Raw genomic sequence first — 72,089 nt, forward strand, 5'->3', positions numbered from 1 at the left:
TTTGTTTACACTTATTCATATAATCAGAAAAGCTTTAATAATACTAATTAACAATTGTCTTGTGTCAGGCACTGTTCTAAACCTTGGGGATACAAGGCACATTTTGGCTCCAGGTAAATTTACAGTTAAGAGAAGTTTTTTCAACAGTGTCCAAAAAGGATTTGAAACAATTATAGAAAAAACACAAGCAATTCTAATGTCTGTTATTGCCTTTGTTACCAGGAAACAATCAGATTTGAAACATCATAAATTAACCTGTTATTCTGAATCAGACTCTGTTCTTTTTCCTTGGATCTCTAACATCTTGACATAAGAGGATTAGTTGGCACAAAACAATAAGCAAGATAAACTTAATTTGGTGGCTGGTGTGTGAAGCAGGTCATTCCCACTTCTTCATGCATCTGATTATTAGAACATCCACCACCTCAATCACAAAAGCTAGAAAGAAGAATAGGTGGGCTTAATGGGAGCCTTGTAGAATCAACAGTATGCCCTTTTGAGACTTGCCTCAAGGAAGTATAGTGGAATCTCTTATTTAATATTAGTTATTGTTATTGCACCATTTATTGTCAATTTTTACCAATTTATAGAGAAATGACTATGAATTATCAATAAATGTGTGAAAAGTCCCTCTAGCTCATAAATATAAAAATATAGCAAAATAAGTTTATCATATTAGTAATCATTTAAAACATTGCAATATCCAGTGTAGGTGAAGTGGGAGCATTTTACTCTCATATGCCGTTTGTGGGTTTGCAGATTGGTTCAACTATTTTGTGGAGCAATGTGACATTGACATCAACATGTTAAAGTGGAAATTCTCATTCCGCCGTTATCATAGCTCCATGAAAGGCTTTACTTCCATGTGCTCTTGTCTCTGATAGTTTTATCATTGCCATCTGCCTTACTCTCTTCTTCCAGTGGCCAAAGTATAGACAGATTCCATACCCATCATTATGGGAGAAAGCAAATCCAGTTCTTTTTCCTGTGGTGGTTTCTTTTCTCATACTTGGATATTCTAGGTTCTGAGTCTTTTAGCAGTACCTAGGGGGTTCCTTATTATTACTTCTCTTATACGCCAAAATGATTCACTTTGTTTCTCTTTCCTATTTACATAATATAATGCGTTATTTTCTGCTACTCTTTACAGTGGTTTCGTACGTTTGCTGGGTGAGAGTCTTTTTCTCCTCTGCAGCCCCTGACCATTTCAGTGCTACAGAAATGAAAGGGAGCTGTCATATCCATAGATACTCACATATTTATTTTTATTTTTTGTAATTCCAACTTTTATTTTAGATTAAGAGTACACGTGCAGGTTCGTTACATGGTTATATTGCATGATGCTGAAGTTCATGGTACAAATAGTCTCCTCACCCAGGTAGTGAGCATGGTACCCAAAAGGTCTCCCCCCTCTCTCCCTCTCTAGTGGTCCCCAGTGTTTATTGTTCCCATCTTTATGGCTATGTGTGCCCAATGTTTAGCTCCTGCTAATGATGGCAGAAGTGAAATTAGTACATTTTTCTGAATATGTTTCAATAACTAATCTTGTGAGCTATGAGAATGCTAGGCCTCAGAGCACATGACAAAAATTACTCTAACTAGTGGAAGAGCAGGTATTACTTTGACAATGGTTTAGTTGTTTCAAAGATGAAAGTATTACTAATAATTATGGCAATGTTTGTTTTCAGTTTTGATGTCCTAATAAAAGAGACCCATAAAAAATACCATGGGCCATATTTTAGCTTATCTTACTTCAATGACAGAATTTATTTCTAGTTAAAATAAAGACTATTATTTGCTACCAAGGAAGCAAGCAGTCCCACTATGCTCTGGTAGCTCACACAAAAGACAGGACCTGAGTAAAGAAAAATATTTCTTAAAAGGGAAAAATGGGAGCTGAAGCCTTTATCATGTGGCATATGGTTATGGGACTAGGGATGTTTAGGCTCCTGTATCCACACAAATATTCATATAATAACTTAAGGCAGATATCTGAAGTACTGTTATGGGGAAGAGAAAACGCACACACACACACACACACACATATATATGTATATATATAGTAAGTATATGTATAAGTATACTTATATATATGCTTGTGTTTTCAATATATATATATTGTATAATACATATACAAATATTTATATAATAACTTAAGGCAGATATCTGAAGTACTGTTATGTGGAAGAGAAAACAGGCATATATGTGTATGTGTGTGTGTGTGTGTATATGTATATATGGAATATATACCATATATACATATATACATATGTATATATGGATGAACATTAAGGAAAAGAGCTAATGCATGCTGGGCTGAATACCTAGGTGATGGGTTGATAGGTGCAGCAAACCACCGTGGTACACCTTTACCTATGTAACAAACCTGCACGTGTACCCCAGAACTTGAAAAAAAAAAAAGCAATACAATTTAAAAAAAGAAAAAAAAATACTCTCTGGGAAAAAAACGGCATAGCCATACATAAACCTAGAAAATATAATGTATAATCATAAATGCAATAAGAAAGCACATCCAGGAGTCATCTTCACCATTTGATACTAATTTGCTCACTGGCTGCAAGGGAGGCTGGAAAAGGAGATTTAGATGAAGGGAATTGGCATTGTCATGATGGTTTGGATCAATCACAATTCATCCAAAGTTGGGAATTTCCTGCTTTAAAGAAAAAAAATAAAGGCTGTGCTCTGAGATGAAAAAAGAAAGGCAACAGCTTAGGGGTCACCACAATTAAGGCTGCTCCACATTTTTTTGGTCTGATTTTCTGCCTGTCTCCCGATGTCTTGTGAGATCCCCAACAGAAAATTTTTGTCTTGTTAAAATTTTGGTCACCTGAGCCTAATGTCAAATTCATAATTGATTGTTAAATGAATAAAATGTATTGATGTCAGGATCCTTTCCAAAAACTCTGAATCATTTCCAGGAAAAGTCTGCAAGCTGCCTGTCTAGAAGGCTTTCCCACATACTATACCTAAGTCTTTCTCCATGTTGTTCCCTTTACCTGTAACATGCTTCCTCATCAGGGTCTCATCACCCACCAATCTATTTTGTCAGGTACTATTTACACCCTCCACCCCCTGGCCAGGTACCACTTCCTTGTTAAGCTGCTCTGGCCAGCCTAGGCAGAAGCTGCACCCATTCCTTCTTTTGTGTGCTTTGCTATGTTACAGGCTTATCCTCTGAGGGACACTAAGCAGTTTGAAGGAAGGGTTAGATTCATGCCTAATATATAGCATAGTTCTTGCCACAAAGTACTTGTTCAATAATGGTATTTTAAAACCATTTGCTAAGCTTTTTGTGTGGTTCCAGCTTGAAAGCTCTGAAGAATACATATATGCACTAGGAAAGAAAAGTTCAAGAGGGTTGTGCTTCTCTCAAGAAGACATAAGAATAACAGGAATCATTGCCTTTTAAAAATTCATGTTTTTGTGATGATTAGTATAGATATTTTCCTCAAGGTTAGCCCTGGTCTTCATCAACCATTTTTTTTTTTATCTAGAAACAATGTTCAAATTTGTGTTGCTAAACTTATCACTTTTAGTTTAAGTTTCATGAAAAGCTTCATTGTCTTTATTTCAACTTTTCCATACTTATTTAAACTTATGAAGAGAACTTATATTTTCTCACATTACCAAAGTCTAAACAATTTTTCTAAAGTGGAATGCCTAGGGGCTAGTTGTTACAGCAATTATCAATTATATTTGGCTTAATTGTTTGCAAAATTAGCTTTTTAAAGTACCATTTAATTCTCTTTCCAGTCTCACTTCTCAAGAAGGTAATTAATGAACTAACCATAATCAAATATGAATGATAAAGCACAAGAAACTTTTATATGAAATTATCATTGAACTTTTGCTATACTGTCTACCAACTGGTGCACAGGTACTCCAGGGCACCGAATGCATTAGAGACTTCAGTGCCTCCCTTTTTATACCTCCCCCACTCCGTTGTATCATTGTTTTGCAGCCACATATCTGACTTACTACTATAATCAAAAGTCCTATCTGAATTAATCTATCAATTATTATTATAATAATTATTGCTTTGATAGTTTATGAGCTATCAAAAACATAAATTATTTTAGGAGCTGCAGAAAATACATATTAATGTTGATCTGTCCAATTTCTGTGAAGTGAATCTCCTATGACCCTAAAACTTCACCCCAATGAAAAGAACATGTCCTGAGATTTTCAGTATCCATTTCATACTCTAGGTAGCAACTGATCCTGCAACTCCTACCTCCTATGTCATAAAGAAATATAATTACTTTAAGAAAAACAAAAAGAAGCTTCTCTCCAAAATAATATCGGGCAACCCATTTAAAAGTATCTCTGGATCTGTCTTCTTTAGGATTACAGAAATATAAAACAGTATTTCCAGTGGAGGTAGCATTCAAAAATGCAATTTATTATTGTTCTCTTTTTATTGCACATAATAACTACTATTTTAGAAGAATTGATGAATAAAAAAGAACACACACACAAAATAGTCCAAATCAATAATTTCTAATTCTATTAAAGCTAACCTTTATTAGTCTTAAAATGTAAAATATTTATATATGTATATTTAATATTTGAATATTTAGTAAGTACATATATAAATATGTAACTATAAATATCACATTATTCATTTTCTACATTTCTCATGGTGTTGTTTCCACATACCTTTTAATGGCCATGGAATATTTCATCATCTGGACAGGCCATAAGCATTGCAATTAACCTCTTATTGGACATGAAGGTTTTCAACTTCTTACTATTTTGAAAACATTTCATGAAATATATACTTTTGTCTATATCTCTGATTACTTCCTAAATGTCAAATTTTAGAACTAATATTATTGGATGTATTAGTTTTCTGTCATTTTGTAAAACATACTCACCAATTTAGCAGCTTAAAACAAGATCCCTTTATTAAAAGCTCCCAATTCTGAATGGCTGAAGTCTGAGCATTGGCATGAATTCTCTGTTTGGATTCTCACAAGGCTGAAATCAAGGTGTCAGCTGGCTGTGTCCTCATCTGAAACCTGAAGTTGTCTTCCAAGCTCACATAGTGGAATCTTAATTCAGTTTCTTTCAGCTGTAGGATTGAGGTCCCTGTTTCCTTGATGGCTCTCAGCTGGTGGCCACTTTCCACATTCTTTGTCGCATGACCCTCTCAATCTCCAAAACTGAGCAATGGAGAATCTTCCTGTATTAGTTTTCCCAGGCTGCTGTAACATACCATGGACTAGGTGGCTTAATTGACTAAAAATTATTTTCTCACTCTTCTGGAGACTAGAAGTCCATGGTCAAGGTGCTGTCAGGGTAGGTTTCTGGTGAGGCCTCTCTTCCTGACTTGTAGACAGCCACCTTCTTGCTGTGTACTCACATGATCTTTCCTCTGTGTGCTTACAAAGAGAGGAGTACCTCTTCTGCTTCTTATAAAGACACCAGACCCCACCTTTATGACCCCATTTAGTCTTTATTATTTCATTATAGAACCTGCCTCTAAATACAGTCACATTGGGGGTTAGAGTTTGAACATATAAACTTCAGGGGTTCACAATTTAGTCCATACCACTTTCTCATATCAAATTTTCCTTATGCTTCAAATTTTTATTGCCAGGAAAAGTCCAGTCTTTTTAAGGGCTCAACTGATTTGGGCAAGCCCACTGAGGATAATCTCCCTATCTTAATGTTAACTGATTGGGAACTTCACAGCAGTATTATTCAGACTAGTGTTTGACTGAATAACTGGAAGATGATTTGTTTCATGATGGGATGAGAATCTTGGGGGCCATCTTGGAAGTTGGCCCACCACACTGAGTCAAAGGATAAGGTACATATGGCACTGGTGTGACATTTTAAAGCCAAAAGTAACACTGGACATTCAATGTCACCTCTGCCACTAACTGTGCAAATCGTGTCACTTCTCAGGACTTTAATTTTCCTATCTGAAAAATGAGTCTAACAACTCTGTTTCTGACCTGATATATTACCTTTTTAGGAAGAATCACCTTTAGTGCTGCTTGACAGTTTTTCTTTGTTTAACCCTTCGTCTATACTGTCCTTTATTGTTATGCACTGACAGCAGTAGCAATTTCCTCAAAATTTAAAAAAGAATAACTGCATGAAAGTGAAAACAAATGGAGCTTAATTCTCCCCTTCTAAGAATTCTGCTCATGGTTGTGAGAATTCCCAGGGTACTTTTAGATGGACTCCTGACTTGTAATGTGCCCCTGTAGCTTCTTTAGATGGTAGAAGCTTACATCCATGAGGCTATATTTCAACACTAGATGACAGGCATTTTGGTGAGATTTTAGTATTTTCCAGTGTTACCCTTGTCATTTAATAGGCTCCTTCGAAAGTGCAGAGCACAGCATGGTAGTACAGATCCCCGTGCTGTGAATGTCTGATCTCTTGCCTTCCCATTGACTGACTACTGCATACCTCTTGGGAGATCCTGATGCTTAGTTTCTCATTCTAATTTCTCAGCACCACCTCTGCTTTTCTCTTAATGGCTGCCATCCCCTGCAGCGCTCACCACTACATTGCCAACAGCCTCTCTTGAATTTACACAACACTGACAGTTATTCTGACTGGTCAAAGCAAGAGAAAGGATAATCTGCTTCTATCTTCATTTCTTATCAGCTTGTAGTGATTCCCCATAAAATAAAACTCTTCAGCTTTTCAAACAAATTAGGCTTGCATTATGCATGATGAATTACATTATCTAGTTATATATTACCATAAGTTCTGTTAGAAGTATAGGACTTTTACAAAGTATTTCAATGGGCCATGGAATATAGGAATGGGCACTTATGGAAGACAATTATGTTTGGTATCAATGCAGAGAAAAAATATTCATGATGCTTAACTGGCTCTGTTCCTTGAGATGAGTAATTGACACATCGTAATTATAGTTTACAATAATAATTTCCATCTTATTATTTGCATTATAGTCATAGTTTCATGCAGTGCAGCAGGTGACAATAAAAATGATTTATGCTAACTTCTAATGTGTAGTTACTAGGTATTAGGTAATGGACTAAGCGTTCACATGTGTTATCTCATTCACTCCTCATAAAAGTACAATTAAGTAGGTATTAGTTACCCTATTTTACAGATGAGGAGACTGAGCAGAGAGAACCTGAGTAACCATGTCCAGCTCACAGAAACAACAAGTGACAAAGATAGTATATGAACCCATTCTTTCTGAAACCAGAGACAGTGCTCTGTTGGAATATGTGAAATATTCTAATTTTAATAGATTTTATTATGTTTTCTTTTAAACATAATGTGGTAGGCTAGACAGAGCAAAGGTTTTGAATCTACACAGAAGGAAATTCAAATTTCATTTCAGTCACTTACTAGTTCTGTCTTCTTTCCAAAGTAGTTACTCTTTACCTCTCAGATTCCTTATCTCTCAATGAGAAAATAAAGCATTCCACAGCAGGTGTTTTCTTTTCACTCCACATGGCATATGTAATCATTAAGAGTATCTATCTGGATCTCTGTGTTGAGATGGATATTCTTGCCATTTCAGTGGGAAACTCTTGTGACAGATTAGTAATGTTCACAATGGATACTTAATTGGAGGCTACATATTTGCTAACCCTAGGCTAGTGTATAGTAGAACCTGAGATGTAAAAAATACAGGCTTTTTCTCCTATCATCAGGTTTTTAAATTCCATGAGTATATTTAGAATGCAATTAGAGATTTAAGCTTGTTCATTTGTCAAGCATTGAATTAACTGCTATGTGAACTTTAAGATAAAATATAACCACTGGGTTCTAAGAGTTTATGTTTAAGTCTGATTTCAGGATAGAAGAAGAGAGAAGAAAGGAAGGTAACAGCTAACTTTGGGGAATCATATCACAAAAAATGCAAAAATTCCTAATCTGTTATTTTGTTTCAAAGTAAACATTTGGACCACAAGTCTAGAACATTCATGGAAATTAATAGACGAAATTTGAGGTAATCAGCAGCAAATCTGACAGGTGTGATCTAATTTGCTTTAGCCCCAAATTCTTACCACATGGAAATTCTTACCTCCTTCCATTTGATTTCCTCAGCTGTCTGTCCTGTCCCAAACTTTTGGCCCAGTATGCTTGTCCTGGAAGGAACATCAGACGAAAACAAAACCGAAATACAGATTTGTAGGGGATTTAATTTGTCTCCAGGTTCAGACTGGTTCTAAAATATGCCTCATGTCTGCTGCTCTTAATGACTGGGCATCTTCTGTGCTCTGGTCGGCCTGTGTGCAGCTACAAATGTCCTGAGAAAACAGCTGAAAATAATGAACATGCGAGGCCCTCTCCAGAGGCATCTTCACATCTTTGGGATCTCTACCCAGTGTACCCAAGAACAACCCTGCTGTGTTTGCACTCTCCCCACCCTGGTGTGGTGAATCAGTTCAGCTGCATTTCCTCAGATGTCACTTTTTCAGATGATATTATACTTTATGTTCGTAGGGTAAATTGAGCAGGTCACATTATAGACCTCAAACATATTAGAAGAGCAGAGTAGTATCTTTTCTTCTGATTAGTGTTTCTCTTCAACAGCTGTTTGGGTCACTTGATAGCCTTGAACATGAATAGTGGGCAGAACCTGGCCAGACGTACATAGGAAGATGAGTTATCATTCACCAGCTCTGGGAGGGTCAGAAAATTATCCCCTATTAGAACTACCAGTTTTAGCTCCTCACCTAGGAGCTTGATGAAATAAGTTGGCTCTGAAGACAGGGAATGTATGCACTTAGGTGTACATGTTTGAGTGTTTCATACGTTCTGTACCTAGCACATCCCACTTTGTGTTTGGGTATCTTTCTTCTCTAAAGCTTAACATATTTTATTATAGTTAAATGTTCAGTTAGAGAATAATGATTATGACCCTGACTTTAAGCTTCACTAATTATGAAAACAGAGATGCTGAATCATTTATAGCATTTCAAACATTGGAAATGATTACATTCATATTTCAAAAGAATATGTCCTATTAATGCATTCATTTTTTTCAGAAGAATGCTGAATATCTTTTAAAGATTCTGTGTTTTCGTTATCATGCCTAAATAATGCCACATGCCCCTTCAAAGTCTTGAAGAATAAGGTTGTTGACAGAATTCAGTTTCAGGTGATTCTAAGATGGACGTCTCAGTTTCTTTGCTGATTATTCTCAGCTTCTTGGGCCTGCTCACATTTCCTGGCTTATGCCACCCTTCAAAGTCCACAAGAGCAGGTAGAGTCCTTGTCTCACTTTGAATCTCTCTGACTTTCCCTTCTACCACGTATCTTCTAAGCCTTCCCCTTCTGCATTTCACTGTCTCTTCAGCCTTCCTTTTGCTTTTAAGAGCATCATCAGAAAATTCATGTTAACTTTTCCTATTTAAAGGTCAGTTGATTCATAATCTTAACCTCATCTGCAAAGTTCCTTCAGAGCAGTACCTAGCATAGTCTTTGATTAAATAACTAGGGGATGAGAATCTTGTAGGAACATCAAAATTATGCCTCTCACACTGCCTATATTCTCCAGAAAAATTTTGAAGTTTTGTTTTGAGACAATTGTTTGACCCATATCATACCAAAATAGATGTAATAGTAAGTGATTTGTAATATTTTTCATTGTTGCTTTTCAATAATCAGCAAGCATTTTAGAGGCACTCTTTTGTTTACATAAAACAAGTATGCTAATAAATGGAATTGTCAAAATAACCTCATTCTAGTTTATCTAGTTCTCAATAATAGTAATGAATGACAGTGAGTCAGTTTTCAAAGAATTAAAATATAATGAATGAGTAATAAGAATAATTTCCTGTGAAGTGATGTCAGACTCAGCCTGGGTCTTATTATTTTGTTCCCAAAGGTTATAAAGAGGAATTTTCTCTGAATTGGAAGGAAGAATGTTTAGAGAATGAAGGAAATGTATTTTCATATACTCACTATATAAGATATTTGGCAAATTCTCACAGATAGTCCTGATTTTACATATGTTATGTGATAACTACTTCCTGAAGGGGCCAGAAGTTAGAAGAGTCATTTTTCAAATCCTGCTGAAAATGTTCTGAAAGTGTTCAAAATATAGTATATTTTGTCTTATGAGTGGTCAAGAGTATATGCTTGGTGACTCACATCCTGATTTGTCTTTTCTCTTAACTTATTTTTGAGAGTAGGTAGAGATATTGGCAGTGGTGATGGTGATAATTAAGGCAATGACACTGAAGGAAGAACAAGGAGGATACCCAAGATATGTGTGTGTGTGCACGCGCGCGTGTGCATGCACCCATGTGTGTGCGTAATGGAATATTAGAAATAGAAATTGGGAAATATTTTGGATAAACCACACAATTATAAAACAAAAGTTGTTAATTAGCGTTGTATGGTTACTTATTGATAATGTTTCAAATGAGTGCTTGAGTTTTCTACATTTATATGTTAATTTACTTATAAAATAATCTTATGTATTTTGTGAGTTATAAAACAACAATACCAGCTCTTGTGGCAAGAAAACAAAAGACATGGTTAGTTACCATTCAAGTATATTGTTACCTCTGTAAATATTTTTTCCTTTAAAATTTGATAATAAAATGTATAACAAGAATAGGTTTAATGTGTCTATAAAATGTATTACTCTTAAGATTTATAATATTTGCATAGGTATTGAGAAAAGATCCTTCACATCTACCAGTCTATAGAAATAATTTAAATAATTGAAACTTAGATTGTAACTTTCCTTAGTTACACAGAAAATAACCTTTGTGTGTGTATGCATATGCGTTTGTGTGTGTGTGTCAGTGAATCTGATATTTGAAATCAATATTTATATTCAATATTTAAAATAAGTTATTGAATGTCTAAAATGTACTTAGCACATAGGTAGAGGATGTAATTTTGAAACAGGAAGACATAATCCCTGACCCTTGATAATTAAAATTTAACTGGGTAAAAACATTGTTTAAAGTCAAAGAACCGAGATAAGGACCTGCATGTAAAAACTTATTAAATGGGTATCAGACTTACTAGTCTAAATTTTAGAAACAAAGTCAAAAATGATGTAATATAACTTTAAAATATTTCCCCCTTCATTCTTACTATGTTGCTTTTAGTTTTTCCTTAAACATAAGAAAATATTTGAAAATTATTTGCAGGTACTTGTTTGTAGAGAGAAAATACACACACAGTAAATCAGTTTGACTTTACAGATGACTTTCAATTATTTTAACCAAGGCAGTTATTTCAATTGACTTTTGAGCAAACATGAAATGATCATGAAACCCAACAATGGCCATTAGGCATTACTGAAAGTTTCATTTGGCATTTGTATGTAATAAAGGGAATACAGAAGCCACTGACTCATTACATTTAATTTAAATGTCTTTCCAATTCTGTGTTTTATATGCTTATCCAGTTTCTGTTATGAATGGAACTTCTAATGGAAATAGTGTGAATTAGTACAGAGGCTGAGATTGAGTTAGCATCACAGAATCTTCCACGGATGAGATTTTTAAGGAAGTAAGAATATGTGATGCAAAGAGCTTAAATAATATCACTGGCAGCTTCCACAGTGAAATTTCCAAAATGGGTTCAATTTATTTTTACAAACCTTAACGTCATCAAAATAAAACAGCCAATGCTTAGAAATGGTTGAGGGGCAGTCGAAAAGATCAGAGTAAATATATAAGGATAGCTGTTTGTCTTTTCATGAAGTGTGGTCTATATTATTTCCCATAGAATTGCAAATTACAGAATTATTAATTCAAGAGTAGCAAAAACCAATAGTTCTACTGAAAATTTTTATCCCCTCCCTTGGATTAACACTAAGTCTACATTTCCCAGTCTACCTTGCTGTTAGATGAGGCCATATATGTGAGTTCTTACTAATGAGTCTTTGTGCTAGTAATATGAAACTTTACCTGTTTGGACCATAAAGTACTGTGACACAATCTCCCTCATACTTTTTCTGTGCCACATAGTTACAGATGGAGATGAGGCCAAGGAGATAGCACAACCAGATATGGAAGGAACCTAGATCCCGGGATTACTTCAGGGAGGAAGTCCATTCTACTGAATAAGACACATACAAGATTGTGACATGAGCAAATGTTCAATAACTTTTATTTTGCTAAACCACTCAACTTTTAGAAGCTATTTATCATCAACACAATGTTATCATATAGGTTGATCTTCTCTCAATCCAGAAAAAAATCAATTTCTGAAGGTTAATATTTACTATTATTTTCATTACTTTCTGAGACTAGGAACACACAATAACACAAGATCAGTAATTTAAAAAATCTGTAAGTAGAGAGAAACTATTTTTATATCTTTAAACTTAGTTTTGTCTCTTGTAATGTTCACACTGTTACAAAGTAAAGAATGAATACAAGTTGCTCTGCTGAATTCAAAGTGATGCTTTTTTTCTTACGTTTTCTGCCCCTTTTTCCAAGAAGAATGATGTTTAACATTCTTCTCACCAATTAATATATTTTGAGCAAACCTTCTGTTAAATTCGAGAAGCATAGAGTAATCAAGACAGGTATGGCCGTACCCTCATGAGATTTTCAGTCCTAGAGAAGATAGATAATTAAAACAAGTAGGTACCAGTTGCTCTATATGGCTACTGTGAAAAGAATGGATAGATTTCTAAAACGCACCTGCTTTCATCACCACAGTAAAATCATAGATTACACAGACTATAAAGTAATGAGTATTACCTAATCAACTACTCCGATTCATATGTGAAAGAACTGAGGTGTAATGAAGGTATTGGTTACCCTATATTCACTCATATCATTAGTCTTTCATTGAAAAATATAAGCATTAAAATCACACTGCCAACTTACATTAATTATAAAACTTTGATACCATTGAACTGAAGCATTGTTTTTTTACAAACTCTGTTTATAAACATCAAGAATTGCTGAGTTCCTTAGTGATACCAAAATTACATTAATGACTTGATTATCACGTTTTGAATTATCAAGTGTCTAGGATTTGACTCTGAACTGTTTAGAATTGATTGAGTATTCAGGAAATTTTATAGTCTTTTGTTAATCACTAAAATTTTAGAGTCAGGCCATTATAAATCCAAGTTCTAAAGCTCTGGCATTAATTGATCTTGTTATGTTGGTCAGTATATCTATCATGTGTATGACTTATTTTGGTTTGTTATTAATTCATGGGTATATAAATTATATCTGGTAAGAAAGATATAGATTAAAATAAGAGAACACCCTTTAAAATTCAGCGCAAAAAGAGCAAGCTTATTTAGCTCTCAGAACAGGAAGGCGAGAGGCGACAGACTGCTGGTATCTGAACAGCCATATGCTGATGTCATGGTCAATGTTACCACGACTACCTTCCCACCTCCATGGTTTTTACCTTATTGTCTCTAAATGGCTGTGTTATCTCTTGATATTATTTCTGCCTTCTGCCTCATTTATCTTTTCTTTTAAGAAGGGGTGCTCTCTTTGTGGAATTCCACATACCATAGTTTGGCCAGAAGTTTTTCACCTCCTTCCCTATAGCTTTACGAACAATGTGAGGTTTAAACACGGTCATTTCAAATGAAATCTCAGTTCTGTTAGTCATAAAAAAAAAAAGCAAACAGAGAAATGAATATTAGAAGGACCAATAATGTCTGGCAGATCAAGTCACTTGCCTTATGGGCCAATACGAGAATTAAATTAAATCATGGAAGCAAAGCCCTTACCAAAGTGCCCTGAACAGAGTAAGCCCTCAGTACAGTGAGCTATGATTATCCATTCACTACCATTTAGTGTGCCAAAATGAAATATTAATATAAACTATGATACAGATAAATGTTTCTGGATATATCCTGGAGCACATGGTAGGAATATAATTCTCCTTCCTCCTGAAATATGATCAATGAAATATGAGCAGAAGTGACATGTGTTACTTCTATGTGGAAGCTTTAAAAGTCAACATACAACACACCATGTTCTCATTTCCTTCTTGGCAGAGTGGCAACATTGTAGATGTGGATGGTATGTGAGGCTGTGTCATGAAGAGAAGGTAATATGAAGCTGAAACCTCAGCTGCCCAGCCAAGACAGATCTGGAGCATGAGAGGGAAATAAAACTTACAGCTTTAAGCCATAGCCCAGCCTATTCTGATTCACACATATATTTCATTAAATTCTTTTACTAAAGAGGACTAGCTCTTACTGTGGCCCTTCATAAGTGAGTTTATAGTCAGAGGTGAATGATCTGCCTAAAGTCACACAACTAGCAAGCAGTAGAATCCAGGTTCGCACCCTGTTCTAATGTTTTTACAAGTAATTCTAGGGAATACTCGTGTTTGGCTTCAGGACACTAAGTGAAATGGAAAAGATAGTGTGTGAATTTTTATTCTGTTTCTTTTTTTCAAGACTCTCATCAGTACTGAACCCAATGTTTCATTTCCTTGCAGATAACTTTATGATAAGAAGGATCTTTAATATCAGGCAGATAAAAATAATGGGAAGTAAGACAGGTTGGGATTTATGATATTTTAGCTCTTTAACCTATCTCTGTGTTTTCTTACCTATGCATTAGGATCCATACTTCTTAATGTGCTTTTCACAAAGTACTTTGAGAATATCATATCAATGATTTATAGTACATAAATGATTCTTTTACATTTATACATTTTATTTTAATTTTAAGTTATGCCCAAGCATTAACCATCAAGTCAAAACAAATTATTATAAGTACAATAAATTATATTTTAAATCATAAAGTTATTTTCCATTAGCATAAAGGAAAAGAAACAAAATAGGAAGATCAGCATTTACTTTATAATAGGCAGAATATATTTTACCTTTTTAGAAAGAGCAGCGAAATTTTCAGGGATTGAATGCCATTACTGCCTTGTGAGTTTAATTTTGTCCACTCATCTGAGGCCTGGAAGTTGTATCAATATTCCGTGCTCAGGAAACTATATGAAGCTAGCTATTGCTAGATCTCAGATTTTGTGTAGAGCAGTTGTTAGTGATGAGATGTGAGAGAAAGACTGACAATCTGAATATTACATGAGAATGGGTTCAATTTTTTCTGTATTAGAGATGCCTAAATATATGATCTACATGGGGTTCCCCTAAACATATTTGTGTTTCAGAAACTTTACTCATGCATCAATATACAAGTCGAATGTTGAGAGGGTAAGAATTAGAATCTGCAGGTCCATCTGCAGATAAAGTCTATTCCAGAATTTTAGATGAGATATACTAAGGAGAGAAGCAGTGGATATGAAGAGAAAGCATAGATTGGAGACATATGTAGGAGATGTAACTGAAATATCTGGGTTATTTTTCATTGGGAATGGAGGGGACAGTGGTTAGGTGACAGGGTTAATGATGTGCTATCTACCCCCACAGGAAGTATGAAAGAGCCCTGTGTTTAGGTGAAAGAAGAATGGCATTATGTTTGTCACGTATTGCACTTGACATTGCTATTGGAAATATACAACAGAAAGTTGATGGTCTGGGTAAATAAGTCTGGACCAGAAATCTACTTAGGAGATTCATTTTTTAAAGGTGGCATTTGATTCCTTGATTTTCTGTGTGGTCACCAGTGGAATGTATAGAATGAGAAGAGAAAATATGGAGAAAACATGTCTCAAGTAACAGAGAGAAAGAGGAGAGACAATGTGGAAGACTCAGACAAGCTTTGGAAATGCCTTCCAGTACAGAGATCCACAGTGTAAATGCCTCCCAGGGAGACCTGTGTGATGGATGCTGAAATGAGATCTGTATAAGTGGCAAAGGGAAATCACAAGTGTTGATGGTAAGAATAGTGTCAGTGCGATGACTGGGCCAGAAACCTGGCAGTGTTGGTTGGAGGAGAGAGGAATGAGAGAATAGGTAATTCTTTCAAGAGAATAGTTTTATAGGAAAAGAACAAAGCAAGTAAATGTTATGTAGTTAGCTATGCAGCTTCAAAAAGCATTATTATTATTATTATTATTATTTTAAATAAGAAATACTTAAAATTGCATATATATATGAAGGAAAGAAACTGGGAGAGAAATGGTCTGAATCACATTAGTATCATAGACACAGCAAGGGCGTGAGGACTTAGAAGGAGATGGGAGCTAAAGCCTGGGTGAAAGGATGTAAAAAAAAAAAAAACCAAAATGCAGGGAGATGGGAAGGTAGAATGAGTATTGAAATAGGTAAGTGTGTTAGCAGGACATTTAAGATAGAAACTATTATTACCTTAATTGATTCTACATATAGAGGCGAAGGAAAAAAAAGTAGTACAAAAACACCAATTCAAAATGGATTATAAACCTAAATTTAAATCTTAAAACTTTAAAAATTCTAGAAGAAAATTTAAGAGAAGAATTTTGACCTTCGGTTAGGCAAAGATTTTTCCAAATGCAATACCAAATGATCCATAAAATAATAAATTGATAAATAGACTTAATTAAAATGAAAAATGTCTATTCTATAAAAGACTCTAGTGAGAGAATAAAAAGACAGACTGAGTATATTTTCAAGTCATTTATTTGATTAAGAACTTGGGTTCAGAATATATTTAAAAACTCCAAAACTCAGTAATAAAAAAACAACTCAAAAAAGAATGCAAAAATGTAAACACTTTACCAAAAAAGATGTACTTTGGTAAATAAGCAATGAAAAGATGATCATCAATACCACTGTCATAATACAATGCAAATTTAAAAAGCACAATAGCATACTGTTATATACCTATTAGAACAATTACATTAAAAAAGACGGACCATATTAGTTTTAGGCAAAGATACGGAGCAACTGGAGCTCTCAAAGACTGCTGGTGGGAATGTAAAATGGTACAATTTTGGAAAATAGTTTAGCAGTTTGTTAAAGAGCTTAACATACTCCTATCATATGACCCAGCCATTCCAACCTTGGATATTTACCCAAGATCAAAGAAAGCACATATCCATAAAAGACTTGTAAATAAATGTCCATAGAAGCTTGATTTGTAACAGTTCAACCAGAAAACAACCTAAATGTCCAGCAACAAATAAATGGATGAATAAACTGTGGTATATCCATTCAACAAAATATTAATAATAAAAAGGAATGAATTATTGATACAACCCAACATGGATGGATCTCAAATAACTTATACTGAATGAAATAAGCCAGACCAAAAGAGTACATTTATATAAAATTCCAGAAAATACAATCTAATCTATAGTGACAGAAGGCTAGTCAGTGGTTGCCTGGTATGATAGTTTGCTAGGGCTGCTCTAAGAAAGTACCACAGACTGATGGTTTAAACAACAGATATTTTCTCTCAGTTTCAGAGGCTAGAAGTCTGAAATCAGGTGTTGGCTGGTTGATTTCATTCTGAGATTTCTTTCGTTAGCTTGCAGATGGCTGCCTTCTCTCTTTGTACCTCACGCGGTCTCCTCTATGTGTAAATATACCCTGGTATCTCTTTGTGTGTCTTAATTTTCTTTTCTTATAGGAACACCAGTCAGATCAGATTAGGGTTCATCCTAACAGCCTTGTTGTAGCTTAGTCACTTCTTTGAAGGCCTGTCTCCAAACACAGTCATGTTTTGAGGTGCTAGGGATTAGGACTTCAACATATAAAATGGGAGGGGAGGGGATGGGCAGTGCACAATTTAGCCCATACCACCTAGTGATGGCAGGTAGGAAGAGGGATTACATAGGGACAGAAGAAAATTTAGGGGACTGATGGAGATGTTGATTTTCTTGGTTGTAGATGATAAATTCCTATGGGCATAGATATGCCAAAAATATTCAAATTGTACATATTAAATGCATGCAGTTTTTTAATGTGTAAATTCTATCTCAATAAAGCTGTCAAAACATGTTAGAAGAGCTGTGGATTGAGTTCTTATAAAATCGCTGCAATAGGACAACTATAAATCATATCAATACCATTTTAGAGTAACAGGATATATTTCAAGCCACATTCCAGATAACAGCTGTTTTTCGTAACTTTTGTGGACAAATGTTTGCTAGTGGAAAATATAAAAATCCTCTTCTGTAATTAGAGATCTCATAATCTGATTGTGAAGACATTGCATGATGTATATAAAAGAGAAATGAGCTATTTTGTTATAATTGGTTCAAAATACTTATTTTTTGTCCAATCAGTAAAACCAATCCCTAGAGCAATTTTCAGAAGAGACACATTCATAGGACAGGGCTCTGGCACCCACGGCTCCGAGGTATAATGTCCAAACATGCAGGAAACCTCATTTAAATTTGAATTAAATTCCAAAAACATATACAGCTTCCTAAAGCAGCTCACTCAGTCCAGTCTGGGGATATGTCAAATTTTCACTGCAATGAAAGACAAAAGGCAAGAATTAGTGAAAATAGCTTACCAAAATGTTCCAAACAAGGCTGAAGTGTTACTAAATTGTACTATAGAAAATTTTCTGAATGTCATTACTAGGTTGACATGGTCCCAACTCAACAGATCACACAATTAAAAAGTATTGCTTAGTAATCTGTTGGGCAATTGTTTGCGGGGTCAACAGCAAAATGGAAGACTATTACTGAGGAAACTGATATTTTTTTCTTGACAATTTTGGTACAAAAATAAATAAAAGTTAAGGGAGGGGCAGGGAACATCCAATGCTAGATAACACACTTATTTATCAGATTATTTAAGAAAGGGAACAGGGTTTGTTTTCCATTCTTTTCTCCATATTAATTTAGTCTACCATTCTTCTCCATGTTAGTTAGTAGATGGTGTGTGTAGCTGACACTAGATGGTATTGCGCTCTTTCAATTCAACTTGCTTCCTGCGTGAGAAGCAATCTCTGTGTGTAATTGTGCCACAGATGTATTCAGTGTGAGATCAGCACCTCCTAGAAAAAAATAGTACTTTGTTTATTAAATATGGTTTAAGAAAATGTAAGAGTAGCCTCTTTTCTAGTTTTAAACATAAATGAATATTTTTGTGATGCTCCTGGCATGTGGCCTCAAATATTAATATTTGTATGTTCTAATGAAATGCTATTCAGAACATAGGAAAGAACAAATCTAATAGAGAAAATTAGAGAAAGAATTGTGCTGTCTGTTGATGCTATATTTAAAATGCTGCAGCAGCAAGTTCGTCTTTTTTTGAAAAGCTATACCATGGAAAGACCAATTGTCTGTTTATGTGTTTTTCTTTTTAAACTTCAGTGGGCTTTTCAAATCACAATTTTGTTTTGCATAATGAATATCTAGCATTTTAAGTATAATGCTAAAATTTGAATACAAGATTGGCCGAATAGTTTTATTACTGACAAGAATATTGTTAATGATAACATTTTGCAACCATATTATACCAGGAAATTAGTAGCACCAAAAAGATTAATCTCTAGCCTGGATATCTGGTGCACAAGTTCCCTTGATCTGAAAAACTTGTCTCTTTCATTTCCACCTCAGAAAACGCCCATATTTCAAGGTACTGCTTATTGTGACTTTCTCAATAAACCCATCCACATCTTCTGGTTTAAGTGAATCTCATGTGCTCCCATTGTGCAAAATACATTTCTCACAGCACTTAGGGTAGCTTGCTATGTGATAATTATATTCATAAACATGTATCTCCTCTATAAACATACAAATATTTTAGAATTAAGGGCAATATCTTGCTCATTTTGATTCAGTGTTCCTAATGTGGGGTAAAGAGTAATTCACTAATAAATATTTGTAAATTGCCTTTTTAAATTAAAAAGATATACAGAAATCTTGAATCAACCTCATATTTACTACTTATGATTAAATAACTTGATAGTATAAAAATTATTCTTCATTCTATATTCACAGATAAGCATTTCTTTATGATGAAAGATCTGAGGTTTATTTCCATACTCTTCAATATATTCAAATTGTAACCTCTCAGAGGTCAGGATTATCTTGACTCTGTTTGAAAATCCTATATATTTTCACATTAAAATGTTTTATTTCATTCTGAACCGGCCTCTTTCAAAAGCAATTTTAAATGCCCATTTCGAAGTGTTGCTAAGACAACTTATAGGAGATACAGTTAGGGAGCTAATTAAGCTCTGGGTATAAATTAGTTCAGGCAGCTAAAGTCTGAAAGGAAAAGGGAGAACAGGTCTACCATTTCTAAAGGTACATAGTGGAGACAATTGCCCTTTTTGATAAAATGTTTTAGGGGAATCAGTTTCAGGAAGATGAGGCTAATTCCATAGCCAGCTGCTATGATAACCAAAAGTATTGAAATGTTAGGACAACTAGATGTTTTGAGTTAAGATTCCAGGAATACCTAATATTAATGTAAATTAAACACAAGTCACCAAAGTTTGCTGTAAAGGACCAGAGAGTAAATATTTTCGGATTTGTAGGCCATATGGTTTTGGTTACACTACTCAAATATGTCACTATTGCAAAATAGCCATAGATACTAATAATTTAATAAGGTGTCCAGAACTGGCCCTTGGGCTATAGCTTGGTGACCTTGTTTAATAAAGTACAAATGAAGGAAAAATTGGAAATACTAGAAATACCAAAAGTCATTACAATGACTATAGAGAACCACATTATGAGAGTAAGAGCAGAGGTAGCCAAAAACTTGACTTAGAAAGAAGCACTAAACTGTCACAAATTGTGGTTAGGCAGCAAAGAAAAGTAATGAAGGAGTACAGAGTCCAATTATTGAGTAATTAATTGAACATAATCTAAGTATAGTTGTAGAATAATATCGAAGAAAAATTTGTATCTTAGATTACAAAGAGTTGGACACTTGTGATCTCTTGTAGATGTGACAACTGTAAAAAGGACTTAGTGTATTGACCTGTGGACTGGGGAGGAACTGAGAACAGTTGCTTAAAAGTTAAAATAATTGTAGTGGCTTTTTGTTCCTTTTTATGACTTTCCTTATGACATAGAAAGCTGAAAAGAATACATTAAAAAATAAAATAATCTTAGTCCCTCTGAGATGGTAATTTTGTTTTCTTAATCATATAAGTGGTTATTTTATTCTGGGAAGATAAAGGTTTGAGTATAGAGCTGATAAGATAAAGTAAATATTAATTTTACTTAAGTTCAGCATAATCTGTGTATTTTTAATTAGATGTTTATTTTTGAGAAAATTCAGCATTTTAGTCTTGAAAGTTTAATTTGAAATGTGTAATTGATATTAAACTTATGGGCCAGGCATGGTAGTTCACACCTGTAATCTCAGCACTTTGGGAGGCCGAGGTTGGTGGATCACTGGAGGTCAGGAGTTTGAGACCAGCCTGGCCAACATGGTGAAACCCCGTCTCTACTAAAAATTCAAAAATTAGCCAGGGATGGTGGTGCATGCCTATAATCCCAGCTACTTGGGAGGCTGAGGCAGGAGAATTGCTTGAACCCAGGAGGCACAGGTTGCAGTAAGCCGAGATTGTGCCACTGCACTCCAACCTGGGTGACAGAGCGAGACTCTGTCTCAAAAAAAACTTATGATTTTAAGTTAGACAATATAAGGAAAACCTGACTAAATGTATTCATTGTTTACATTTTCAAAATAAGTTGATTTACCATAAGTTTAATTTATTAGATTTATATAATTTGATTAAGGGTTAATATTTTGCTTCTTTGGGTTATATTCTGTCAAGCTTTCAAACTGCTTAAAAATAAAAACAAATATTTTAAATATAAAATTGAAGTTTAAAATATTTAAGAAACAACCCAATTTTATGAATGGAGTTAGACATTTAAGGAAATTTAGTCTTTTTAGTTTGAGACGATCCAAATTTTTTCTACAGAATAAGAAAAATCTTATTTTTATATAGAAATAGGTAAATTTTAAATAATATAATAAGATTTGTAGATTGAAATCTTAAGAAAAATAAGGTTTAGACAGTTCATGACAAAAAAAATTACTATTAATGTTAAACCAGAGGAAGTCTTCAGAGCTGTCATCTTTCCTAAAAACTTACAGTGGCATCTAAGCCCAGTAGAACATTTGAATCAATTTATGGAATACATGTGGTGATGATGATGATACTGATGAGCACTAACACTTGTTGAATCCTTACTTAGTGCTAAGCACATAAGAAATAGGACCTGATTTAATTTTCCCAAAAATATTATGAGGTAGGTATTGCCATTATCTTTACTGTGTAGACAAGAAACAGGCTCGGGGTGTCTAAGTATTTTGGCAAAAGTCACACAACTAGAAGGTGGAAAAATTAGAGGGAATAAAGTGAAACCTTACACAAAGAGCAAATGCCTAAAACCTTTCACATTCTTTCTATAAAACTATCTAGAAAATATTTAAGAAGTGGAATGTGGACTGTGCTTTCAAAAATGAGAGTAAAAGAAACTTTCTTTCCAAACATTCTAAAAGAGAACAGGATTTATAAACCTGAGTTTCAAAAGCAATTAAAAAATTCTTTTGGTAATTGTTGGTTGTTAGAAGGAAGGAAAGTGTCAGTTTAGATGCAGCAAAACACCTCTAATTTCCTGTAGAATTTTACATTTTTCTGATAATACTTTATAAATAGATTTGAAGTGAATTTTCATACATACACACAGAATTCCATATACACTTAGAAGGCATATATGTATGTATATGTGTATGTATGCGGTGTTACGCATGGTGTGTATTATATGGTGTATATGGGTGTACAAACATAATACTGGGAAAACAGTGCAAAATATCTCATAATGGCTTTGCAGAACTGGTTAAAGTTCTACATTTAGTAGCTATGCAGTAACACTATTTATGTTGGCTTAGTGTCAGTGATGCTGTCTTGTTATTCCTTTTGGCATTAATAAAACTCATGTTGGGATATACAGATTAACTGTAGGCAGTTTACCCCAAATACTTTCTGATAAGAAACTAATAATCCAGAATGAATGAACAATTTGTACTGAATATAAGTATCCTACTTCCTCAGAAACTCAATACTCGTGAGAATTATATATGCAAAATTATTTTTAAAGGGAGATTCTAATATGGCATCATAGTGACAAATCATGGCAATCCCTTTCTCTCTTCATTTCACCTTCAACACTACGTACACACAAGCATGCAACTCACAATCCATATGCATATAAATATAAAAATTATAGCTAAATATATATGTGAGTATGTCCTAGTATATTTGTCTTCAACACAGATTTGTAAACCAAACACAAAGGAAATGACACTGTATAGTTTCAGGAATAAAGATGATATATAGCAATTGTTTAGCTCCTGTGAGCTAGGGTAAGAATTTTCAAATCCTCAGTCAGCAAGTGTTTATTGAGTGTTCAGAATTCCCTTACAAATGTGTGAAATAGAACAGTTCAGTAATATCACCTACCCCAATCCTATCACAATATCAAGAGAAAAAGTTATAAAAAATACATGCCTATGTTACATGGATTTTTACTGGGAGTTACTTTTTGTTTCCAAAGACAAGTTATAATTAAAACCTCTTGCAAGTGAGCACACATTATTCATAGTAAGAATAATTCCTGTTAAATAATCTAAAATTTTTGACTATTTTTCTTCAAATAAAGTAAGAATATGTGGAATTAATAGCAAATATTAAAAAATAATCTAGAAAGCATAAATAAACTCTCCATGTGTGCAAATCTATCAAGAGTATTATAAGGTGTGAATAGTTTAGCAATAAGGTTTTTATGCTGGCTTTTCATCATACAGCATTGCTACATATTATTGTAAGTAAACATGACCATAATGAAATAGATAGCATTTCCACAAAGCTAGTTTTTAAATGAAGGTTTTGTGTCTCACAGTATATTTTGTAAATGAGGATAAAAAATTATAAATATCTCCATAGCATAGCATAGAGCATTTATAACAAGAAAAAATTAAAATGGTAATTTCATATATACTGTATGTGTGCTCAAATTTGTTGATGAGGAAACTGGCTAATAAAAGGTTAAATATATACCAGTAAATAAATACAGAATATAGCAGAGAGCTGTAAGCTGAATGTAGGTCTTCAAATTTGAACCCATTGCCCTTTCCACTACCTACCAAAAGATATGTTTATTATAAATAACGACTTAATAGACTGAAATTAATGTACATTTACAGCTCATTACATATATTAATTTAAGCATGAACAAATCACACTAATGAATTGAGCAGGTCTTAGGTCGGTGACTTTCAGGTGTCAATCTTGCCCAATATCTTCATTTTAAAGATGTAAAAACCCATAATAGGCAAGATATTTTCAGTCATAGCCATGATCATCTATTGATAAAAAATCTGTAATGAACATTGATTTATAGGTTCATTAAAACAACATAATTACCATATAAGCATTTTCTTGTTGTGGGGGGAGCTGGGAATGTGGCACAGGTAACTAATATGACCCTATGGCATTTATAATTTCTGCTATACCTCTTTAAACAACCTCTAGCCATAAATACTTCTATGTCAAATCCCTCATAGCCTACCCATTGCATTATGACTCATTGTAATTAAGCTCCAAATTCTTTCACAGGCAGTCAGTGCTTCAATGATTGACTCGTCCCTCCCCACTGTAACCACATCTTGTACAATTTGCCCAAGTATTGACTTGCTCCCACCATGGAAGGCTGCTTGCAGTACTGCCATGGCACTGTGATCATTACCACTTCAGAACTTTAACATTCTTTTTCACCTTAATCTGGAATGTCCTTATTCCACAGATACACTGAGGGAAAAATATTATATTGAAGTATTGAAATTTCAGTTCCTGAAACACAATCTAAATAAAATCTGAACAAAAAGAGTGACCATAATTTTAAGCAATTTGAGGATTTCTGCAACAGACTTTACTGAGATTTTTTCAAGTCTAGAAGCAGGTGCAGGGGCCAGATTAAGACATTTTAAATAATGATTGCACGTTACAAAGCCAAGATATGAAGTACTGACTCTTCTTTAAAGAAAAACTAGGCTATTCAAGGATAGAGAAGGGCTGGGGCCTGGCAGTGGTTGGTGCCTGTGATCCCAGCAGTTTGGGAGGCCAAGATGGGATGATTGCTTGAATGCAGCAGTTCAGGACCAGCTTGGGCAACATAGCGAGGCAGCTTTGTTTTTTTGTTTTTGTTTTTGTTTTTTTTTTTTCCTTTCTCTGTCTCTCTCTCTTTTTTGAAACAGAGTCTCACTCTGTCACCCAGGCTGGAGTGCAGTGGTCCGATCTCAGCTCACTGCAACTTCCGTCCTCCGGGTTCAAGCGATTCTCCTGCCTTAGCCTCCCGAGTATCTGGGATTACAGGCGCCCACCACCACGCCCAGCTAATTTTTGTATTTTTAGTAGAGATGGGGCTTCACCATGTTGGCCAGGCAGCAGCTCTGTTTTACAAATTAAAAAAAAAAAATTAGCCTGGTTGGTACCACATACCTGTAGTCCCAGCTACCAGCTACTTGGGAGACTGAGGTGGGAGGAATGCTTGGGCCTGGGAGGTCAAGGCTGCAGTGAGCCATGATTGCACCACTGCATTACTGCCTGGGTGACAAAGCAAGAGATCCTGTCTCCAGAAAAAGTAAAGATTTTTTTTTTTTAAAGTTATGGAGAGAGGTGCTGGTTAGAACCTTTAAAGAGAATGAAGATTTCCCTTTTAGGTTAGAAGAGACTTGGACATGATTTAGGTTCTTATTGTTACTACAGAAAACTGACTAAAATTATAAATAATTGTATTTATAAATACTTATTATTTTGAAGAAGTGATCCTTTATTTAACCATGTATGAGGAAATAAAACCTTGGCTTTCTCAGTGCTCATGCATAACCCTAGCCTCATGAGACTCTTCACATAATGTGAGTATCAGATGTACAGACTTTGGTAATTGCTCTGATCTGAAAGAATAGTAAAACTCCTCTTAACTCCTAGAAAGGGCCAAATGGTTACAATCTAGACAAAGTCCCTTGGTAAAGCTCTGTCAGAAAGGATGTAGCCTAGAATTTGGAGGCATCTCTAGGTCATATAAGCTGGAGACACATAAGGCTATCTGGATCACAGTAAGATATTTTATTGATATACTGAAAAGCTAGTATAAGGAGTCCCTTTTAGGGGAGCAGAACTCCTTCCCCTTTGTAAGGAGAGAAAGACAATTTTTCCTGTTGACTTACCCATGTATGGGGTGTCAATACCAATGGTACTCACATAGGATACTTGCTCTGGCTCTCATAGCATCATCCTAGGGGTAAGAACTAGAGCAATGGGCAAGCGGGGGTTACACAGTTATTATTTACTGTGAGTCATTTAATAAGAAATCTGTCTCTAACCCAGAACACTTCATATGCAAATACAGGACAAAATTAATGAAGATAAATATTAAAGAACCCAGCAATATGACCCACTACACAAAATCATTCTTTCCCATCAGGCTACATTATCTAATAAATTTAGAGCTGAATATTCATTCAGATTTACTCCGTATTATGGTTTGTTCATAAAAATCCATATAGGTAGGAGGAAAAAATAACTGATTTTATTTTTAGTTTTATCTTTTGAGATTGCACAATGTGATCCTGATATTTTGTAGGAGTACTTTTACTGTTGTTACTTTTCATGACATTATTCACTAGCTAGTTGTAAAATTGCCTCAAATATTTGGAAAAGAAAATGTGTACTCTGGGATTATTTGGCAAAAGGAAAGTTGATACACATAGAGAGGCTGGTAGTAAACAGATGTGTCTATATACTACCAATTGGTGAATCCAGGTGAGAGATATATTTGATTTCGTAGTGCATTTTTGCAACTTTTTGTGTGTTTAATTTTAGAATATTAATTAAATAGACAATCCTTGTTTGATTTTTTAAAAAAATTATTCAATAAATCTCACTTAAACTTCCACTATATTTCAGAATTCGTGATAGGTACTGGCCATACAGCTGTGAACAAAACAAACCCTCCTCTGTAGAACAGGAAAATAATACAGTAACAAATATGTATGCTACATAACAGTACCTTAGAAAGCTTTGGAATAAGAAAATAAGATAAAGTGGTCAGGAAAAGCATCTCTTATTTACATTTGCAGAAGCTCCTGAAGGAAGTGAGAGAACATGTAATATGACTGCCTGGGAAACCAAGTTCTAGGCAGTGGGAACAGCTTCTAGAAAAGCCTGAGGCCTTTAGCTATTAGATAAGAAAAAAGCATTGTTTTGGATTTGTTTCTCATTTTCCTCTTATCAACAAGATCATTCCTCTATCTTGACTTCTCTTTGTATATATATATACATATATACTTCTCTGTGTGTATATATATATATACACACACACACGCATACGTGCATATATATAGTACATGCTTTATAGTTGAGAAACTTTCCTACCGTACATTTTACTCTACAAAACTTCTGTTTCTCCTTATCTCTCCTTTTCTCATTCATCAAGGGGAGGAGCTCTGCTAAGCCATTTTCCTATAGTTCTGACCTCAAATAATCATAGAAAATTTGTTCAGAATTAATAAGATTGGTAAGTTATTCCAAAATCAATTTTGTGGTTGTTGTTCTAGAGACAGAGTCTCATTCTGTCACCTCAGGCTGGAAGGCAGTGGTGCAATCAGCCCGCTTCAGCCTCAAACCTCTGGGCTTCAGAGGTCCAGATTCTCTGGCCTCAGCCTCCTAAGTAGCTGCGGCTACAGGTGCACACCACCATACCCAGGTCATGTTTTATTTTTTGCAGAGACGATGCCTGGCTATGTTGCTCAAGCTGGTCTTGAACTCCTAGTCTCAAGGCAATCCTCCCACCTCAGCTCCCCCAAACATTACAGATGTGAGCCACTGTGCCAAGACTACTGTTGTTTTTTAAATATAATGCTTTGTAGGAAGCGACTCTCTTTCCCTCTTTTCCTGACTCTGTCCATTAAATAGGAGTTTTAGTCAGTCATCTAAGAAATGTGAGGGAGAGGCTGGGCGCGGTGGCTCATGCCTGTAATCCCAGCACTTTGAGAGGCCGAGGTGGGCGGATCACGAGGTCAGGAAATCGAAACCATCCTGGCTAACACGGTGAAAACCCATCTCTACTAAAAATACAAAAAATTAGCTGGGTGTGGTGGCGGATGTCTGTAGTCCCAGCTACTGGGGAGGCTGAGGCAGGAAAATGGCGTGAACCCGGGAGGCGGAGAGAAAAAAAAAAAAAGAAATGTGAGGGAGAGAGCTTCTGAATTTTTCAATCCATACTTTCTTTTCTTTACAGAAGATGTGATCTGTGATAAATAACTGGGTAAGAATGGGAAAAACAGTTCTGAATGGGGAGAAGCCAACCTGTCCCCATACCCCTCGTCTTCTTTCTTATTCCTTTGTATGGCTTGCCACAGTTCAAAAACAATCTCTCTGTTCCTGCTGCTTCTGTGATATTAGGAGATAAGTTAGTCCAGCTCTGCCATTGCCTAGTGTGTGACCAGGGATTAGTGCATGAGACAGTTGAGGGAAAAGAAAATAAATAGACAATTTATGTAACAAGCCTAAGGTGTGTATTCCAGCTGTGATTTGCCAACAATTAAACTTATATGTTTGTTGTCATGAAGTTTCTATGTTCATTTTTGGTGAGTTCAGAACTTAGAAAACATTGTAATGAATCATTTCCACAAACCAAACAATTTTGTGTGCATTTTATAATTCTGTTTTTAGTGATGCATATTGCTTAAGACAGTATAGTACATAGTATTGTTGCAAGTAGTAGTAGTAGCAGCAGTAATAGATGTCATTGATAAAGTCATTGTGACTAGTACTTGTCAAGCTAAAAGAAGAAATTGAGGCAAAATTCATAAAAATAGAAAGTTTATTTGGGCCAAATTTGAGGACTGAGTAACACTGGGAGCATGGATGCAAGTTGAGTATTTAAAGGAGAAAGAAAGAGGCAGTTCCTAAGTTGTGTACCAGTAATTTATACTAATATTAAAACAACATAACCTATTGATTGGTTATACATTGTTCCCTGTATCACACATTCCAGGAACATGAAGATAATGGGTGTGGCAGCTAGTCAAGAAACTACAGAGAAGAAAAGAACAAAATGCTTTTAAACTATTGCCCTGGGGCATGGGTGCCAGGGTGGGAGAACAGAAGGGTGGAAGTTTACGTGACTGAAGTTTTCTCATACTCTAATCTCTCTGGACCTGATAAATTTTGCTTACTTCACGTAGCTCAGACTGCTCTACTTTTCTTGTCTCATACTTTATAAGCTTTTTGTTTTCCAAGAAAAAATTCACATGTTGAAGCCCTAACCCTCCAATGTGATGGGCCCTTTGGGAGGTAATTAGCTTTAGATAAGGTTATGAGAGTGGGCCCACGTGATGGCAAGTACCCTTATAGAAAGAGATACCATAGAGATTGCTGTCTCTCTTTCTCTCTCTCTCAGCCATATGAGAATACAGGGAGAAGGTGGCCATATGCAAGCCACAAAGAGAGCCCTCACTAGGATACCACTGTGCTGGCACCCTAAACTCAGACTTCCAACCTCCAGAACTGTGAGAAAATAAACTTCAACAGTGGATGGTATTTTGCTGTGGCAGTTCAAGCAGATTAATTCAGGATGTTTGAGTAATGGCCTTTCCAGTGCCTCTCACTTTAATGTATTAAGTAGTTTAGCATAACGTTCAAATTCTGGTCTTAAATAAGGTATTGAAATGCAAAGATTCATTTTTATATAATTTAACAATTAGTGCTTTTCATTAATAATTTTTAAATAATATGTATAGATACCCTTATTAAATACACCTTGGATTAATTTATCTATAGTAATTTGAAGTGTTAAAAGTCAGTGTTTAAGATAGCAAAATAATTTTGATCGTTTCACCTTTTTTCTCTCATGTACTTTGAGATTATATTTAATGTGATCCATTCTACAAGTTAAAAGTTTTTCTTCCAAATCCTACTTTAATATTCAGCAAATACTTTTTATAAACTCTTAAGATTATTCTTAGTATATGTACTCATGTACAAATATTTATTTTATGACTAAAACTTCAAAATCTTAATGCTGATATTCCCAATCAAATGAAACATTTATTTGAAAACAAAAATTTGCTTTATTGCAGCTCTGGTTATTAGTACTTCTGTAGTTTGTTGCTACTTTCACATAAATAGAACACCATTTATCAAATATTATTTTAAGTGAAGTAATTTAAAAATGACATCAAATTGTTACACTAGATTGGACAATCTTGACTTACTTTGTAGTATAAAAGAATCACTTTACTTTGTTGAACTTTTTAAAAAATGAATGAATTATTGCAGTATTGCCTTATAATATTTAAAAAAATTATTTTATAGTCATTTTAAAAACACTTCTACCGAATTATATATTCATTTAAATTTGACATCCCATTCTTAGCATTTATAATAATGCTATTATTAATAGTTTGTTAAAAGTTGCTTATTCAAGTTGAATCATTTTCTTTTTATTCTTATTTTTTTAATCACTCTCTTTTAGATGTGTCTCATCCATTTCATGAATAGAGTTTTGCTTTGTTAACCCATTTGAAGTTATTTTAATAACTGCATTTATACCATTTAAATTTATTGATATGAAAATCAGTTTGGTCTTCTATTATGTTATTTTTTTCCATTTAAAATTTTTGCTTTGGATTTCTCTCTGTGCTCACTGCAGCTTCAAACTCCTGAGGTTTTACTTTTCATATTTAAAGTAAGTTATTCTAATATTTAAGAAGTTTATGAACAATGATATACTTTAGTGCTTACCTTTATAATTATATATTCATAAAATATCTGTAATTCCTCTATTTCATACAGGCTATATATTTTACTATGCTTCCTTCTATCTTCCCACTGCCCTACCACTTTTTAATTGTATGAGATTTATCTTTGGCTATCAAATGTCTTTCTAATATACAGTTATTGTTGAGGCAGATTGATTTCCAATTACCCCAATTCTTTACTTCTCCCTGTATCTATGCCCCTTGACTATATACCTTTGCAGTTCCCTTTGAGGCATAGTCCATTTCCCTGCCTCTTTATTCTGAATTTGTCCATGTGACATATTTGTGAGCACAACTGCAATGCTCTGTAGGAATTTCATCAAATAATAATAATGATTTATAGAGTTTGGAAAAAATCATTAAATATCAGGCCCGATTTCAAATCACATAATCTCATTTTCCATTAATATATAAACAGTTTTATTCTCTATTTTCAGTCCACTAGAAGTTATGTCTTAAATGCTTAGTGATAAAAAGAAGTATAACATGTGCTCATTTCCTTCAAATAATTTATAATCTCATATGTAAGAACCAGAAACAGAAATACAATATAGAGTACAGAAAGAGAAATTTTCACCTTTTCGTTTCAGCTCCATGGTCATTACTGGTGCTGAGAATTGTATATAACTAGTGTTTTTAAAAATTATCTTTATAGATAATGAAACTGAGACTAAGGGACATTAATCTTCCACATTGTGCAATACTTACACAGTGGAGTAGGAATTTAAACCTATAATATCTAAATGAAAAAATAAAAGTGTATTACTATTCTCCAGAGAAACAAAAGCATTGTATGTATGTGTATATATATACACGCTCAAACCCAAAGGTCATCTGCTGCAATATTACCTCTTGCTTGGGAGGAGGCCAGTCTTTTGTTTTATTCAGGCCTTCAATTGATTGCATGAGGTCTACCTACATTGTGGAAAGCAATCCACTATACTCAAATCCCACTGATTTCAATGTGAATCTCATTCAAAAACACCCTCACAGAACTGTCTAGAATGTTTGACCACATCACTGGGCACCATGCCCAGCCAAGTTGACACATAAAATTAGCCATTACAATATGCCTGCTTTCCACTACACATACTGACGCCTTAGGACACATATGATTATGTAATATGATTATTTCATGTTACCAGGGACTTACAGTTATGGGTTACATTATGGGTTGATGCATTTAGTGAAGGAATTATTGATTTGTGCAATGTTCAAGTTTTTAACTAAGTGGAAAAATAAAAATTCATATCTTACCTGTCTCTGAGAGTAAATCTCATTCACTTAGCCAAAAGGATACATTTTTCTCTCAACGTGACACTTCCCGAAGTTCACTTCTGTACTTAGTAAAGTGAAATTTGCCCCATCCTTGTAAATAGCAAAGAGAGATTCAGTCTACTAGAATGCAAACTATTTTGTCTAACCCTTTGTTGCAGAGGCAGAGTTTTGAGGACATGTGGAAATGGGAAGTTGAGACACTTGGAAACTTGCAATTCTTGGTGAGCCCTCTGTCATCAGGCCTGGATACAGAGTCAAAAGATATAGGAAATGTTGTATAGTATAAAAATATCCCACATTTCTGTCCTCCAAATAGCACAGGCTTCTAATAATTAATAATTAAAGTAATAATTCCTCTCCCATCCGACACTAAGAATAATCGAATGGCAAACAGCATTGTAAAATTTTATTGCCAGAGTATTATTGAAAATCTAGTGAATATATTCTCAGGATTTGCAGTTTTAACACAGTGCTTTCAAAAGACACCCTAGACCTAAGATTTTTGGTTGATAAAGTAACCAAATTATTTCTATTTGTATAATTTTCAAAAAACACATCTGCAGAAAGTATATTCCAATGGATATTAAAAGTCCCTTGTTAGGAGAGAAGCTAAGGAAACCTTGTATTTTAAACAATTTTGCATACGTGTAACTACTGAAGTTGCTGTATAATATAGGAAACAATTTTAAAATGAAAGTAAGATATTAACACATTAAAACTTAGTATAGAGAAATATAGTAATTGCTGATAAAAGGAATGATAAATCATAGATATTAGACCAGAATTGGTTTTACTCACCATCTATTTGTATGTACATTTCAAAGCAATATATATTAAATGTAGCAGATGCTTTTATGAATATTATTTATTTTCCGTACAGAAGTGTAACTGGAATAAAATAATTTTTTAAATGCCACAACTGATTATTTTTAGTTATGAGATAATGCTCTATAATTTAAATAGCCAAGAGCATGATTTCTTATTACCTAGCACATTAATTCAAAGTTGTGGGGTGAAATTCCATTAAGGTGAGACAAAGTCATATTCATCTATTCAAGTTGCAGTATGACTAATTCACTTTGTTCTGTTGTCTAAAATAAAAATACACTAATTGTGCAAAAATTAGGGTGTGTTGAGTTACAGCTGTGTGTTGTTTGGCCTAAATGAAGCTGTGTGTGATCAAGAATCTTTATGCAGTACCTGCCTACTCATTTGTAAACCTCAAGAAATCTAAACATCTTTAACACTACATTTAACATTTATGAAGAAAATCTATCATTATGCTCACTGGATATATTTACACATTTATGACTTTTTATCACAACCTGGCCTTTGATGTGTGGCAATCTCTGTATCTGTCCTTTAATTACCTCCCTTGCCTTTTTCTCACATTAGATATTCCCAACTTTGATGCCTAAGTACAATTCACCCACCCATCATTCATTCTTAGAAATGTAAATGCTTCATAAAAGCAATGCCATTTCTCGCCTTACACATTTTAGAAAAAATAATTGAGGCCATAGGCTTCAAACAGTTTTCCCTGTCCTTTCTGATGGCAAGCCAATAGACTATTTCTCCATGCTGAGAGTATGAATGGACCATAGTAATAGTATCCCATTCCATTGGCACTAATCTCTGACTCTTCAGGCCACCCTCTAGCCCTCTGCAAAATCCTTATCCAAAGAGTCACTCACATGTGTTCTCAGAACTGCTCAGTCAGGTACCATATGGCATCTGTCAGATATCGCCTTTGTTACCTATGCTAGGAAGTGTCTGCCCACCAGGCAGCTCTGCTCTCCTGGGCACCAGTGCCACAGCCACTTGTGTACTGCTGCGTTGGCCAAGTGTCAACATGATGGCTGAGTGCTTCTGTTCCTTTCATTGAGTGCCACCATGCTGCCAAGCCCTGCTGACATCACGTGCCAGGCACAACAGCAGACCATCTGGCACTATGACTTCTGCCATCTCTTTCTAGGAGCTGCTGGAAAAGAGGGCACAGAATTTAAACCTATCAAGTGGCCCGTGATAACATGGGGTAGAATAAACCCTACTTCTTCTCTTAGTATTATACTCTAACAGAGGGGACCTTAAGTGTCCTCCTGTTTTCTCTGAGATTTTCCTGAAATTTGTTCATTTCTTACTCAAAGTCCTGTTTTTACATAGGACCTAGATATGAATTCATGAGAACTTAGAGATGATCATATTTGACTGACAAAACTGACAAAAATGATTTGATCCATGAAGTGTCATGTTAAAAGAATGAATACATTCATTAATTGCTTGTTTTGCCTCAGACTTCCTCAGGCAGACCCTAAGACAAGGATTTGCAAGCAAATACTTTATTAAGTGTTCCCAGGAGAAAACAGTAAGGGAGTGCAAAAAGCAGAACCAGGAAAAGGAAGAGGTCAAACAAGGGTGCAATTTTAGGTAAAATCCTGGCTCCAGTCTGATGCCATGGGGAGCTCTGTTGTGCAAACTATACCTCAGAGTTTCTTCTGTGAGGAGGTGGGATTTCTATTTTTTAATGTTTATTTTTTTAAATGACAAAAATTATATATTTATCGTATACAACATAATGTTTTGCTATATGGAGACATTGTGGAGTGGCTAAATCAAGCTAGTTCACATATGCATTACCTCACACTTTCCATTGGTCATTGGCTATGACTGACCTGAGGTGGGGAAAATCAAACATCAAGCACTTTCTACTGTCTGAGCAGGCAACGGTGGCTCAAGTAGCCTGGGGCATTTGTTTGAAGGCAGTCACAGATGCTAGTTATTAGAAGCAAAAGCACATACATGGCAAGGGAGGGATGCATAGAAAAAGTGGAAGGGGTCCCAGGAGATCTTGGCAGGATACTGATAGGGTCCACTGCACTCATTTACTAGTGGTGGCTTGCTTCGTTTCTCAATATGAGAATAAAACAATCCTGAAGCCAGCAGAGCCAAAATAAGCCACAATGCTTCTAGAATTATATGTTCATTTTAGTTCAAGGCGACTTTTTTTTTAAACTACAGCAAAAGGATTTTCTCATATTTATTTCATAGAATCATATATTTTTGAAACAGAAGGGAACTTACTGACTATGCACAGCCTCCCAACAACTTGAATTCTACCCTGTCCCCCAGCCTCACAACTGTCTAGAAGAGTGTCACCTTTCAGATGTTGAACAACTTGTTAATAGAGCAGCTATAATAGCTGTCTTTCTGTTGCCACTTTTATATTATTTTCACAATAGTTATTTAACTTGCAAAATATTTCAAAATACAGAAAGAATAAAAAATAACAGGTACCCATGTTCTCATCAATCATTTAAATAGATATTATTTGACCAAAAATTGGCTGAGGGATCTTTTTTCTGATACAAAAGAGAACATGTTATAAATTCACATAAAGTGTCATCCTTCACCTTCACCAATACTTTCAGTAATAACTTCTCCTACAAAATGAATCACTCTCTGAAAAGGGCATGTTATTATTCTTTAGCTTTTTTTTTTTTGTAATGTTGCTACATTTCTTTGTAGAAAAATACGTGAATATTATCACACTTTAACTTTTTAAAAAGATTTATTATTTTGATACTCATACATCTAATTTATTCATCTGAGTAGCCTTAGAATGTTTTATTACATTTCCTGAGTGAAGGACACAGTAAGGCTGTGTTCCTGTTTTAGTATTAATAAAAACAGTGCCAATTAGATTTTATGCCTATTTTATATTCGAGCAGTTTTTTTTCTATAGGAAATGTGGTATTGCTGGGTTGTAGTATACATGCATCTTCAACTTTTTTTTTTTTTTTTTGAGACAGAGTTTTGCTCTTCTTGCCCAGGCTGGAGTACAATGGCACAATCTTGGCTGACTGCAACCTCTGCCTCCCAGGCTCAAGTGATTCTCCTTTCTCACCCTCCCGAGTAGCTGGGACTACAGGCATGCACCACCACGCCTGGCTATTTTTTGTATTTTTAGTAATGACAGGGTTTCACCATGCTGACCAGGCTGATCTCGAACTCCTGACCTTAGATGATCCACCCACCTCAGCCTCCCAAAGTTCTGGGATTACAGGCATGAGCCACTGCATCCAGCCACATCTTTGACTTTTTAAGTTTTACTCTTTAGAAATAATACTTTAAATGAATTTCTTGTTTACAAAAATAATTTATAAATTATCTAAAAAAAGTCATAATATTTATTTTAAAATAATTTATTACTTAATGTTCCTGAAACATCATCTTTAAGATAATGGGAAATTATGATTTGGGTTAAGTGTGCTTATTTATTTGATTGCTTTTTATTTATTTGATTGCTTTTTATTTAACTGAATCAAAATTTCATTTGCTGTGAATTATTATGATAGCATTAAGGATATGGATGCCTAATATTAAAATTGTGTTAGCTGTGGACTTGGAAAGTGCAAAAACCTTTCAAATTTGCTCCAATTTTTCACTCATAGGGTATCTCCTAAATCAGATTGGTTTTTTTATGACTAGCCATATGTAGGTTCTATTTTCTTTTCCTTTCCCACTAAATAAATTTTGGACATGTGTTAAGTCTATCTCTAGAAATGTGTTCATATACAGCCCTCCAACTCTCACGTCTATGCCTAAAAGTGCTGTGCTTGGAAACTGATAGAAAGGTATGCTTTTAGCTCTATCTCAAATTTATTTCTCATGCATATCTGTCTTTTAAAGCACAAACTCTTTATGCATATAAGTAAATGCTGACAATGCCAAAAGCTATCCAATACAACATAAAAGAGTTAAGGTTTCCAGTTCTCTTGATATTTTCTCCAAGGCTGTCCTCTTTGAGATGGGTATGGTGTTGTGTTGAGAGGGGTATGATATTAGTGAAAAGGGACTTGCTTTGCTATCTAAATGTAAAACTAGTTCTATTTTATAAACCATCCTCTTCTGAATCAGGTTTGCACTGGAATGCTGTCTGAATTCCAGGGCAAGGAGGTCTTCATGTAGCCAGTAAAAATCTCAAAATATTTTGTCACTTTGTGGTCTTTGTCTTAACCTTAATTATCTTAGAATTTTAGAGTCCATGATGACATGAGGGAATGAGTATTGAGATGAAACATGAAAGGATTATAGGTAAAAAAAAATTCATTGAAGGATTAAAAATAAAAGCCAATTCATGTAATATTCAAGGTACTTTCATATAAAAATTTATTAAATGATAAACCCCAATTCTAAATGGTTAGTAGATAATTATTATTCCCATTTTACAGATGAGAAGGCTGAGGCTCATAGAAAATAGATCATTTGTCTAAGACTACAGAGTTTGGTTGGAGGTTTTCTGATTCATGCTAGTACTTATTGCTCAGTATAGTCTGATGGCATTTAAGTTTTGAGAATTATATTACAACAAACCTTGGGGACATCAGTTCAAAATATTAATAAGATCTTCAGTTTTCTCTCCAACCACTCAGAGTACATCAGCAACCTTGACCCAGGTAGGCGATTCCAATGGAGCTCTTCAATTTCAGCACATTTCTTGTTTTCTGACCTACATAAGCAAATTGTGTTGCTGGCACAGGAATTAAAAGCAGCCACATTGTAGCCTCTCTAGAAACAATGTAGTATAGGATTTCAGAGCATAAACTAGGCTCAGGATTCAGTTGCCTGGGTTCAAATCTGAACTCTGTGGTTTATTGTTATTATTTATCATATGACTATGGAACAAGTATTTAACTTCGATTTCCTCTTCTGTAAAGTGGAGATAATAGCACCCACCTCACAGAATTGTTGTGATGAAGAAATGAATCATAGAGTGCCAGAGAAGCATGCCTGCCATACCGTATGTATTATATACTTGTGTGATGTTCTTATTATTATTATAGTAAGGGAATACTGTAATTAGATAGTACATATTCTGGCATAGGTTCTCTAAGAGCTTGTCTGGACCGTCCAGTCTGTGCACCAGGATCCTGTCTATAAAATGGCTGCCAAGCCTTCCCCAAAAGCTTCTTCATTGACTCAACAACAAGAATCCAGAATGACAGTTATGACACAAATATGTGAACTAAACAGAGCTTTCCAAACAGTTACCCCAAGCTAAAGAACGTATCGGGTCAACACAAATAGCACTCAGGAATAAAAGCAATGTGATTCTGATATTAGGGACAAGGTGAGACAACAAGACGGGGCAACTATAATGTCTACCTGTTACTTGCCATTTCACTGGGAAGCATGAATGAAAATAAATAATAGCAGTCCAAGGGAATGCATGGATTTTTTTTCATGTATCATTTAATAATGAAGACAATAATAATAACACACTTCTGGTCATGTATTCCAGCAAAATTTCCTTTCTTTACATTCAAGCCTCTGTACCCACTTCCTCATTTCCTATTCACTATCCAATCCCCTGCTGTTTGATTTATTTCTTCATGGTTCCTTTCCTGTCATAAGCAGCCTAAGTGTCCATCAACTGATGAATGGATAAAGAAAATGTGATACCTATACACAATGGAGTACTATTCAGCCATAAAAAGAATGAGATGCAGTCATTTGTAACAACATGGATGGAACTGGTGGAGATCATTATGTGAAATGAAGTAAGCCAGGCACAGAAAGGCCCAGATCACATGTTCTCACTTATTTGTGGGTTCTAAAAGTCAAAACAATTGATCTTATGGACATAGAGAATAGAAGGATGGTTATCAGAGTCTGGGAAGGGTAGTGGAGGGCTGGGGGAGGTGGGGATGCTTAACAGGTCCGAAAAAATAAAAAACAAGAATGAATGAATAAGACCTATTACTTGATAGCACAATAGGGTAACTATAGTCAATACTAACTCAGTTGTACATTTTAAAATAACTTGAGGAGTGTAATTGGATTGCTTGTAACTCAAAAGATAAATGCTTGAAGGTATGGATACCCCATTTGCCATGATGAGCTTATTTCACATTGCGTGCCTGTATCAAAACATCTCAGGTACCCCATAAATACATACACATACTGTGCACCTACAACAATTTTTGAAAATTAAAAATATGAAAACAAAAAGTCTCTAGGAGTATCAACAATAACATTGCAATAACTGATCACATGGGTGACTGATTTTAGTTGTAACAATGAACGAAGTCATCACAATTTTAAAACATTGAGCCATTTTTGTGGGTTTTTAGTGGCATTAAACTTATTGCTGGTCATTCTCCTTGGTAGGGCTTCCTGGCCACCCCTTTTGACTTAGTTTAGATTTAGTCTTAATCTGTCTAACAAAGTAAAGTGTTGTTCAGTGACCCAATCTTATTTTTATTATTCTTTCACTTATCATTGTATCTTCAGTGACTTCTGCCTCCCTGGTTTAGCTATTGTTTATATGCTGATAACTTTGAAACAGATGTCTTCAGTTTTGATTCCCCTGATGGGAGGGGGATCAATGTGAGCTTTTCCATCAAAGACAAGCTGAGTGTTACAAATGTTGGGATGCCCTTAAAAATATAACTTAAGAAATAATTATCCTAATTTGCCTTTGTATTTTTCACAGTGGAATGCATGGTACTTCTAATGTTAAGAACTTACAAGGCACTAAATACATATTAAATAAATGAAATTAATTGTGTAAATTCTTAAAGAATGAAGAAGCAGCTGCTCACTGTGCCTGTCTAAATTATTAAATATAAATTTCTTAATATAAAGTTTAAACTTTGAGAAAAATATCTCCTCATAAATTGAAAAACTTTCATCATTGTTTATAAAATGCAGCCACAGAGTTCTGTGCTTCCCTGAAGAACACACCATGTGTTCCCAACAACTTCTCAGAAGTAAAATTCATTAACCAGCTGTTCTGTGGTTTATGTAAATTACTTTTCCTGGAAGAACTCAAAACTGTAACCAATCAATCACTCAAAAGATCAGTTAGTGCAGTTAAGTCGATAATGCTCCCAGTAAAGTCAACATTCCATATATCTGTTTTTTGTTACTGATCTGTGATCCTGGAAACAATTTCATGTTTGTTGTGCCTCATTCTTTCTAATTTTAAAATAAGGCCATAATGGATATTTCAAAAATTATATAAGATAAAATATTCTAAGAAAAAGATAAATTACATTGATAATTAAATAAATTACATAATTTAGGGTGTTTTGGCCATAAATTACAACCTCATGGGATTCCAAGTAATCAAAACATTATTCGAGAGACAATAATATCTTAGGTGAGTTTTTGAACTCCACCCCCCCGAATTTCATAACAATAAGTCCATGAAATAGGTATTATTATCTCTGTTTTAGAAATGAAGAAACTGAAGAAGGGGGTTGAGAAGAATGATTAGAGCAGAAAGAGAGTGTGTGGGCAGTGGTGCTAGTAGAAAAAGAGGGGAGAAATAAAATATAATGGATTCAGAGAAATTGGAGGAATAAAGAGCTTCTTGAAAGAAGGAGTGTTTAATAAAGTCAAATATTAAAGAAAATTATGTAAGATAAGATAGAGAATTAACTCTTACTTTTGAGTATTAGAGGATTCTGGTAAATTTGGTAACACTCACTTTAGTGGGAACGTGGAGGAGGAAACCAGAGTTCTAGAAGCAGAGGAATAGTGGGAGGTGAGGAAGCTGGTTAGCAAATATGCTCCATCTGGGGAAACCATGCAAAGGTAAGACACGAGGCTGAAAAACTGTATGAGGGATGCAACTTCTCAAGAAAGTTTTTATTATGGTTCTTATTATTTTTCTTTTTTGTTAGTTTTACTAGTGACATTGCTCTGGGACATTTATGTGATTACAAGCAGGAACCAGAGATGGGGAGAGCCAAAAAAAAAAAAAAAAAAAGTAGTAAATAGGTTTGATGATGGAGAAGGTCCCTAAGTTGGTAGGAAATTATTGAATCCCAAGCCCAGGTGAGAGACTTCAATTTCAATCAGGAGTAACAAGCAAAGCATAAAATGTCAGGGGCAGATAGAGATGAACATAAACCAAATAGATTTGGGGTAGACTGGGAAGCTGACTTAGGGAGAAAACAGAAGGCCCAGTCCCCTGGGACCCTATTTCCTTGGGGCTCAGAGTCTGATGTGTCTGATCATACTTTCATTAAACTTCAACAAATGAGGATATTAGGGACTCTACGACAGGATATTTTAGATAATCAGAAAGAATTCTGAGCCAGTTAGGTGGAGACATGCCAAACAAGCCATGGAGGAAAGGGTTAACTTAGCAGGCCTAGGTTGCTGAAACACTGTGCATTCCAAAAAAAAAAAAGCCCTGTCTTTAGGACTGGCTTCTGGGAGATAACCTCTGAGCCCTTAGAAAATAAATACTCCCTGCTAAGGATGTTTTTGTATGCCTGAAAAGTGTGACTAGATATGTTTATCCTAATAATATGATTTATGGTGAACACATATTTTTGTTCTGGCTGCTGGGATCTGAGTAGCTGAGGTCAGTTCACATGAGTCTTACGTGCATGTAGACCTCAAGGCTTAGGTGAGCTTCCCTCAACTGGCATCATTTTGGCCATGGTTGTCACGCATCCCTTCTGGGAGAATTGTGTGTCCCTATGTGTCTCCACTGGAAGAACACCTGAAGTTTGCTCCTCCTTTCTCCTGGACTTCACCCCATGTACATTTTCCCTTTGACGATTTTAATTTTTGTTCTGCCATTGTAATAAAAAACAGTTACTATGAGTATAATAGCTATCCCGAGTCCTGTGAGTTCTAGCAAATCCTAGAGCATGAAGGTGGCCTCAGGGACACGCAACTCACATAATAAATGTTAATTATAAATAAATCAACATAATTTACTGTTTTTTAAAAGATGTTTGTTTTTCATGGCTTAGTGAATTGTTTGTTTATTATTCATTTATTGATGAAGTGCCCCCTAAGGTCCAGGCACTATACTAGGTAGAGAACATAGCTTATGAGCCTATGTCTCCACTCATGGAGCTTGGGAGAAGCACAGAGGTAACAAGTTAAGAAAAAAATAAACAACCTCAAATATGGTAAGTGCTAAATAGTAAATACAAACTCACCAACAGACAGACTGAGATGGGGTCACTTTAGATGGTATGGTCTTCATGGAGAGAGAACTTGCTGGACAGAACATGCAAAGATCTGGATGGAAGATCAGCAAATTTAAATGCTCTCAGAGTGAGAATCAGGTTAACATATTTTTTTGAAAAGAGAAAAGACAAATTGACTAGAGAATAAATTAACGAGAGGGTGATTTGTAAGAATGGAAATCATAACTTGGAAAATATTACATATATATAGAGTTGGATTACATATATATTTTTTCCATATATAAAAAGATACTAAAAAATATATACGTAGTCATTTATATATACAAAAATACATGTAGTCATCTATATATAAACATATGTAGTCCAACTATATGTATAAACATATATATAGTCATTTATATATATATAATTGGACTACATATGTTTATACATATAATTGGACTAATATATGTTTTTTTCAGTACCCCTTATTGACATGAGCAATCTCTTTCACTTTAGTATATGGAAATCTTTTACTTTATCTTTATACTCATTGGTATTTTACTGTGGTGTTTTGGTTCAATATAGTAACTATTAATCATTGCTACCATGTTGACCAGAATGCTTTTCTTTGTATTTGAACTAAATAACACAGAGAGTACAATGCATTTGAACATAGTTGTTAGTCTTTATATTTTCTACTGTAAAGATGATTTGAATTTGTAGCATAGTTCTCCATAGAATTATAATAATAATTTTTCAAAATCTCTTTGGTAAACCCTTCCTATTTGATTTAAGACAATTAATGGATATATAAATAGGATATAAGAAATCATCTAAAAGCTTTTCACATTGAATTACTGTCTTGTATAAATACTTCTTGATATAGACACCCATTAATGACATTCCTCTTTCCTCGAGCACCTGTTCCTGGTAAAAACAAGGGCTATATTGATTTGCTGCAATTTATCTTCTCCCAGGATTTTTGTCTTGACAGTGTGAGAAGATTAATTGGAATTAATGGCATTTGCACAGCTAATTAAAGTCACTCTTCCTAAAGTCAAATCAATTCCTTTAATCAGAAGAGTGACAAAGCTTTGCTTACTTGTTATAGTCTGCATGTAAATGTTCCCTGGATAAATCAGAATCTCTGCAAACATTAGGCACTGAATTCAGTAACTACTTGGGTTGGCCGGGACTTTCTCTCACACTTAGTAATTTACAAAATATCATTTATACCACTTATGCATATACTATGCATGTTTTAAATTAAGTGCAATAAAACAATTTACATGTATTATATATGTAAATATATAGTATATCTTTAAAAACACCTACATGTATAAATCCTTAGGATAATTCTTAGCTGAATGTATTAGCCCATTTTCACGCTGCTGATAAAAACATACCCGAAACTGGGTAATTTATAAAGAATAACAGGTTTAATGGACTTACAGTTCCACATGGCTGGGGAGGCCTCACAATCATGGTGGAAGGCAGAGGAGCAGCAAAGTCACCTCTTACGTGGCAGCAGGCAAGAGAGCTTACATAGGGGAACTCCCTGTTATAAAACCATCAGATCTCGTGAGACTTTTTCACTATCACGAGAAGAGCACGGGAAAGACCCGCCCCCCCATGATTCAATTACCTCCCACTGAGTCTCTCCCACAACACGTAGGAATTATGGGAGCTACAATTCAAGATGAGATTTGGGTGGGGACACCCCCAAACCATATCATTAAAGATCACATAATCTAAGAGGAAGTACAGAATTAGTAATTATTGGTCCATTCAGGCATCAAATCTGTATTTAGTTGATATTGTCTGATTTTATCACATTCTGCCAATTCCTTTCTCCACATTGGCTATATATGTATGGAGTAGTTGTTCATTAAAGACTGAATAATTTAGCCAAAACGAATACATATTTCTGAGGGAAAATTTAGGCAGATACATCAAAATTTTGTCTCTGTTGCTGTTCACTGTCAATGCAACAATGGTGTAGCGTTAAATACAGGAGTGGGGCAATGAGAAAGAGGACCTGTGCATTTCCTTCTTCATTATGTTAGAAATAATATGTTCCAGACAAGAAGGGAGAATAGAGAACACATAAAAAATGAAGCAGGATAGTATTTGGGATGAGCTAAAGACAGTTTGTAATATAAGTGACAGTAATATTTGCTCTGTGATTGTGTAAACATCAAACACTTATCAAATGTCCCTGGCTATGTTTTTGTTTTGGATACCTCTTGGGCACAGCTTAACAGTCTCTTGGTCTGTCCACTAAGCCCAGTCATAGCTGTAATGTTCTCAGTGGGCTTCAGCCTTTTTTAGTACTAAGCAGCTGGCCTCAAATATTTATGGAGCCTCTTTTTCTTTCAGAGCTGTCTCTCATTCTGACAATGAACACATGCATTCATGTATGTGCAAACTCAGAATGCAGGGAACTAATGCGTCCTCAACAACCCAAACAATGGGGGTCAGGAAATGATAGATTAATCTGTAACATATTCTATAGGATCCCAAGAAGGGGGACTAATTAGATCAAACACTTTAGTCACAGATACAGCCAGTTCAAGAAAACCTCTGTGAATTGGCTTACCTGCCTTTCTTGCCTTCATCTTTCCAGCTTTTAGTTCTTCACTTTTGCTCTCTGGGACCACTTTTCAATTAACCCAATTAACCTGTATCTCTAAACAGCTTTTTTTTTTTTTTTTTTTTTTGAGACGAATTCTTGCTCTGTTGCTCAGGCTGGAGTGCAATGGTGTAACCCCGGCTCACTGCAACCTCCGCCTCCTGGGTTCAAGTGATTGTTGTGCCTCAGCCTCTTGAGTAGGTGGGATTACAGATACCACCACGCCCAGCTATTTTTTTTTTTTATGTATTTTTAGTAGGGATGGAGTTTTTCCATGTTGGCCAGGCTGGTCTTGAACTCAAGGGATCCACCTGCCTCGGACTCCCAGAGTTCTGGGATTACAGGTGTGGGACACCACACCCAGCCCACAGCCCTTATTTTATACTCTATGCTCAGGGAATACAGGCTGTGATAGTTATGATGTATGCATGTGTTGATGTAACGCTGCAATAAACATAAAATCTCTGTAAAAAATAGTGTGAAGTAAAAGTGTAAGAACTGATCAAGAAAATAATCCAAGATTTTAAAACCACACAGAACCACTACTATAGTTTGAAGTTTGTCCCCCAAATTTTGTGTGCTGAAAATTTATTCCCCAAATTCATATACTGATGGTATGTAGAGGTGGGGCCTTTGAGAGGTAATTAAGATTAGATAAAGTCATCAGGGTGGGGCCCCATGATGGTACTGGTGGCTTGTAGGAAGAGGAAGAAAGACCTGAGCACATACACTCTTGTTCTGTCTTGCCAGATAATGTCTTCTGTCATGTTATACTGCAGCAAGAAGGCTCTTATCACATGCCAATGTCTTCACTCTTGGACTTCTCAGCCACCAGAACCATGAACTAAATAAAGTTTCATTGTTTGTAAATGTCTCCAGTATTTTATCTTAGCAACATAAAATGAACTAAGACAACTGCTTTTTTTTTTTTTTTTGAGGTGAGGAGAGGAGGGGTCATCCCAACATATGGCATATAAAAATAAATAGATTGGCCTTTGAGAATTTATTATTTTTCATGCATTAATTTGGAACAATTCAGTCAATTGATGGTGACAGTACCCTTGGTACATACTTTTGATTGATTAACGATGATGAGAGATGCATTAATTAACTTGGAATCAGGTGATCTCCAGTTATTGAAGCATCACTAATATGTAGATATCATTTTAAAATATGTCTTATGGCATTTCTGAGATTTAAGTTAATTTAATTTCATTACAAAGTGACCTACACATGAAGTAAATATATACAAACTTACAGCTAAGTGTCTAGTATGTAGAAGACATACCTAATAAATGTTTAAGTAAATATTTAAGCCTATGTATTATCAAGTATTCATAATAACTGTATCCTACTGTGTTGTTATCCCAACTGCCTAAGCCCAGTAATTTGTACTCCAACAATCCAGTTAAGTTCACAAAGTTTTGTAGCCCCTTGCTCTGATTTTACCTCTTCTAACTATTTGAAATGAGCAACCAGAGATTTAGAGACTTATTTTCCTCTCATATAAATAATGAGAAGTCTATTGGTTATTAAAGCCCTTACTTTCTAAACCAGGAGTAAGAGAAAAAGTTGCTATTCTTTCTCCCCAAAGAAGCAAATCTAAAAAATAAAATCTAAAATAACAGCCAATGTCAGAAATTTTTAGAAATTAGCACAGAAACATCAATCCTCCTCTGAGTTTATACTTTGAGTTTCAGTATTGCAGATAATTTTTGTAGGTTTGAGCTGTGAGAAGAATATGTCAATGCCAGTTGAGAAAAAAAGTTAAAAACAACAATAAAACTACATGAAAAAATCATCTTGATATACTATATTAATTAAAACAATCAATGAAAGAGAGTAACGACTAGAAATTTTTTGAGAGATTAGTACAGGTGGAGTGCCTAGTAAGGTAGAACTTTAAGTTGTGTCTAACTACTTCCATATATATGAGCTCCTAAATAATTTGTCAAGGCTTCCCAGGGCTGACTTCTGTAGATAATAGAAATTTTCAGATAATGGGAGGGAACATAAGAGTGTCTTGTCTTAGTGATGTAAATAAGTCTCCTCTAAAACTCAAGTTGAAAAGTAATTGCCATTGTAACAGTATTAAGAGATGAGCCCCTTGAGAGGTGATTAGGACATGAGAGCTCTGCCCAAAACTTTCTTTTGCCCCGTTTGTCCTTCTACTGTCTGACCTGTGATGATGCTGCAAGAGGGCCCTTGCAAGATACTGGCACCTTGATCTTGGACCTTCCAGCCTCCTGAACTGTGAAAAGATAAAATTCTACTCTATAAATTATCCAGTCTTAAGAGATTCTGTTAGAGTAGCACAAATGGACTAAGACAAAGGACCTCCTATTTTTTTCCACTGGAAGTCAATAAAGGCTTTCTTCTTAATAATTTACATTTAATACTTAGCTTTGAACATGGCAAATATCATTTTGCTTAAGGATACCAGGGTATTTCTGTTAGAAAATTGGTTGAGAAAACATATCCCTTCTGTATCCAGCTTCAAAGATAGCAAATCTTATTGGGATAAGCATGTGTGATATGCATCAAGACCCATGATTGGAAAGTAAAAATAAAGCCTTTCCAAAACAATTTTCCCTGACTCACTGTGATTTGGGTTCTAGGACCACATTAATAATGAAGGAAAAGGAGAAAAATTTTCAGGTGTCATTAAGAGGTAGATGGTAAAACCTGTTGCAGTATAATTGAATCCTAGAACGTGACTGTGTGAGTGAGTTTAAAGTTAATACCTTATAAGGGAGGACTATGAAGTTAGGAATATATCCATTTTAACTAAATAAAGCTGAGAATGTGTTTCTTCCTTAAAAATAATTATGATCGGGGAGGAATCTGTACTCACGCAAGTGGCAGCATTAGGGGAAGAGAGTTTGTCTAGTCACGTTTTCATCCACAGCCCCCTCCTAACTAGAAAGAATGTTTTCCCAAGGGAGATAGCAAGTTTCCACAGAAATTCCTTCTTCACTGCAGAGTCTGAGAGTGTAGAGTGGTGGAGGTAATAGAGTTGGGTGTGGGTAATGTAACATAATCTTGCAAAGGGTCTTGGACTCCTTTGGTTAAGGACCTTCAATTGAGCATTATACTGAAAGTGATATAAATTTTTTTTGAACAACCTTCTGAAGCCTAAGCAAGAGGGTTTGAATATAATTATGTCCTCCCTCAACACTGCATTGCTAGTTACTAGACACAGTTGCCACTGGATAAGCAATTAGTTGCTGGGAAAAACTGGTTCCTCAGCCTGGAATGACTGGCATGAAAATTCTCAACTGGCTTTAGCATAGCATGATAGGAAAGAGTGAGACAGATATTTCTTCCCCATCCTTTAGTATGAGTCAGCTTGAGCCAGCTTGTATATTTGTGACGAGGGTGAGGATTGTAGTAAGAGTGAGGATTGTAGCAAGAGTGAGGATTAGACCAAAATTGTGGCTAATCTAGGCATGCTAATATAGGCTCTGAATTTTGTGGTATCACCAAACACTTTATTTGCCTTCAGATTATATTGTTACCTGCTCCAGGTGCATATATAAGGCACCTAGAAGAGGCCTGGAACATAGTCATTGCTTACCAATTGTTAGTTGCTGTTGAGGGGTGATCACCATTATTTGATGAATAAAAGTTCTCCTCTGGTTGCGTAGAAATGAACTGAGAGTTGCCAATCCCTCTTCCTCCCACATTTGGGAGAGAAAGCACATGAGCTGAGCTCCTGCAAGATCACCAGGAGTTGGGCAACTGGTGTTTTTCAGCATTCTTCTGGGCATCTGACATTTCTAAACCCAGCGTATTTGATGCTCAAACACAGAATGTTGATATTGGCTTACAAGGCTACCCCTACATGTATTTTATACAGAGAGAACTCAGGAGGATATTTTGTCCTAGAACTTGTTGTATAGTCAGCTATATGTTGCCCAATCATGTCACTTCTCAGAAGAGGTTTGAGGACTCATGCAACATGAATACCTTATATCTATTGATTCCAACTTGTAGCTGGGAAGGTTTGCTAATATTTTCAGCAAGCCCTTTGGTGAATAGTTACCACTTTCATTATTGTAGGACATATCATATGTCTAAAGGGTAATTATTTCAGGAGTAATAATGATTATCAATATTCATATATTTTATTAGCATACATTGATATTTGGTTTCACACTTGAGAAGGAGGTGCCCAGGATGGCAGTTTTAGCTAAATATTGCTAAAGTCTAAGTGGCACAGAGGCTGGACACTTAAATTCTAGCAAGTTTGCATATAAAGCAAGATATTATTTCAAAAAGCACTGGAACAGAAAAAAAAAAACATGATGCTCTCATGAATTAAAAAAATGACTGAGGGCTGACAAAGAGGAAATGGAGAAATTAACTCTGTTCCCAGATTCAAAGGTAATAACCTAAAGGGGAGCAAACTTAAAAGAATGTCTTAAGCCACAATGCAGAAAGCCACATGGCATTATGAGTGTAATTCAACAAATGTGGAATGAATGCTTGTGAACGTGGAAAATATTAAAGTATCAATCAGACGCATCACACTGCCTGACTATAAAAATATTCTAAGGTTATCATAACCAAAACATAACCTGTCTCTCTCACCATTACAAGAATCAACTCAAGATGATTAAAGACTTAAACATAAGGCCCAAAACTGTAATACTACTTGAAGAAAATACAGGGGAAACATTTCAGGATATTGGTCTAGGCAAGACTTTATGGCTATGACCTCAAAAACAGGCAACAAAAACAAAACAAAAATAGACAAAATAAAACTACAGTAAACTAAAAATCTTCACAGCAAAGAAAACAATAAAGAGACAACTTGTTGATTGGGAGAAAATATCTACAAAGTATTCATCTGACAAGGGACTAATATCCAGAATATACAAGAAACTGCAATGACTGAACAGCTCATCATCACTGGTCATCAGAGAAATGCAAATCAAAACCACAATGAGATACCATCTCACGCCAGTTAGAATGCAATCATCAAAAAGGAAACAACAGGTGCTGAAGAGGATGTGGAGAAATAGGAACGCTTTTACACTGTTGGTAGGAGTGTAAATTAGTTCAACCTTTGTGGAAGACAGTGTGGCAATTCTTCAAGGACCTAGAACTAGAAATACCATTTGACCCAGCATACTGGGTATATACGTAAAGGTTTATATATCATTCTATTATAAAGACACATGCACACGTATGTTTATTGTGGCACTATTCACAATAGCAAAGACTTGGAACCAACCCAAATGTCCATCAATGATAGACTGGAAAAAGAAAATGTGTGATACATACACCATAGAATACTATGCCATAAAAAAGGATGAGTTCATGCCCTTTGCAGGGACACGGATGAAGCTGGAAACCATCATTCTCAGCAAACTAACACAAGAACAGAAAACAAATACCACATGTTCTCACTCATAAGTGGGAGTTGAACAACGAGAACACATGGACACGAAGGGAACATCACACACTGGGGCCTGTTTGGGGGTGGGGGGCTAGGGGAGGGATAGTAGGTGATGAGTTGATGGGTGCAGCAAACCACTATGGCATGTGTATAACTATGTAACAAAACTGCACATTCTGCACATGTACCACAGAACTTAAAGTATAATTTAAAAAAAGAAGAAAGAAAGAAAGAAAAAGAAAACAAATTATCCTGACCACAAGGGGGCTGGGTGAGGTGGCTCACATCTGAAATCCCAGCAATTTGGGAGGCCGAGGCAGGCAGATCACTTGAGGTCAGGAGTTCGAGACCAGCCTGGCCAACATGGTGAAACCTTGTCTCTACTAAAAATACAAAAACTAGCCAGGCAATTTGGCATGTGTCTGTAATCCCAGCTACTTGGGAGGCTGAGGCAGGAGAATTGCTTGAACTGGGAGTGGAGGTTGCAGTGAGCCGAGATCATGCCACTGCACTCCAGCCTGAGCAACAGAGCAAGACTCCATCTCAAAAAAAAAAAAAAAAAGAGAAAGAAAGAAAGAAAATGGGCAAAGGACATGAATAGACATTTCTTGGAAAAAGGCATGCAAATGGCCAACAGATATATAAAAATATCTTCAGCATCACTAATCATCAGGCAAATGTGAATCAAAACCACAATAAGATATCATCACACCCAGTTAGCATGGCTATTGTTAAAAGGATAAAAAATAACATATGCTGATGAGGATGTGGAGCTTCTACACCATTAGTGGCAATGTAAATTGTATAGACATCATGAAAAACATGATGATGATTTCTCCCAAAACTAAAAATAGAACTAACATACATTCCAGTAATCCCACTGCTAGATATTTATCCAAAGGAAAAGAATTCAGTATATCAAAAGGATACCCGCACCCTCATGTTTACTGTAGCACTATTCACAACAGCAAATATATGGAATCAACTTGTGTCCATCAACAGATGAATGAATACAGAAAATGTTGTATGTATACACAATGGAATACAACTTGACCATAAAAAAGAATGAAATCATGTCATTTACAGCAACATGAATGGAACTGGAGGTCATTAAGTAAAATAAGCCAGGCACAGAAAGACAAACATCACATGTACTTAGATGTATGAGCTAAAAATGTTGATCTCATGTAGGACGATGGATACCAGAGGCTCAAAATGCTGTGTAGGTGGGGGTGGGAGGATGAAGAGAGGTTAATTAATAGGTACAAACATACAGATAGATAGAAGAAATAAGTTCTTATTTTTGATAATAGAGTAGGGTGAGTATAGTTAACAACAATGTATTATGTATTTCAAAATAGCTGGAAAAGAGGACTTGAAGTGTTCCCAAAACATAGAAATGATAAATACTCCAGGTAATGGATACCCTAAATAACATGACTGATCATTACCCATTCTATACCTGTGAGAAAATATCACATGTACTCCAGAAATATGTACAAATATTATGTATCAATAAAATAAATTAACTTCCAACCAGCAGCCGGATTATTAAAATGAATTATTAATGACTTTTACCCTTCAAATAATTCACATTTTGAAAAAGAAAAAAGACATGGTATAATTCATTTTATTTATTTTTGATATTCATGTGTCTAAAATGGAGATATGACTTCCAGCATTAGAAACAGTCTTCAAAACTTTCAACTACCATATCTTTTACGACGGTTATTATGATGATTATTATTTTTCATACAAGATCTCACAATATCACCCCGGCTGAAATGCAGTGGCATGATTATGGTTCCTTGCAGCATTAACCTCCTGGGTTGATCCTCCTGCCTCAGTCTCCCAAGTAGCTGGGACTACACGTATGTGCCACCCATGCTAAACTAATTATTTTAATTTTTGTAGAGATGGAATCTGTCATGGGTTGCCCGGGCTGGTCTCAAGCTTCAGGTGATCCTCCTGTGTTGGCGTCCCAAAGTGCTGGGATTGTAGGCGTGAGCCACTATGCCTGGAGCAGTTAATTTTTAAAAATAAACATGTGGATAAAAAATGAATTTAACACACTCTTTTTCTATCTAAGTCCAGTAGTCAAATAAAACACATTTGATCCCAATGAGAATTATTGTATTTTTCCTTTTAGTAATGGACACCCAAAATTACAGAATTCATAAGGACACAGTTTGAAGAATTATCACAAAGCAAATATACATATATAATGACTTTCAGATTTTAACAGCAGCCCAAAAGCTGTCTCTGTGTCTCTGCCAAATCTCTACCACCTACATATTATTTAAAAGAAACCACTATCTTAACTACTTAGAATAGAGATTAATTTAGCTTGATTTTTTTTGAAATTATATATATAGAATCATGTGACATATATTCTATCATAACTGGGTTTGTTACTAAAATTATGTTTGTGATTCATCCATATTTTTGCATGTGTATATTGTTTAATTTTATTGCTTATGGCATATTAGTGTATGAAAATATCAGAATTAATTTATATATTCTATTGTTGATAGACAATGTTTCTAGTTGGTTTTGATGGTGATAAAATATCATAAGTATTTTTTATGTATGTTACACATCTTTTTGAAGGCAGCTATGCTCACCACTATACCACCAACACTGTACTGTTACATATCGTTTGTTATGCATATGCATGAGAATTTGTAAATTACCTTGGGCAGTATGGCCATTTTCACGATATTGATTCTTCCTACCCATGAGCATGGAATGTTCTTCCATTTGTTTGTATCCTCTTTTATTTCCTTGAGCAGTGGTTTGTAGTTCTCCTTGAAGAGGTCCTTCACATCCTTTGTAAGTTGGATTCCAAGGTATTTTATTCTCTTTGAAGCAATTGTGAATGGGAGTTCACTCATGATTTGGCTCTCCGTTTGTCTGTTGCTGATGTATAAGAATGCTTGTGATTTTTGTACATTGATTTTGTATCCTGAGACTTTGCTGAAGTTGCTTATCAGCTTAAGGAGATTTTGGGCTGAGACAATGGGGTTTTCTAGATATACAATCATGTCATCTGCAAACAGGGACAGTTGGACTTTCTGTTTTCCTAATTGAATACCCTTTATTTCCTTCTCCTGCCTAATTGCCCTGGCCAGAACTTCCAACACTATGTTGAATAGGAGTGGTGAGAGAGGGCATCCCTGTCTTGTGCCAGTTTTCAAAGGGAATGCTTCCAGTTTTTGCCCATTCAGTATGATATTGGCTGTGGGTTTGTCATAGATAGCTCTTATTATTTTGAAATATGTCCCATCAATACCTAATTTATTGAGAGTTTTTAGCATGAAGGGTTGTTGAATTTTGTCAAAGGCTTTTTCTGCGTCTATTGAGATAATCATGTGGTTTTTGTCTTTGGCTCTGTTTATATGCTGGATTACATTTATTGATTTGCGTATATTGAACCAGCCTTGCATCCTAGGGATGAAGCCCACTTGATCATGGTGGATAAGCTTTTTGATGTGCTGCTGGATTCGTTTTGCCAGTATTTTATTGAGGATTTTTGCATCAATGTTCATCAAGGATATTGGTCTAAAACTCTCTTTTTTGGTTGTGTCTCTGCCCGGCTTTGGTATCAGAATGATGCTGGCCTCATGAAATGAGTTAGGGAGGATTCCCTCTTTTTCTATTGATTGGAATAGTTTCAGAAGGAATGGTACCAGCTCCTCCTTGTACCTCTGGTAGAATTCAGCTGTGAATCCATCTGGTCCTGGACTCTTTTTGGTTGGTAAGCTATTGATTATTGCCACAATTTCAGCTCCTGTTATTGGTCTATTCAGAGATTCAACTTCTTCCTGGTTTAATCTTGGGAAGGTGTATGTGTCAAGGAATTTATCCATTTCTTCTAGATTTTCTAGTTTGTTTGCGTAGAGGTGTTTGTAGTATTCTCTGATGGTAGTTTGTATTTCTGTGGGATCGGTGGTGATATCCCCTTTATCATTTTTTATTGCATCTATTTGATTCTTCTCTCCTTTTTTCTTTATTAGTCTTGCTAGTGGTCTATCAATTTTGTTGATCCTTTCAAAAAACCAGCTCCTGGATTCATTAATTTTTTGAAGGGTTTTTTATGTCTCTATTTCCTTCAGTTCTGCTCTGATTTTAGTTATTTCTTGCCTTCTGCTAGCTTTGGAATGTGTTTGCTCTTGCTTTTCTAGTTCTTTTAATTGTGATGTTAGGGTGTCAATTTTGGATCTTTCCTGCTTTCTCTTGTGGGCATTTAGTGCTATAAATTTCCCTCTACACACTGCTTTGAATGCTGGTTTTGTCTGAAATTTAGTCTGCAAGACACTGGGTTCGATAGTAGATAATCCCAAAGACCTTTCCAAATATTTGTACCAATTTACATGTCCTCTAGCAATATAAGAGAATTCCCATTGCCTATTTCTTTGTCAGTCATTGTCTCATACTGCTCTGGTTGCTATGACAAAGTACCATAAACTGGGTAGCTTACATGCAACAACAGTTTATTCCTCCACTTCTGGAGGCTGGGGAATCCAGAAGAAGGTATGAGAAATTCGCTGTCTGGTGAAGGCCTGCTTACTGGTTTATGAATATCTGTCATCAGCATCCTAACATGGCAGAAAAGGAGCAAATGCACTTTCTAAGGGCTCTTTTAGAAGGACGCTAATCTCATTCATGACCACTCTGCCCTCAAGACCTGCAAACCTCCCAAAGGCCCCACTTCCTTATATCATTACCTTTGGGGTTTGAATTTGAACATATAAATTTGGGGGGCACACAAACATTCAGAACATAGTAGTCGTTATAATTTATCCTATTCTCTTTTAGCTATAACATCATTTCATTATATTTTTTCCTTTGCATTTTCTTGATTACTAATGAACGTGGGCAAATCATTATATATTTATTGAAGCTATAGGCCATTTCTTTGGTAATATGCTTAGCATGTTCCTGACACTTTGCCATATTTTTTTGGCTTGTCTTTTACTTGTCGATTTATAGTTCTTTATATGTTTTGGATATGAGATCATTTTCATTTATCTGTGTGGAAAATAGTCTTTTTTCCATTCTAGATAGTTTGTGTTGTCCTCCCTTAGTTATGCCATTTGAGCAGTAGAAGATTGATTGTTATTGTGTTCAATTTCATATTTTTAATTAATTAATTAATTTTTAATGCTGTTTAGGAAGTATTCCCTTACCCCAAAGACTGGCAAAAGGCCATTAGGATCTGTGTATGCTACCCAAATGTTACAAGATGGGACATGTCAAAGAAGGTTTGAGAGAGGGTTCAAGAAGGGAGACTGGCAAGAAAAAGACAGCTATCAAATACAAATTGGGGACTTGAATCTTCACACATTTGATTAGAAGAGCATTTCAGGAAATGGAGATTAGTCAAAATCCTAATTAAAGCAAGAGAGCACAAGTTCACAGACTCAGAAAATCGGGCAACAACATGTTAATATCATGGAGCTACATCATTGAGGACCTGATTTCTAAGGGGAAAAATGAAGGAATTTGTTGGTTGTATTAGGCCACTGTGTTATGTGTAAATGGGCAGAGCCAGGGGCTTGGAGGTCTATACTTATCAGTTACCAAACTTCAACTAATAAGAATGCTGAAAATCCAGTGAATTGGATATTTGAACTGATAATGCCTGAATATTTTTTTACATTGAATAATAATCTTTCAGTGAAATGAAACTGGATGGAGTATTCATGTGAAATGAGGGAGAAGAGAAATTGAGAAATGAGAATCATTTCTTAGACACTCCAGCTATTCCTTTATACTTCTGAGAGAGATAGCATCCTAACACTAGTTTTGGGAGGATCATTTACCATTGATAAAATAACATTACAATGCTACTGATACACTCAAAACATCAAAGTCAAAATAAATGACTAAAACATACAGCTAATTATATTATATACATATATATGTATATAAACCATTATCTACCTGTAAAACTCTTCCTGCCTAAAATAACATTATTCACCTGCTGCCTCATTTATTCTCATAAGCATGGTAAATTTGTCACTATGTATTTCAGTTAATTTCTATTTGATTTTGGTAAGAATCCCTCACATCATAAACCAGAAACTGCCTGTATTTGTGTACAACTGATAACCAAATACTTTTGCATTTCTAGTGTAATTCTGCATGACAGGGGAGGAGTTTCTCCAGTTTCTCTCTTAGTAATCTGAGGATGTAGATAGGAATTTGTTATATCCACAATGGTAGAACATCTGTAATTATTCCTTTGCTGGGAACAATGCTTGAGAAACAAACAACTAAAGCCTTCTAAAGTCCCCTACTCACAAATATCCCCTTGTTCTTGTTCATATAAATTCCTTCATTCTAATGACAGGGTTTTTGTACCACCTGTTTGCATTTTGCTTTTCCCTTTGCTGCATTATGGGAAATTATAATCCCTACAATTGATGCAGAGGTGGATTCAGAAAGGGCAACCCTATCAGCAACCAACAGAGAGCCTAAATACTCTATCACTTTCTATTATGCAGGAAGATAGTTTCTCACCTCCTTTTAATACAATGAGACTAAAAGTACCTGGCTCAATGCTTGACACAATCTCAGCATTAATATGACCTTTTTTTTTTCTTTCTTGAGGAATTTGTAAGTAACTGGGAGCCATTAAAAGATGTGAAAGTTGTTCATACAGATTAAGTCATTTTCACCATACTCAATCAGAATCAAGAGGTCGGGTGAAGAAGTACTTGGGGCACATAAAACAGCTCCAAGAATATAATTTTCCGCAAGCCGGGTTGCTGAGACTGCGTGCTGTAACCCTAAGACTGCTTTTACCTAATAGCTGCTGAAATGACCTGCTGGGAGACTCTAAGACTAGCTTTTACCTACTGCCATCACACACAAATCAGTTTGCCAAACCCTCAAAAGTTTACTAATGCCAATGAACTTTTTTTCAAAACAATACACAGTATTTCTGTCTTTTTGTGAAACCCAACTTTCTGTTTGTTCTTTGAACATACTGAGGACCACTTGATCTGTGTGTATGCCCCATATTGCAATTCTGTGGTTTACAAATAAAATGTTACATTTTAGAGATTTGTCTCTACATTTTATTTTGGCTCTCTCACAGATTAGTGACAAGGAAGTAATTAAAGTTACTAGGTTAGGCCACGTTTAGTAAGTTGTGTTGGAGTCAGGGAACATTAAAGCAAACAACGAAGCAGGTAATAGGGCAGACTACTTGGGTTAAGTGGTAGCTATGGCCACACCAAAAATAAATGGAAAAGAGACATGAAATACCAAAATTAAAATACTTAATTGACACCACTGAGGAAAGCAAAGCCAATTCTTCTTACTTTCCAGTATCTTAACCCAGAAATCCAATATTGGCGTCTTTATAATGATCAAAACTGCCATTATGAAATAGCTTATAATTACATCTATGATGTTTTTCTTATTTTCATCATTTTTATCATGCTATAAAGTATTTTATTACCAGAAAAGAGGCACTGTATTTCCTTGGTAGTCTTGTTGTCAAGAAGGCTTCCTTTAATAACTCATCCTAAACTTGCTTTCCCTTAATCACCTTGTTTGATTCTCCACTATATGCTTTTCTCCTTCAACAAGAGTGGTTCTTGACATTCTCCCAATGAAAATATTAGTCAACTGGGACTCTGCCTTCAACCAGTTTCCCTCACCATCCCCGCTAAAAGAATTGAACATAGGAGATTTCTCTCTATATGGGTATTTCTCTCAGCAGAGTTGCCCATTCATAGTCGTGTAATCATGGATTCCCTCAGTTGTTTCAACTGAAACAAGTACTTCACTGTTATTAAGCATTTAACATTTCATATCACTCTTTGTAGCTCTTATGTTTCAATATAAATTCATATTTAATTTGTTTGCCAGTAATACTCCCAGGAATTATTCGGTAATAATGTTTCCTGTCTTCTCTGCTCATTGAATATCTATTAGTATTTATGCATCCCTAGAGACATTAGTTTGCATCCTTCTCAGCAGAATTATGTTTTGTTATGTTGGGCTCAGAGTTCTGAGACTTTTGCATCTATTTCAGTTGAGTTTCTCTCAATTGAAGTTTTTCTTAAACCATTTTAGATTTAATATTGTTTGAAAATATCATATGTGTTTTGTATATTCTTTCCTACAGCCCATGCTAGTGCTGTGACATAAAGCCAAAGGGAACGCAACCTGGCTTTCTCCAGAGATCTCTCAGATATATGGCTTTTTACTTCTCATCACCTTTTGCTTTAAATAAAGTAGGTTTCTGCTTTAATACTGTGTGAACAAATATATAGCAAAACCAAGCAGATGGAAAGATAAAAGTAATTAATGCTTTGGGGTGACAATACTAGCTCATATAATCGTATTCATAGCATAGATTCACTGAAGTCATAACATATGCCCTGCTATGTTACAAGTGCTTTATACGTATTGTTTCAGTTAAGGCACACAATACTTCCATAAGTTAGTAATTCTTCTTATCTCTGTTTTTGCAGACAGTAAATTGAATTCCTGAGGGATTCAGTGAAATCTGAAAGGTTATACAACCAATAAGTAGAAGATCACAAATCTGTTTTTTAAATGAATATATCCTTGTTCCTTCATTATGCTGTATGTTATTATTGTATGTTTTGTAAAAATTAAAATATACCCCATACTGAAAATTACTCCTCACCCTCCCATATTGGAAAAAAGAAGAATAATCACTCAGTTCTGTGGTGAGAATAAAGGCAGCTCCTCAAGTAGGTCTTTCACCTACTGAGTGGTTGCCAAGGTATTGGGATTCAGATGTTATAGCAAATATGAAAGCCGTGTTTTTTCTCTTGTAGTTTGCGATATGTATCCTAGTTTGTGCTCAGTATTAGAGAATATAGTTTACAATAATATATCTTATGGGTCTTTCTCTATATTTGGAAAAATAAAACCCAACATTTTGTCATTTATTAGGACAACAGCTTGCAAGAAATCAGCACCCGTTCTCCAAGAAGAGAAATTGCACAGATTATGGTCATGAACTAGAATTAGATTATGTTAACATCTGGGCAAATGCCAGCCTCTGATTATCAACATCAAATTCCTTTCAGTTTCCTTGTGATCACTCTCATTTTTAACCAATTTAGAACTCAATTTTGTGATTTACCAAAGTAGAGAAGCATGAAATGGATTTTTCATAGTAAAGAGAAATTCTCAGTGAATAACAATGCTAAGAGTTGGTATCTCTTCTCCAGATTTGTTTTAACTTCTTCACTATGTAGTCCCTGTCTTGTGACAGAGATGGATATATCTGCTTTTCTGGGCTCACAGTTACATGCTTCCTCAGCCCCTGGAAGTTAGGCCAGTGAAAAAATGGATATATGTTCAACTCCGAATAAAAATAATCTTCACACAATTCTATTTTATCTTTTCTAGAGACCCTGGAAGACGTAATAGATGGCAGGTCATAAGTTGGAAATGGACCATGTCCCTCTTCTGTCTCTTCCCAAAACACACACGCGCGCACACACACACACATATGAGTGCACACACACATGCACACACAAACATTAGATTGTAATGTGAGGGAGCAATAATGTTTCTAACTTAAGCTATTGGATTTCAGGTGTTAGAGCAGTAAGTTTGCCTGGATAATAGAGTTATTCCAGGTGCGTAATGGCTAATAGCGCAGAATTTGTGTAAGATATATTTGAATCTGTACAGTGGCCTTCCTTTTTCTGATTGTATGGCAGTTTATTTAACCTTGCTGTGTTTCAAATCGTTCATCTGTAAAATGAAGATAATAATAACTACCTCATAGATTTGTTGTACATATTGAATAATTACACATATGTAGCACTTAGGAAGTAGTAATTTTTGTAAGTGTTAGCTGTTAAACCATTTATTTAGATATTTCAGTTCATTTATCATGCTTCATTCTAAAAAATACAAAATTAAACTCAACTCTATGATATATCTTTTCCTCAAAACACCTGCTCTTATCATAATGTTTTACAAAAAGATCTAAGTAGTGAAAATCATCCTTTGAAAAGGGTAGAACTGAAGTCTCCATTTGGTAACTGAGAGCTTGACTGTGCCTCAGACTCTTAAAGTTTACAGATAATATTTTTCTGATATTTTCTGATTACTACAGAAGAGCTTTAGATATTTTCCCTGCCCCCACCCAGTTCTAGATAGCTGTTACTTTGTCTCTCTGGGGCTACATCTCAGATCTCCTCAGATATAAGAGAATTTTTAGGCTTTTAACTAATGGGAAGACCATATTTCACTGTTTGGTGCCTGGTGTCTTTACTCTCAGTCCAGCTTGTGGAACTCTGTTAAAAGTTGTTCAAAGAATCTGCGGTATCATTACAACAAAGCCTGTAACATGGGATATCTATTATCAATCAGCTATCCACTATACATTACTCCTGTGTCTTTTTATTTGAACTTTTATTTTAGGTTCCAGGGTGCAGGTTTGTTATATAGGTAAACTCATGTCCTGGGGGTTTGTTGTACAGATTATTTTGTCACCCAGGTGTTAAACCTAGTACCTATTAGTTATTTCTCCTGATACTCTTCTTTCTCCCATGCTATACCCTTGGCTAGGCCCCAATGTCTATTCTTCCCCTCTATGTGTCCATGTATTCTCATAATTTAGCTCCCACTTATAAGTGAGAACTTGCGGTATTTGGTTTTCTATTCCTGTGCTGGTTTGCTAAGGATAGTGACCTCCAGCTCCATGCATGTTACTGCAAAGGATATGATCGTATTCTTTTTGTGGCTGCATGGTATTCCATGGTGTATATGTACCACATTCTCTTTATCTAGTCTACCATTGATGGTCATTTAGGTTGATTGAATGTCTTTGCTATTGTGAATAGTGCTGCAATGAACATATGCATGCACGTGGCTTTATGATAGAATGATTTCTATTCCTTTGGGTATAAACCCAGTAATGGAATTGCTGGGTTGAATGGCAGTCCTGGTTTTAGGTCTTTGAGGAATTACCACACTGTCTTCCACAATGGTTGAACTAATTTACACTTCCACCAACAGTCTGTAAGCGTTCCTTTTTTCTGTAGCCTCACCAGCTTCAGTTATTTTTTGACTTTTTAACAATAGCCATTCTGAATAGTGTGAGGTGGTAGCTCATTGTAGTTTTGATTTACATTTCTCTAATGATCAGTGATGTTGAGCAGTTTTTCATTTGTTTGTTGGCCACATGTATGTCTACTTTTGAAAAGTGTCTGCTCATGTCCTTTGCCCACTTTTTTAATGTTTTGTATTTTTCTTGTAAAGAGGTTTAAGTTTCTTATAGATGCTAAATATTAGGTCTTTGTCAGATGCACGGTTTGCAAAAGTTTTCTTCCATTCTGTAGGTTGTCTGTTTGTTCTGCTGATAGTTTCTCCTGCTGTACAGAAGCTCTTTAGTTTAATTAGATCTCATTTGTCAATTTTTGCTTTTGTTGCAATTGCTTTTGCTGTTTTCATCATGAAATCTTTGCCTCTGTCTATGTCGTGAATCGTTTTGCCTACGTTGTCTTCCAGGGTTTTTACAGTTTTGGGGTTTACATTTAAGTCTTTAATCTCTCTTGTGAGGATTTTTGTATAAGGTTTAAGGAAGGGGTCCAGTTTCAACCTTCTGCATATGGCTGGCCAGTTGATAACTGGCACAATTTATTGAATAGGGAGTCCTTTACCTTACTTGCTTTTGTCAGCTTTGTTGAAGATCAAATGGTTGTAGGAGCACAGCCTTATCTTTGGACCTCTATTCTGTTCCACTGGTCTATGTGTCTGTTTTTGTATGAATGTCATGCTGTTGTGGTTGTTGTAGCACTGTAGTATAGTTTGAAGTTGGGTAATGTGATGCTACCAGCTTTCTTCCTTTTGCCTAGGATTGCCTTGGCTCTTCAGACTGTTTTTTGGTTTCACATAAATTTTAAAATATTTTTTCTAGTTCTTTGAAGAATGTGAATGGTAGTTTAATGGGAATAGCATTGAAACTATAAATTTCTTTGGGCAGTATGGTCATTTTCACAATATCGATTCTTCCTATCGATGAGTATGGAATGTTTTTCCATTTGTTTGTGTCCTATCTCTTTTCTAGCTTATTCTCCATTTCACTAAGTTCCAGGAATACCATTACTAGGATAATCACATTCACTCTTCTTGGAGCCCACACAGTCTGTGAAAGCATGGAAAGGAATTTCTCTAATAAGAAATTTCTCTTATTTAACTTCTATTATGTCACAGAAAACAATTATAAGACATTTTATTTTATTTTTTTATTTCAACAGTTTTTGGGGAATAGGTGTTTTTTGGTTACAAGGATAAATTCTTTAGTGGTGATTTATGAGATTTTGGTGCACCCATCACTTGAGCGGTGTACGCTGTACTCAATGTGTAGTCTTTTATTCCTTACCCCTCTCCCAATCTTCTCCCTGAGTCCCTAAGTCCATTATAACATTTTTTTTTTTGAAATGGAGTCTCACTCTGTCACCCAGGCTGCAGTGCATTGTGCCATCTTGGCTCACTGCAACTTCCACCTCCTGGGTTCAAGCTATTTCTCCTACCTCAGCCTCCTGAGTGGCTGGGATTATAGGCGCGTGCCACCACACTCAGCTAATTTTTGTATTTTTAGTAGAGAGGGTGTTTCACCATGTTGGTCAGGCTGGTCTCGAACTCCTGATCTCGTGATCCGGCCTCATCAGCCTCCCAAAGTGCTGGGATTACACGTGTGAGCCACCATGCCTGGCCATTATAGCATTCTTATGCCTTTGCATCCTCATGGCTTAGCTCCCACTTACAAGCAAGAACATGCAATATTTGATTTCCATTCCTGAGTTACTTCACTTACAATAATTGTCTCCAAATCCATCCAGGTTGCTGTGAATGCCACTATTTTTTTCCTTTTTATAGCTGAGTAGTTTGCCATCGTGTATATATACCACATTTTCTTTATCTACTTGTTGATTGATGGGTATTTAGGCTGGTTTCATATTTTTGTAATTGCAAATTGTGCTGCTATAAACATGCGTGTGCAAGTATCTTTTTCATATAATGACTTACTTTCCTTTGGGTGGATACCCAGTAGTGAGATTGCTGGATCGAGTGGTAGTTCACTTTTAATTCTTTAAGGAAGCTCTATACTGTTTTCCATAGTGGCTGCACTAGTTTACTTTCTCACTAGCAGAATAAAAGCATTCCCTTTTCACCACCTCTACGCCAACATCTATCCTAGGGATAACTGCTTTTCCTAAAGCCCTTAATGATTCCATAAGATGGGGATTAGGTTCAGTAAGCCTTTGGTGGTTATTGTTTAGGGGAAAACCATCATCCTTTCATACTTTGAACATCTCTTTGCTAGAGGAGAAGCTCAAGGATTTGTATATGGGCACAAAATAATACCCATCAACAATAAGGACTACAAATTCAGATCCTTTTATTTGCCCACTGTAAGTTGCTTCACTCACTAAAACGATTTAGCTTGGCCTCTTTAAAGTTTGTTGAGTGAATCTAGAGATAAAACCCTGGGCATAAGAGAAAATATGAACAGTTCAACATTCACGGAACTTAGTGCAATGGACAATAAGCTACAAAAGAAATAGGAGTGGCATATAGTAGGGAGTCAATTGATGATAGGTATCCCATATTATAGGCTTTGTTATAAAGTCTATGGAGACTCCTTGAACAACTTTTATTAGGGGAGGTTTGTGCTCAGAATCTATAGAAATATTACTTGCCATCTGTATTTGGGCTTACTTAAAGATCAAGGATTTATTTAGAAAGAGGAGTCTTACAGACATCGTTCATCCCCTCAACTTGCATAGGAAGAAATTAAAGGCTCCAGATGCTCAATGACTTGTCCAGTTTCCCTCAGCCTTTTGTGGAAGAGCCAGGGCTGGAATATAGCCCCCAGATACCATATCTGTACTCATTCTACTTTAAATTGCTTCTTTTACTCCTTGCATCTTCTGAGATTTATATTTGCACCATTTTCCTTTCAAAACCAGATATGTTTGTGTGAACTATTTAATTTTGATTTTTCATAGTTTTGGTCAAATGAAATAAAAAACAAACAATTCAAATATTAAAATAGGACTTACTGTAGAATAGATTTCAAATGAATGTAAACACTCTATTATTAATTGTAACTTAGTAAGGTTTTTTTGCCATTTTAATTAAAGATGTCCTAAACTGGCTATCTTCAAAATGACTTGGAAAAGTCCTAGCCAGTGTCTTCACATAGTTTTCTATGTGGAACTATAGAAGTTATTGATTATGTTCCCTTTTATACTTTTGAGTTTCTAAATGCATTGCTTTAAAATTTAACACTTCACATTTCATTTGATTTGTCTGTTTCTGTTTTTCACAGTCAATTTTTAACTAATTATTTCATTAATTTAGTAAAGCACTAGCCAGCTTACTCATGAACAATCAATGTCCTCAGTTCAATCTATTTACAGGTTGTCCAATGAATAAAATTTTAAAATAAGCTGTAGAGTCTACCTTTCTATAAAAGTATATGCCTTCAGTGTAGGTACAGCTGGTGATAAAACAGTTGGGAAAGTTTATTACTCACTTTAAAGACAGTATTCTAAGTTTGTTTCTGGAAATTGAAAATATTTCAAGAATTGACATTTGTAATAATAAAAACAATTATAATATTCAAAACTCAATATTAAAGGAATATATTTCAGAGTATCTCTGCTAGTGAGTGCTAAATCTGATTAATTCATATATTAGATTAAATATTTTGGTAATATTTAAATCTCACTCGAATGAATTTTTTTCATTTTGTTTCTAACATTTTGAAGTTTGTGGCTAATCAAAAAATTGACATCATCAGTGATTAAAAACAGATGGAAAAGTCCATTGCTTCTTATTCTGTAAAGCTGGAACAAATCTAAGCTCCAGATGATAATACCATGCTGTACCTGTATGATCAAGAGAGTATTACCTTATATTATTTACCTAGAAAGCCAATTAATGTACTCTTTATTATGGCTATTAATATTACCTGCAGCACATCATAACCTATCTCATAACTATACCCAAACCCAAATCTAAGCACATATCTGGCAAGATTTTTCTTTTATTCAGAACATGCATAGCATAGTAGCTTTTTTCATTTCTTTCCATTGGAGCTATGGGTGAGATGGGGGAGGTTATCCCAGGTCCTTTCCTTTTGCAGAGTAGCTATTATCTCACCACCCCCATTTTAGTATCCCCTTCATGTTACTGTATTAATCAGGGTTATTCAGAGAAACAGAACCAATAGGATGGTGTCTTAGTCTGCTTTCTGCTGCTATAATAAAATACCACATATTGGGTAATTTATAATGAATAGACATTCATTGGCTCATGGTTTTGGAGACTGGGAAGTCCACGATCAAGGGGCAAGAATCTGGCAAGGGCTTTCTTGCTGCATCATCCCATGGTGGAGGGCAGAAGGGCAGAGTGGAGAGAGGAACTTGCCCCTTTCTAAGGAACTCTCTTCAGAGACAACAAACCTACTCTCATGAAAACAGCTTCAATACATTCATGAAAGCCAAGCCCTCATGGCCTAATAACCTCTTAACAGTCACCACATATATACACAGCAGAGAGAGAGGAAGATATTTACTATAGGAATTGGTTGATTTGATTTTGGTAGCCAATTCTCACAATCTTCCATCTGCAAACTGGCCTAACCAGTAAAGCCAGTGATATAATTCAGTTCAAATCTGATGGCTAGGGATACAAGGAAGCTAATGGTGTAAGTCTCAGTGTAGGTCTGAAGAATGTCCAGTGTCTGAGGCCAAGGGTACCACTGTCTGAGGGCATAAAAAGATGATGTCCGAACTCAAACATTTGCTCTTCCTGTGCCTTTCTGCTCCATTAGAGCCCTCAGTGGATTAGATGATGCCCACACACACTGGTGTCATGGTCTTCATTACCTAGTATACCAATGCAAATGCTAATCCAGTCTCTTCCAGATACACTCTTCCAGAAACACACTCACAGACACACCTCGAAATAATGTTTTACCAGCTATCTGGGCATTCTGTGCCCTCTTCTATTGACCATCACAGTTAGGAAGGAAAATTACTAGTATGGACAAGCAGAAATTCATTTCCTTCCTGAGCCAGACTCATAGGTTGTGTCTGTTAGGAAAAAAAGTGTCATAAACTCATACCAAGCTTACTGTCTTTCACTTTCTCCCACATATGCCTTGGGTAACTAAGTCAACTCAAGTCTTTCCCACTGCAGACTTTACCAGTTGTCACAACACACTCAAGTTTCAATTGCTGGTCTGTGTTTCCAGTTCTTATTCTGTGCAGACAGCCAAAGGGGCGTAAGAATCCAAGATTCAATTTGCAGTGTAGGGTTTAGAAAGATGTAGGAAATTCTACTTAAATATCTGCTGTAAGGCATTGAAACCTACTTTTAACAGAATACTGTATTGGCATAATGACAATTTGATTCTAAAATGATTTGGTATTTTATTTACAAATTGACTATTGTTTCCTATATACGCTAGCGTTGGCAATATCAGAGGGAAGTTGAAAAGTAATGGACAGCGTAGTGTTTGGACAGACCTAGACTTTGACCTTTTGTCAAGTATATAAAAGGTCTTGAGATTGTAAAAGGTATTAAGATATACAGTGATAATAGGAAAGGATGATAATCTTGTAGAATGTGGTAGTAGGTAGTGAGCATGACAGCTGTAACTACTATATCTGAACAGACTATTTACAAGTGTAAAGGAGAGTCCCCCCATCACTTATCTATTTTCTACTTGGAATAATAAAATCCTACAATTGAAAAGAGAATTGTAGGTTGCTATCATGGGTAGTTTTGTGTGTCAGTTTGGCAAGATTAAAATGCTCAGTTATACAATCAAACACCTATCTAGGTGTTACTGTGATGGTATTTTATAGATGTGGTTAATATATACAATCAGTTGACATTAAGTAAAGGGGATTATCCTCAATAATATAGGTGGGCCTCATCCAACCAGTTCAAAGCCCTTAAGAACAACATTGGTGTTTCCTGAAGAAGAAGAAATTTTGCTTGAAGACTGTACCTCCAGATTCTACCTGCTGCCTGTTGGCAGATTTCAGACTTGCTAGTCTCCACAATTGCGTAAGCCAATTACAGTTACTTAAAACAGATCTCTATGTATCTCTCTCTCTCTCTCTCTCTCTCTCTCTCTTTCTCTCTCTACCATCTATCTATATCTATCTCTACTTATCTGTCATTTTATATCTAGAGATCCTTCTCCTGCTGATTCTTTTCCCTCTGAAAAATCCTGACTGATACAGTGGTATAGTCTGATTTCTCACCCAATGCAGTAATCTCTTACATATATGACAAAAGGTTCTACATTTTTTATTATTTTCACTGGCAGAAAGCACCTTGCTTTTTGAGGTACTCTTTGGCATTGCTGGATCGATTACATAATTTTAATGTTTTGTATTTTAAGCCTTATACTAATATTATTATTCCAGCTTAACTGTCCTATGATCTTTCAAACTTAAATGTGAATATACTTAGGGTTTCTTCTTAGTTTATTGGATCTTGTTATATCCATTGAACAAAGTAGCACAATTCTTGTTATAGTATACATTATATTAAAATTCCATATAAAGATACTCTGTGTATAAGTTTTGTGTGAATAAGGACTGTGAAGGAGTATGCCACATTCATATGTTTATTCATGTGCCTTTGTTAGCTATTCAAAATTATTACTTGACTTCAATCTTGGGATTCTTGAAGCCTACCTCATTGTTACTATTAACTGTTGTTCTCTCTCTTCTCTCTAGTACACTGGCTATGAGTCTGGCTTCAAGTTAGACCACCTTTCAAAAGCTGGAGCTGTACCCCAAACCATTTAAATACAACTTTTAGGATTGGGCCTAGGTGTGGGAAGTTTTAAAGAACTCTTCACACGATTCTAGTACTGAGCCACTTCAGTAAGCAAATGCTGTTCTGGAATAAAATAGAACATCCATAGCCTCTTCCCTTCACACTACTTTAAAATTTTAAAGATGTTTATCATATCTCACTGTCCCTTTCCCAAATGAAACACTGTATTTATAGCTCAAATGATTATTATTTTTACTATAGAACCTGCACAGTGCAGTTTGACTTCCTCTGGGACTCATATTAACTGATCAGAACCTTCATTCAATGTGACATTCTCAGCATGTTGCTTCTGCAAGTCTTTTGGAGATTATTAGCCTCCCTACTGAGATTCAGAATTTATGAGATAAGCACTGTTTTATGAAATCAGTGTTTGTTTAGCTTGCATTTCAAGTGATACTCAGAGTAGTTTCATTGGCTGCTCTTCCCTATGACTGATTCCAGATTTGCTGTTTAGTAACCCTTTTTTGGATTTCTTCCTCTTCTAAATAAATAACAGCCTGAGATTATAGCAAAAAAACATAGGCTTTGAAATCTGGCACACTGTGAATTGATTTCTTGTTCTAACCAGTTGGTAACTAACAGGTCACTTGGGGGAAGCAGTCTTAGCTGAGAAAGATTTGTTTTCCTCATCTGTAAAAAGAAGTAATGATACTTTACAGTAGTGGTGACAGTTATAAATAAAATTTGTAAAAGATTTAACATAGAATCTGGCATTTGGAAGATGTCCATTAAATTGTATTTATCACTATAGCAGACCTGGATTTAAGGTGGCCACATCTCTTTTATCCTGACCTACAATGAACTATGTTGCAATGCTTTAATGCCAATAACTGAAGTTTTAGTAAGGTAAGTATTAATATTACCTAATTCTTAAAGGTAGAAGGTTAAAAGGGCACAGAGACTGTAAGCGTCTACTCTGCAGAGCCCATTCAACACTTCCTGGCTGGGTCAGACATGGAGACTCAGTTATGGACCCACCCTGTCAGTGCTGGTCAACCCAGCAAAGACTGTTGCTCAGGTATGAAACAAGGCTGGTACACATTGACTTATGAGTATCATTTGAGGTAGGTTCATCTTGTTCCCTACCTGCCACACTTTTAGATTAGAACCAGAGTCTACAACATTACACAACATGGGTTAAAGGAGTGTTAGGTAGAAATGAAAAACACATCAGACCAGCGTCAACAAGAAAACAAAAGAAGACACCAATCCCCCATCCCGTATCTGACATGAAAGCAAAGTGGGGACTAGGGCACTTGGCTGAACCCCAAATTTGGGCCTATGTTCCAGCAGAGAGAGTCTTTATCCCTGTGAGTTTCACTTTCTTTTCGGGGATTAGGATGGGTGGGTGTAGGGTTGTGTTTAGAGGATTAAAAAAATCAGCCTTGTCTGTGGAAGAATATTCAGTTGATTTTATCTCCTGGAATTCAGGAGTTGGGAGCCAGCTGTTCAGAGGTGTTGACTGATAAAAGTACTCAGGGTCCTAGGAAATGTTTTTTAGGGGAAGAAAGTCATTGTTTCAGTGTGAATCTGAAGGAAAAAAAAAAGGAGATAATAAAAACACTTAAAACTTGCTGAATGCCTTGCATAAAACACTACTGTGTGTTCTGGCATAGAAATTGCTCTGAATAAATGGTAGCTATGATTGCTTCCCAGACAACACCACCCAGAGTTTGGATAGCTATAGGGTATATATTAACACATATTATAATAGAAACAATAGATTTTATTTCTGAGTAACTGCCAGCACACTTGCCATTTCATCAAGGTCTCAACATGCTTTCCTTTATGTGTACTTACAAATTACTATTTTTCGAAATAATATAATTACATAACCCAAGAGTCAAAAATTATATTAAAAGGTTTATTCAGGGAAGGCCTGCCCCTGTCTTGTCTCCATTTATGGGTAGAAATAACCATTTTTCCCAATTGAATACCCTTTATTTCCTTCCGCCTAATTGCCCTGGCCAGAACTTCCAACACTATGTTGAATAGGAGTGGTGAGAGAGGGCATCCCTGTCTTGTGCCAGTTTTCAAAGGGAATGCTTCCAGTTTTTGCCCATTCAGTATGATATTGGCTGTGGGTTTGTCATAGATAGCTCTTATTATTTTGAAATATGTCCCATCAATACCTAATTTATTGAGAGTTTTTAGCATGAAGGGTTGTTGAATTTTGTCAAAGGCCTTTTCTGCATCTATTGAGATAATCATGTAGTTTTTGTCTTTGGCTCTGTTTATATGCTGGATTACATTTATTGATTTGCGTATATTGAACCAGCCTTGCATCCCAGGGATGAAGCCCACTTGATCATGGTGGATAAGCTTTTTGATGTGCTGCTGGATTCGGTTTGCCAGTATTTTATTGAGGATTTTTGCATCAATGTTCATCAAGGATATTGGTCTAAAATTCTCTTTTTTGGTTGTGTCTCTGCCCGGCTTTGGTATCAGAATGATGCTGGCCTCATAAAATGAGTTAGGGAGGATTCCCTCTTTTTCTATTGATTGGAATAGTTTCAGAAGGAATGGTACCAGTTCCTCCTTGTACCTCTGGTAGAATTCGGCTGTGAATCCATCTGGTCCTGGACACTTTTTGGTTGGTAAGCTATTGATTATTGCCACAATTTCAGATCCTGTTATTGGTCTATTCAGAGATTCAACTTCTTCCTGGTTTAGTCTTGGGAGAGTGTATGTGTCAAGGAATTTATCCATTTCTTCTAGATTTTCTAGTTTATTTGTGTAGAGGTGTTTGTAGTATTCTCTGATGGTAGTTTGTATTTCTGTGGGATTGGTGGTGATATCCCCTTTATCATTTTTTATTGCGTCTATTTGATTCTTCTCCCTTTTTTTCTTTATTAGTCTTGCTAGTGGTCTATCAATTTTGTTGATCCTTTCAAAAAACCGGCTCCTGGATTCATTAATTTTTTGAAGGGATTTTTGTGTCTCTATTTCCTTCAGTTCTGCTCTGATTTTAGTTATTTCTTGCCTTCTGCTAGCTTTTGATCTTTGACAAACCTGAGAAAAACAAGCAATGGGGAAAGGATTCCCTATTTAATAAATGGTGCTGGGAAAACTGGCTAGCCATATGTAGAAAGGTGAAACTGGATCCCTTCCTTACACCTTATACAAAAATCAATTCAAGATGGATTAAAGACTTAAACGTTAGACCTAAAATCATAAAAACCCTAGAAGAAAACCTAGGCATTACTATTCAGGACATAGGAATAGGAAAGGACTTCATGTCTAAAACACCAAAAGCAATGGCAACAAAAGTCAAAATTGACAAATGGGATCTAATTAAACTAAAGAGCTTCTGCACAGCAAAAGAAACTACCATCAGAGTGAACAGGCAACCTACAAAATGGGAGAAAATTTTCGCAACCTACTCATCTGACAAAGGGCTAATATCCAGAATCTACAATGAACTCAAACAAATTTACAAGAAAAAAACAAAGAACCCCATCAAAAAGTGGGCAAAGGACATGAACAGACACTTCTCAAAAGAAGACATTTATGCAGCCAAAAAACACATGAAAAAATGCTCACCATCACTGGCCATCAGAGAAATGCAAATCAAAACCACAATGAGATACCATCTCACACCAGTTAGAATGGCAATCATTAAAAAGTCAGGAAACAACAGGTGCTGGAGAGGATGTGGAGAAATAGGAACACTTTTACACTGTTGGTGGGACTGTAAACTAGTTCAACCATTGTGGAAGTCAGTGTGGCGATTCCTCAGGGATCTAGAACTAAAAATACCATTTGACCCAGCCATCCCATTACTGGGTATATACCCAAAGGACTACAAATCATGCTGCTATAAAGACACATGCACACGTATGTTTATTGCAGCATTATTCACAATAGCAAAGACTTGGAACCAACCCAAATGTCCAACAATGATAGACTGGATTAAGAAAATGTGGCACATATACACCATGGAATACTATGCAGCCATAAAAAATGATGAGTTCGTGTCCTTTGTAGGGACATGGATGAAATTGGAAACCATCATTCTCAGTAAACTATCGCAAGAACAAAAAACCAAACACCGCATATTCTCACTCATAGGTAGGAATTGAACAATGAGATCACATGGACACAGGAAGGGGAACATGACACTCTGGCGACTGTTGTGGGCTGGGGGGAGGGGGGAGGGATAGCATTGGGAGATATACCTAATGCTAGATGACGAGTTAGTGGGTGCAGCACACCAGCATGGCACATGTACACGTGTGTAACTAACCTGCACAATGTGCACATGTACCCTAAAACTTAAAGTATAATAATTAAAAAAAAAAAGAAATAACCATTTTT

General features: G+C 35.6%; 1 long non-coding RNA gene across 1 annotated transcript; it reads right to left on the reverse strand.

Moving 5' to 3' along the window:
- Positions 1 to 14,624: 14,624 nt before the first annotated feature.
- On the reverse strand, positions 14,625 to 43,391 carry LOC109028286 (uncharacterized). The gene is made up of 4 exons (XR_010130424.1): positions 43,306 to 43,391; positions 41,881 to 41,962; positions 31,484 to 31,549; positions 14,625 to 18,300 (listed from the first exon to the last, which is right to left on the reverse strand). It is a non-coding gene; the product is annotated as an uncharacterized lncRNA (long non-coding RNA).
- Positions 43,392 to 72,089: the final 28,698 nt, after the last annotated feature.

The sequence above is a fragment of the Gorilla gorilla genome, chromosome 13 (assembly GCF_029281585.2).
Source record: "Gorilla gorilla gorilla isolate KB3781 chromosome 13, NHGRI_mGorGor1-v2.1_pri, whole genome shotgun sequence".
In the NCBI taxonomy this organism is placed as follows: Eukaryota; Metazoa; Chordata; class Mammalia; order Primates; family Hominidae; genus Gorilla; species Gorilla gorilla.